The following is a 56,399-nucleotide window of genomic DNA, read 5'->3' on the forward strand; positions in this document are numbered from 1 at the left end:
GCATTTTCTAGCTTTGCTTTCCCCTCAGCACTATTCCACTATCATTTTCCTTGCAGCATTTCGACAGTGTGAGCCGGCAATCACATAACTCGGTTTCCGACATAGCAGACTTCTTGTCATACTTTATTTTTTAAACGGAAAACTACTCAACAGCAATTCTTCAAAACTGCCGTGATTTTTTTTCTCTGTGCGGAGAAAATTCTGCATAAACTTCAAGGAATGATGTCTATTTGTTCTCCTTCAAAAAAATAACTTCGAGGCGGAGATTTTCAGACGCCGCAAACGAGTTAGGTATGTGATGGCCGACTTACACCGTCGATTTGGGCTCAAATTGTCAGTGTTTTCTTTCTTATCCTGCTCTCTCTGATCCTTGCCCGTTACGAGATTGTGTACTTATTGAAGTAGTAAAATCATTTTCATGATAATTTAGACATGATAAGATTTAATTTAGTCTAGCTGGTTATTAAGAAACAAACCATGACTTCTTCTTCCCTTATATGTGACCCTGAATGGTGGCATTGTCCTACTTCTAGATGCCCTATTTCTAGGAACTGCGAGTTATCTTCGTAGACAATTTTTAAAAATGATTTTTGAATTTAAATATCGGATAGACTACGCGTTCAACTATAAGTGTGTGTGCCATACTTTTTGTTGGTAGGTATGCTTTAAACGTTAGCGAGGAAAAACCACCCAAACTTCAAAATATCATTTAAAAAATTATTTGTCAAATTTAAAGGTATAAATGACATTTCTTTAAAAGATTTTAAGATTAATTTCTAAGGAATTTTAAACTTACAGCCCGAGTCATAACCAACTGGTGGGTGAACTTGCCTGCCAAACAGGCTTTTAGGTCGAATAATTGCCAAAGATGGAAACATTTGTGAAGTACCCGCAGTCCATTTTAAACCTTCACTCGTGTTTTCTACCCCTTTCAAAACCACCCTGAAAGATACATTTGTTCTACTTACTTAGAATTCATTGATGGGCAGTCTTGTTTTGATTATTTCATTCTCATTCATTTCGGCGAAAATGAAACGATTGTGAAGATATACGCACGAAAGTCAGAGGAAACTTATAATTAAGAAAGATAATTATGAGTAGGAAGCACCGATGAAAACGTGTGATTAAAATTTGCGAACATTCAAGTTTAATGGCAACTGTGGTTTGGAGGTCAAGTTCTTGGAGCTACTGCTTTGCCTCTAACAATTCAATCTCACCTCGAGTCATACAATAGATTAATAGACCACTGGGCAAAGTAAGAATTAAACGATGGCTGATCTGCAAAACCCATGACTTAATCGCAACGTTTCAAACGTTACGTGCATGTATTTACGTTACGTGTATACGTTACGTTACGTGTATTGTATTTTTTCTCCATAAGAAAAACCAATCAGTATAGTGATTTTAAATCATAGCAAATGACGCAGGGCGGCGGAAAAGGAGAAGAAAAAAATTAGAGAATTTTTTCAGTCACAAAGTTGATTTTTCCCCGAAAGAATAAAGCATGCCTGGGCATTTCGGAACGTTGCAATGATCGAGGTAGGTATACCGACGGTGTAAGTCGGCAATCGCATAACTCGGTTCGCGACGTCGCAGACTTCCCATCACACTTTATTTTTTAAACGGAAAACCACTCAACGGCAATTCTTTAAAACTGCCGTGATTTTTCTTCTCTGTGCGAAGAAAATTCTGCAAAAACTTCAAGGAACGATGCCAATTTATTCTCCTTTACGAAAAATGATACCTATAGAGACGGAAATTTTCAGACACCGCAAACGAGTTATGTGATTGCCTACTTACACTGTCGATACGTTACCTCAGCATTAAGCTCTTAAAGCTCTCAGCATCATTCCTCGCGGACATCCGTATAAACGGAGTCAGATACCTTGATTCCCCATCTTTGATTCCTCCCCCCCCCCCCATATATATCCCTTCCACTCCCTGTAAAGTAGTTTGTCAGGCAATCCTAGATCCACGAACAGGATATTTGGACCACAATATTCAATCCACCATAACTCCTGTTTGGCCTCCGAGAATTTTTGATTTTATGAGAATTTTTTTTTTTCCAGTGTCAAAATATCCGTTAAAAACTTCTTCCTGCAGTTATGCTAACAGTTCAATGTTTTAAAAAGTCAATCTGATTTGCTTAAAATGTCTAAGAAAATGGGTTTTACTTGATAGTTTTAAACATTTTCACCAACGCGCGGGTACGCTTCTGATGAAATCATCCAAACTTATCTGTAGAAATAATACCAACTCAGAAAAGTAAGAAAACAAACATTTATTTTTAATTACACATTTACAATACAATTACTAAAGGAATGCTTCTTTTTAATGAATTTTTCAGTCGAGAAATTTTGAAAGCCAGGCGACTCCAGCTTGTGCAGTTGGCGATGCGTAAGTTAAGTTGCCTCCGGTTTGGTACCGCATGAAGTTTCAGATTATCATGACACTCTACAACAGAAAGATGTGAGGAATGTAGCTACCCCGATTACCATGTTTTGTCCCATTAAGTTGAATATCCGTTAAGGTGATTCGTCAAGCTCAAGTGACGTGGCCGAACTGGCATGCGATATATCGCATCTTTTAGGTAAAAAATCTCGGTAGATTTTGAATTTTCAGCAAAAAAAAGGACGATAGCCCTTGCGCATGAGCCTAGAGAATCATTCTAAACCCAAAAATCGGCAAAATTCAGAGAAATGAAAGCAGGATACTGTTTGGAAAAAAACCTCGCATTCGATACAGAAATCGATAGCTGAATTGAATGCGAGTTTTTCTTCCCAACACTATCCTACTTTCATTTCTCTGAATTATGCAGATTTTTGGGTTTAGAATGATTCTTTAGGCTCATGCGCAGGGGCTATCGTCCTTTTTTTTGCTGAAAATTCAAAATCTGCCGAGATTTTTTACCTAAAAGATGCGATATATCGCATGCCAGTTCGACCACTTCTTTTGAGCTCGACGAATCACCTTATAAGAATTAGAAGGGCATTGTGGCGCATCCAAAACGTAGAACCCAATCAAAAATCTATAAGCGCTTATCGAGATACCTTTATAGGAGGGCTATATGGGTTCATTCATACACCTCGAGAATTTTGGTCGTAAGTAAATGTTCGGTCACATACTCTCAAAATTTTTTTGGGAGAAGAAGCACGCGCAGGCATTTTCAGGGTCCGGCTGGTCAGACCTCAAAAGTAAAATCTTAGAATGGTCAAAAATTTCTCCCGAAAAAATGTGAAATAAAAGCATGTGAATATTTTGGAGGGAAGATAGGGTATATAGGGAAGATAGGGTAGCAGACATGTAAAGATGCTCAATGCCTCGAGGTTTGTGGTTCGATAGAGCAGTGGTTCGATCTCTCAAGTCTCTTATCTAATGAAGTATATATAGCTGCTATTAATTTACTTAATTTCTAGGTTTAGGCTTATGAGCTGGCCTATAAATAATTGAGTAATAATTTGATATTTTAAGGAAGTTCGTTTTATCTTACTTATAGGTCTGTGTGTGTCGGGAAAGGGATATAGAGTCAGGGAAATAATAATAAGATATTATCTTGTTCAAGTAAGTTTCTCCTTAGCCATACTTGTTTTTTTTATTTATATTTTTATTTTTTTATTGTTCGGGGTCGTAGAGCGCGAGGGAGTGCCATAAAGCGATCTATATGTATGATGTAGATAGGGTATACATTAACCAAGAATCAGTAATTTCCAGATATATTATGAATGTTAGCTCCCTTTTTTCTTATATTTTTGAGCTCTCCACGTGTTGCAATAACAGTACCGAAAATGCGGATGTATTTCTTATCTGCCCACACCAATCTTACAGCAGTGAGAGGTCTGCTCAAGACCTTGAAAATGCGGCGATAATTGAATCCAAATCGCATGTGCTGGCAAAAAAATTGCAAAGGGCGATGACACTAATCTCGATCATGCAAGTCTAGACTCCGGAGTTTGTAAAAATATTTTGCGGTATCGGGCCATTGCTTGCCTTCTCAGCGCGAGGATTGCAAAAATGTCTATCTATGAATTGTTTTCTATTCTTCTTACGGATAAATTTTAAACTTTGCACACACTTATCCATCCGTACCGCAGAAAAAAATATCTAATTACTATTTAACGAGCCTCAGATAAATTAAGGCACTGGATGCGAAAAGGGCACTTCTCGATTCCGGTGTTTAAGAATCTCTGTTGCCAATTAATCCCTTGGAGAAGACTTTAATGGGTGATTTTTCCAGAACTCTTTCTCTAGAAAATTGTAGAATCATAATGAATATTCAGTAGAATTTTTAGTGAAATGGATGCATTCACATTCCTTACAATGAATGAAATATTAGAGGAGACTCTGAAACACTGCAACCGAAAAGTGCCCTTTTCGCATCCAGTGCCTCAATTATAGTCGGCATCAAGCATCTCTCCAAAAGTGAACAAAAAAGATGCTGAGATCGAAGGGTCAAATCAGATATGAACAAAGGTTCGTGTTTAGATGTTCCTACCTCTTTCTGAGGTCTGCAATTATTATTCCACCGTGAGTAATAAGCTGAATCTCATGGAATAAATCCTTGAGAGTATACACGCGTCTATGTTAAATTCACCTTTGACCAATGACGCCGAATAATTTTTGACTTATTATGCGAGTTTTAAATAAAGAATCTAAAAGTAGTAAAATGATGGAAAGGGCGAGATGTGTAAGATTATTTTTCAAACCGGGAATATCACAGCGAATCGGTAATGTTTAGGGGAATATTTGTCGGCGAAAAGTGTTGGTTTTGTTTTAGATATCGGTAAATACAGTTTTAATAATTGAATCACAGTATGTAGTGGCAGTCAAATGGGTAGAACTTTTTCAAAAACTAAGATGAAAAATGAATAAAAAAAGAATTTTTTTTTTTTTTTTTTTTTTTTTTTTTTTTTTTAAAGTGAGTGTGGTTCAAACCGGTAAAATTTGACTCAGGACAACGCGATTGAGTCCAAAGGAGAATACAAACAAAAAAGAGACTAGAGTTACCTTGGTCTTTTTGGACGAAAATAAGAAAGAATGCAGTCATTCAAGAGACGTATGTCGTTTTAAAACAAAGACGTCACTGAAGCCGTTTTAGAAGAAAAACCGAGAGTCTTTTACATTTATTTTGTCAAAAAAGGGCTAATAGAGCAAATTACTTTGAGATCACTTATGTCCTTCCCAACAAAATAGGAAGAAAAATGGGAATAGTGGAAGATTTACGTCATTTTAAAAAAAGAGGTGCCAACTAAACCATTTACGTGACACGATAAAGCCCTTGATATAACATTATGCATGGAGCCATTTGAAAAATGGCCAATGAACCAGGGCAAATAAGGGCGAAAAATTTCCAAGGGTAAATTTGGATCAACGTCAAAAATGTCTAGGTCCCTGGTCCAGACATACCTACATGATGTTATGAATGGAACCCTCAGATGACGGCATCAGCGGCTATACAAAGACCGTTAGCTGTCGCTTCAAGAATTCAACCCCCTCCCCCCCAAGGAGAACTTTTTTTGACGGAATCCTACGTTACACAAGATTCTTGTAGCTCTAAGGCAAGGGCAACCTGACACCAGAGAACGGGTTTTGAATTAATGTAGGAGATAAAACCAAAAGTAAAAATACTAAAAACGAATAAATGACTAAAATGACATCCTGTTGTTGGCAGGTATGAATGAAAGTAAAAACAATAATCGACGAATAATTGAACTTAATTTTGCAATTACAAACAACTAAAAACACCTATGTGTGCGTGGGGAAACTCATGGTGCACAAGTTGTTTCTTAACTGAGCAAGAAATTGTAGTTCTCAATTGCAAATTGTGGTCCAATGTGTCCATCACTTCTGTCAAGTAATCATTAAAAGGTTCTCATGGAGGCTTACCTTGACATTAGCTTTGTGACTGCACTTGCTGAAATTGTACGTAATGTCCTCGGGTGTATCTCCACCTAAAAATTAAAGCTCAATCGTTATGTCATGTAAAATTGTTATGGCAGAAACAATAGTCTGCCTTTAAGCCATCGACTTCACCGGCACCGCCATTTTGTTGTTGTTTTACTTATAAAGAGCTGATTTCGAACTATTTATTGAAAATTTTAAATATTATTCCTACTTGTTGTCCACTGGTGGAATACATTTCAAAGATCAAAACTGAAATCAGAAAGTTCCTCATTTCCCTCCCAAATGTTTCCAGTTATTCTTTCTTCTCCGAGAAAGTTTGCAAAAATATGAAATATCTCTGAGTTCTCATAATACTGCACATATAATATGCATCTAATTTAGAGGTAATTCTCTCAAGCTAGCTAATAGCACTGTTTTTCTTCTTTCAACTTCAACACAAATTATGGACTGTTTCTCATACATTTAAGTTGGCAAAGCTAACTGTTGCTAACCCACAAGAATCGCCACTAATTCTAACACGTATAAACATGCGTAAATAATAGTTATTGCTGTCTAACATGATATGTAATTGCTATCTCTATAATGTAAATAAGCAAGAAAATATTTACCTGATACATGCTTTACAGATGATTTTTAGAAAGTGGCAGTTTCACCCAGCAAAATTGATCCGTCCAAATGGAGAGTTTTGAAGAATATGGTGTCCTCATTGGTGTGGTGGCGTTTGCGGACGTGGCGTTTGCGGATTCTAAGAATCGGGTGGCGTTTGCAGATTCTCATATTTTGACGGTGGCGATTGCGGACAGGCGGAACAGGGCCGGTGTACTTTGCGGACCAGAGAATTTATGCGGTGGCGATTGCGGACGGAGGGGTAGGCACCTACATATGCTGCCCCCCCCCCCCCCACCCCTGCGCTGTATATTAAAGAGAAAAATTACCGGAGAGGCTCTGGATTCCTTTTCGTGGATGTAGAATGAAAAAAATATTAGTATTAAACATTAGTATTATACTAGGGGGCTACGCCCCCTGGCCGCTACGCGGCCCAACCCCCCGAAGGCGCTCCGCGCCATCAATGGGCCGCTTCGCGGCCCTATTCTTACCCTCCTATTAGTATTAGTTTTATTTTTCCCCTAAACAAATTCGATATGAGGTATACTTAATAGAATGAAATAATTTTTGGTTTTGATGAATAAAGAAAAAAAAAATTTTTGAAGTCAAAAGGACGCGTTTTGGAATGACTGCTTGATGAAATATTACAGTAAAACATCGATCTGTTTAAATCGGATAATTACTAAGTATCTCTGGAGGCGGGGATCGAACCCACACCTTGATCAATGTGGACATTTCCGACGTCGTAGATGACTCGGCCACCGCTCGTCTTGAAGTAATCAGCGGAAATCTTGTGTAGATAAGTGTAGAGCTGATGCGCAGGCTACACACCTACTGCGCAACCTCCTCGACCACTGCGCATCCTCCCGCGCATAGCGGTAGCAGTCCCGGAGCACTCTGTAAATTCACTCACTTTAATAACGTGATTTTAAAAAAACCTGGGTCCTTTTTCCAAAATCTGATTAGAGCGGGCTCATCTAGAGCCTATTACCTGTCGATTCACGCAAAAATCATGGAAATCGGCCCAGTAGAATGCTCAAACGAACTATGACAAAACACATAAATTTACATTGTGTATATGGGAGAATTCGGAACTTTACCACGTAATATAAAAAAACCTGGGCCATATTTTCAAAATCTGAAAAGAGTTGGCTTATCTACAGACAATAGCTCGTCAATAGCCGCAAAAATCATGAAAATCGGCCTGGTAGAACGCTGGAACTAAGCGTCACCAGTTTCGCAAAATTAGGAGGTCTTGGAGCTTATAGTATAGATTAGTATAAAAACATATGAGCAGTGAACATACAGTAAATTTTTAAAAAAAAGGCATATCAGAAATCGCAAGTAACTGAAAAATCGTCAGTTTCAGTCCATTTTTAGGATGAAAAACATGTTGTAAATTCTAGTACAAAATTACTGAAAGTCAAAAAATTAAAATGTGTTTCCATTTTTCGTAAGTAATTTTTTAACTTTCAGTAATTTTGGATTGGATTTACATGTTTTTCATCCTAAAAATGGACTGAAACTGACGATTTTTCAGTTACTTGCGATTTCTGATATGCCTTTTTTTAAAAATTTACTGTATGTTCACTGCTCATATGTTTTTATACTAATATAATACTAATGTTTAATACTAATATTTTTTTCATTCTACATCCACGAAAAGGAATCCAGAGCCTCTCCGGTAATTTTTCTCTTTAATATACAGCGCAGGGGTGGGGGGCAGCATATGTAGGTGCCTACCCCTCCGTCCGCAATCGCCACCGCCGAAATTCTCTGGTCCGCAAAGTCCACCGGCCCTGTTCCGCATGTCCGCAATCGCCACCGTCAAAATATGAGAATCCGCAAACGCCACCCGATTCATAGAATCCGCAAACGCCACCGCACCGTCCTCATTTTATACGTAGCTTTTGCGGACATGCTCTTTTTATAAGCCTTCGGTATATATGATAACGGATCAACTTTCCTCAGCGACGTATATTTTATTTCTAAGTGCACAAATTGGATGTGTGCGAAAGACATTCACATTTATAATAAAGATTTACCTGTATTGCTACACTTAGAGGTAGCATCTAAAATGGCGTCTCGTAACGGCGGTGGGAGCATTGCCTTCGCCTGGTTTTCTATATCCTTGATCGCTATTTTTCCGTTTTTAAACTGTAAATATCAATGGTTTCTATTTAAAAAGTGGTAATTCTAAATAATTAGGCCCCGCACAGTCCAAAATACCAAGTCGATTGTGAAACTTCAAAAATGCATGTATCGTTTTGCGGCGTTGTGGACTTCCTGTCATACTTCATTTTTTACATGGAAAACCACTAAACGTCATTTTTTTAAAACTTCGGCGATTTTTATTCTCTATATATATGAAGAATATTCTGTGAATATTTCAAGCCATGATGCTGGTTCGGTATCCTTGTACAGAATAGGAGCGGAGATTGTGAGACATTGTAACCGAGATATGCATTTTTGTAGTTTCACCATCGAATTGCTCTTCACCAGGCGATGGTGAATTTAAATGAAACGCGTATCTTAATCGAACAATTAACTATAAATGGTAAGTTCGTAAGATCGTGGTATAAGTTACTAGTTACATCGCCTTAACTTACTCACTAATAGAGCATTTCAAGATCGCTTGACGCTTGAGGCGCGAAGGGTTTCGGGAGGGGGGCTGGGTTGTGAAGCTGTCAGGGGTAGTACCCCTTCAACAATGTGCCAAAGTACATAGTCCCTTCCGGCTAAAGTATCACATGCGCCATTTGTGCAGGCACCACGTCGCCAAATTTCTCGATCTTGTCAAATTTTTTACATAAAAAGTGATGAACAGAATCACTTAAAATTATTTAGTATATCTTTCATTTCGAATCCCTGAAGTTTTCCTAAAAGTATGTGCAAAAGTTAAAAAGAAAAATTAAAACAATATCGACTTGTCCGGCGACATAGCATTTAGGCGTAAATGACGTTTATGATACTTTTGACTTGAAAGGTGACGATATATCCACAACACCAATATCTGTACCACGATGATGACAAGAAGCCTAAAATGTAAACTTTACACTGGTGTGAAAGATCAGCCACGTGTTGCTGGAACGCACATGAAGTTCCAGTCTTCGTCAAAACTCCTCTTTCAATACGTGAATGTGAGGGGGCTAGTTGCGCCTTCCAACTGATGTTTCGACTACCGGCGAACTTGATTTAATCGCAGCTTATGAGCAGTGAGACAGCGAAGTTTAGGCGCTTTTATTTGCTAATACCGTGTCTCTGGAGATCGACAGGCACATAAGTCCTTAAATAGGAGATGCTTATCTACAGAGAGCGTTGCAAACATCAGTGTAAAATTGTCACGCATTCTGTGTTATTATTTTTTCTACACGTAACATTTTATCGTGCGTATCATCCAACTTAAGCGGCTATGTAATTCGATGCATAAAATAATGTGTATTCGATGGTTCCGACGTCAGTGCATTCTTACCTCATTGTATTAACGCCAAGATGGTCAAATGCGTAAAGTGCGCTTTTTCGTGCTTAAATTGATTTATGATAGGTTATAGGAAATTTCGTCAAAGATTTTTTGTCCGCGCACTTGTTTTTTTCAGTAATTCCACGGGAGTTTTGGTCCACGTGCCAGTTGAGACTCAAAGTTAATTGGCCCACATGTAAATACAAACGACAATTGCTCAAGACGTTTTTGGATGAAAATGTAAAATGTCTTGGAAGAATGAGGGTTTGCTTGTTTTTTTGTTTTGTCTGTTTGGTCCAACGGAGAATAATATGTAGTTGAGAGTTTTGGTAAAAATTTTGGAGCGTCAATTCCATGAGACAAAATTCACAAAAACTCTCTACACCTCTTTGGTGTAACAGAACTTAATTATCTTTCAAGATTTTCCCACCTTGTTATACCTGAACCGGATAAACCTCTATTTTTGCCTCAGCTAAAGGCTCTTAGATTTTTCCAGTGTACGATAAGTATCTTGATTTTATTTGCGAGGAAAGATCTGTACTTTTAAAGGATGCCTGTCATTCTTAATACGTTCAATTTCGTATAATACTGTGCAACACTTCTGTTGTGAAATTAGTTGCTTCAGGCGCCGCCGCACGGCACGGCGGGCGGGCGGCCAGCGCGTAACGCGCATCGGCGCCTACAAACCTAAAGGGATACCTCTAGCATTGTGCAATGCGTGAAGTATGCACTTAGGTTTGTAGGCGCCAGTGAGCCTCTCGCGCTGGCAGCCGCAGCACGCTGTGCGCCGCTCCGCTCCGCTCTCTTATAGGCTTTAATATCTATACTCGCAAAGTAAGCGTTTTTTAACTCAGGATTTTGAAATGTTTGCACACTCTGCATTGATTATTCTCATTTAAATTGATGGGGAAAAAATATGTATCAATTTATCAAAGGAGAATAATAATATAATGCGTGTTTTTTTAAAAATTTAATGATTTCTAAAGCACTTTAATTTTTGCTTTTACATTTAGTGCTTTTATTGTGCTGCGGCGAGGTGTACGCGCAACCAAACGCTCAAAATTTGGCGTAATTGACTCTAAAAGATGTATGTACAATTGGGTTAAAACTAAAGATTGCCTGCTTCTTGGTTTTCCCCCCTCTTTTATTCATTTTTGCAGTTTCTGTCAGCACAACTGCGGCTTATTGAGATTAATGTCGCTTGGAAAAGGTTTTACAAATATTTGTCTCGTTTTAAGAATATAAATATTTTCAAAATGAAGTATTAATTTCGTAAAGAACAAATTAAAAAAATATAAAAAAAGTTCCTATACACATATAAGATATATTGCACATCGAATATTTTAAGGATAGAAATAAAACCAAATATTCACAAATGACAATTTAAGAAGATGATTCAAAAGGAGAAAGTAATAACATTTCATTTAGAAAATGAGCAACCATACCAATACCTCCTTCTCTCTCAATTTCTCATTTCCATATTGTCAATATAATGCTACATACCGACTAAAATATAACGCTTGAACCGAGTCACCGTTGCTTATTTTACGCGTGGGCGTAAACTACTGGACAAAAAAGGTGCGCGGACAAAAAATCGTTGACAAAATGTCCTGAAACCTTATGATACATTAATAGCCAACTCGTAATGAACTAATCTAATGAACACTCAGTACAAAGTCTAGACTTAGGGTTGTGTGCTATTGTTATTTGCACATACGCTGAAACCGTCGAACACAATATATTAAGAATACCGACCGGGCCCTAGATCGAACTATTAAAATAAATCATATTTGCGCTCATCTCACTTATATGTAGTGAATATTTTTTCATCAGTTTTACAATTTTTGAGTTTTATTTTTATTATTACTAGTTCTTTTCGTTACAACCAAATTCTCTGAGATTTATGTCACTGCCAGCCTGATGAGAATTATCAAGGAAGTTTCAAGAATTTTACTTCAGCAAAAAAATTGAGAGCACAATGAAATGATTATAAGAAGAGATACTACATTTCCCGATAAGGAGCTGATATTTGAGGATTTTGATACCTTAGAGAGGCGAAATAACTATTATCCCAGTCTCTCTCTCCATTAAAAGAAAAATTTAATTATCACGATTTTCGGTTTAAAATTCATTTTGGCTTTTTCCATTAACCCCTTTAGAATTGGAATCATCCAAGAATATCCCGTATAACTTCCTCTAGGCTCTTCAGTAAACAAATAAAAAACATTTCAAACAAAATCACAGTATATTAGCCAAGTGAGGTCTCTTCCCAAAAGGCGAACTCGACATCTGAATAATGCGCGATGCGTGAAACAATGGAGGCATATCTGGAGTTAGGTTCGAACCCAACATACAACTATTTTAACTCCGCGGTGGGCCGGGTTGCATACGCCCGACTTTGCGGGCGAAATCTGAAATTTGCCCACGGCTCTCGCGATAACGAATGGGCGTGATCAGTGTTTTACTCCAGCGTGACGTCTTTCGGCCAATTGTTTTGACGCTCTTGTCGCACAGATTTATAACGCGATATCAAAAAGAAAATCATAATGCGCATTGCGAATAACAAAAGTGCTAGACCACCTGAGCCTCCCACGCATGCTTCCAATGTTATTTTCCATAAGGAATACAAAAGTCTTTGTCGGGTGTCTGATTGACTGGAAAGCATGTGCGGGAAGATCAGCCGGTCACGCTCTTTTCTTTTTCAACGCGGACTCTTTATTTTATTTTCGCGCGATATTAGCAAACTGCGATGCTCTTCGAGAGACGAACTCGGCATTCGAATGTTGCACTGAGCGTAAAACAATAGAAGAATATACGAAGTTTGGTTTGGACACAACATGCAGCTATTTTAACTCCTCAGTAGGCCGGGTTTCCTGCGCTCAAAGAAAACATTGATCGCACCTGTACCTTGTCGCCAGAGCCGTATATTGCGAGGGCGCGTTGGCCGAGGGCCGATCTCAGATTTCGCCCGCAAAATCTAACGTATGCAACCTGGCTCACCGCGGAGTTAAAATAGTTTCATGCTGGGCTCAGACCCAACATCGTACATTACTCCATTATTCCCCACGTTATTATGAGTTAAAAGAGCGTTCTGATATCCACGCAATTGTAAAAAAGGCTCAGATTTTATCGAAATGGTAACTATAAACATTCTTAGTTCATTCATCTGAACCGCAAATTGACAGAAATGTATGTGACTTAAAGCAAATGCTAACTTGCAATTTGAATGTGGAATTTAAATGACTAGCCTTCAGATTTTAATATATCGTAGGATGCTACTTACCCCTTGCATATTTTTCAACATACACAAAGTGTATTTCTGAAAGAAAAAGAAGAGAAAGAGATATTAAAATTTGTTTTCCATAAGTCCTGGTACTGTGTCAATGAAGTTTTTTATTCAGCTTGCTGGTCCATTAGCGTAGTTTGATATATGAGTGTAATATGAGCTTGTTCATAGAATTCTAATTCAACAGGAAAAATAATTTTTCATGATGAATAATTTTGTATGTATTTCTTTAACTATGTCAAAAATATCAACCAGTGCATAATGTAAGCTTTCATTTAAGATGTTTGTATCATCCAGTCCCAACACCAATTTAGTCGTGCACAAAAATACAGAATTCATCATCCTTACTTTAAAGGCCGGATCGTCATTCACTCCCTCCTCCATGAATTTCGCAAGACCCTCTGCAAACAAGGAGAGAAATAATTGTTCTGAAAACGCAAAACTCAAAGCTAAACTGCTTCGGTGGTAATCAATGATTAACCACAATAATTTCTTTTCTTATACGAGTATTACAGGGACGGTCAACGCGTCCTATGGCAGAAAAGCAAAATAGGATGTTGTGTATAGGTCAGAGCTAAAAAATGACGACTGGCAAGTAGGTCACGAGAAGGAAATTATTCTCTTTAAAAAAAACCAATCCAAGGCATTGCACATTCGTACAACAAGAGCCTTTCACATCGAATATTTTTCTACGCATAAACGTTTAAAAAAATTAAATACTATAAACTGCATCTCGGTCCAAACAATTTGTCATCAAAATTTCCAGTTTTTTTTTTTTTTTTTTCATATAGTAAGATTATCTGTCATTTATTCCTTTGTGCTTGCGTTTTTTCTGGTTTCACCGGCGACGTATGACATATTTTGAGACACAAGCTCTCTTAATTTTTGAGATAAACTCTTTAGCATCGAGGAAAAATTACGAGGAATTATGATTTTTGGGTCATAGCTACGTATAGTCCTATCGTTTACATTTTTTTATTAGAGAAGGTGGGCGCGTCATATTTTGTGTCAAATTTTAACATTAAATGGCGCGAAGATGGTTCATTTGACGAATGATCAGTGGTGCAGGATGGACCTCATCACAAAGCTTCACACCAGTCTCTCTCAAAAACTAACTGTCTGCCAAAGATTTCTTTCCCTAAAAAATGTGTTTCATTACGCCGAGTGCGACTTAGTCACTCGAAATTGTAATGCTTCTGCATAAATTGGCTGCTCCGCATGGGCGAAACCAGGGGGGGGGGGGGTGCACCCCAAGAAATTTACGTCCCTTTCTCCCCTCAAGAAATGTAAGGGGTTGTCCCGAGTAAGCGAGTTGCATATCTTTTATTTATGGAATTGCACCTTGATCCATTTTTCTGTGAGAATAGCTCAAATTTCTACGCAGAAAACGCAATTTTTGAAAATTTTCCCGAAATATTTTTCCGAATTCTACCTCCGAGACACCCTCGATGAGGTGCCCTTCTGCTCTTTTGCCCATCCTCCCTTCATAGAAAGTTCCTAGTTCTGCACATGATGCTCCAACAACTGAGAATCATTCGCAATTCAACCTTTTTCATCACTCAGCAAAATCGATCCATACGTGGATGGTAAGACTGAATATTTTCAAGTTCACAGCTCTGATATTGTCAGGTTGAGCGCTAGCTGTTTTATTCCAATCGAGGAGTCAATGAAATGAAAGCGAAAATGTTGAATTGCAAAATTCACCCACCTTTCTTCACACCAGAGCGTGCCATGCACGTCTTTTTGTGCATATCTTTCATCTGCTTGATCATTTGTTCCGAAACTGCCGTCTGTTATAAGCAGAAAAATACAATGATAAAAAAATATTAAATTTCGGTTTTTCTAATATCACTCGGATGTAAAAGATATCTTTTTCGTCAAAAGAACATTGCACCTCCTGTATGGGTTAGACAACACCACCAATTTTTCCACACCTGCAGAACCCTTAAGCTTAATGTGAATAACTCAGTTGAAAGTGAGTAACAACCGTTTTGCTCTGAACCCCTAAAAACGCTTCACGCTCTTTACATTTGCTCGTCTCCCTCGTACCTGTAATATATTTTGCGCTGAACATTTAATTTAAACACAATAATGTAATGGTAGCACTCCATAACGAGTACGCCAGAGAAAGTCATGATAAGCTAACTGTTGTTTGGTTCAAAAATAAGGAAAATCTGTGAAAAGTCAAACTTTTTGTTTTTAAACGAGCACAACGTAGTGGGCCCACAATTTGCTAAGCCAGAGTATTTTCGTTTTTCTTGGCGTTTTTGACGTTGTACGAATTTCCTTAGATTTTTTCTCGCCTGATGAAGATTATTCCGTAAAATTACAACAATAAATGTGGTATACTTTTATTTGGTTAAGCAAAATTGATCTTGTTTTGAAACACCGCGATTGAGGAACGCAGTGTTAAACTTTCATCGGCAATTTTCCGTATCATCCACAAATTCGTCTGACATCAAGAACTGCAATAAGACACGTAAGCTGTCTCATTATAATGTCCGATCTAGACAATAGACATCCTCAACTTTTGTTGTGATACTCGTTTAATCAACCGTTTTACCTACTTGCCGCCCATAGGCCGCCTGTATTTTGCCGCCCCCTTCTCATTCCTTTTGAAATATCAATAAAAACCATCAAATGAACGTGCCAGCGGGGGAGGGGTGCATAAGACGCGTTTACTCGTGTTGGACACATTTTTTGCGAAAGCCCTGTCAACACTACTAGCAAAAGTTCACGGAACTTCGTGCGAAAGTTAAGTTTCGTTAACCTAGCTCTGCGTGGACAAGGCCTTCCGTTCATAAAAAATGAACGAAAAAATTATGAGAGAACAAACATAAATGTGGATTAATGATTTTAACTTCCGCCTCCGCGCCGCGCTGACCGCACCGTGTTTGGCGCAATGCGTGAAGTATTCTCGGAGTCTTGTAGGCGCTATCCGTTTCACGCTGACCGCAGTGACCGCACTCTGTTTGATGCAATGCGTGAAGTATTCGTGCAGTCTTGTCGGCGCTAATATGTGTTACATGCCGATCGCCTCGCCGAGGGCTTCTCTTTTTCATCTCAGGTCCTCGTCATAATTTCTCTCTAAGTCGCGCCGTTCCGGGCCAAATTGCGTGTTTTAACTATTTGGTTTCTCTCTTAACTTGAATAATTAAAGGTACTGTCTCTTGTATCTCTGAAAGACGACAAAATTAGAAATTACTATACTCTCAGGAAATGAGAGATTTTGTCGCCTTCTCTCGTTTGTACTTTTTTTTCTAAATCCGATTTTTTTTATACCTACACTTAAAAAAACTGCAAAATTTGCCGCCCCCCATAGATTTGCCGCCATGGGTCACCCTCTTAATACGGTCCTGATCCTTAATTTGATTGGTACCAAAATTTCTCGTATTAAAGCTTCAGGTATGTTATATTGGAAACATGGACGCACAATGATGTACATACACTATGTGTTCAGGGAGTGCGAAAAATTCCCCTCACTTACCAAAAACTTACACTTAAGTGCAAATAGTTGCTTCTTCGACTACTTTTTGTATCATTTTGGTATCATAAAATTTAAAATTGGTGTGATTGCAGCGGAAAGCTCATTTCTCCTCGGCTGAACTCACCTAGTTCTCATGACTTTAGCGAGCGGTTTTAGTCTGCCGGTGGAACAAAGGGGGAAAGAGGTAAATCCAATTTGCAAAATTAAAATAATAATTTATGTTTTTCGAAGAACAGCAAATAACAATATTTTACGTAATTTACACATATATTTACAACGAAGTCATACTTAACTAATGTAACAGATAAAAGCGAAATCTTACACAATTGTAGCCATCGTATTGTATGATGAATTGCAACGAAATTGAATCACATTGAATCTTCCCATAAACATTTGGTGCTTGCCTACATTTTAATTTGCGTGATTTTTAATTAAATTGAAGTTGTTGTGCAAAGTCAGAGAGATCCAAATTGTTTTTAAGGTGTAAATGAGTTCTTTTCCCTGAAGTAACTATTGGAAAATTGATGCTTGTGACATTCTTTCTGAAAACCGCGTCGAAGATTGGACACATAGGTAGACCATTTTTGAAAATTAGAATAATGAAGAACACCGGTCCCCTGAATGATGGTCTCAACTAAGTTTTGGTCAAAGTTTGATCGGCGTGTACTTAAATTGGATACTTTGCAGGGCTGTATGAACGGACATGCTTGCTTGGAATGTTAGACTTTCTAAGATAAAATTTGTAATTTTACTTTCAGTACAGAAACGCTATACCTTCTGGACGAGGGTCTGAATTTTCTATTTCCGGTAAGTTCTTGCAGACACATGAGCATTACGAAGCTCCGTTTTATATAAAACTTCAGTTTTTTGAAAATTTAAGCTTTAAGTGATGGCATTTTTGCTGAAATCTGCTGTGAATCGCCCTCAAGATCCTTGCGTCATTCTACGTGAAAAATTGTGCATCTTTGTGATTGATAATCCTGATAAGTCGAGTAAAGTTCTTGCTCTCTCAGGATGTTTGAAGGTTTTTTAGACGTATCCTTTTTTTCTGGATGAATCGCTGAGTACTTGGTTTTAAAAACTGAACAACACCGTCGGAGCTCGGAATTTTCCCCGCCCCTCCTCTCCCGTCAAGAATAGTATGGCTCAGTTTTTGAAAACGGTTATTCTTACCCTGGTAAAAATTGGCAGTAGAATGTGTGTTCCAAAATACTATAGACCTAAAGCCGGCTGTAAGATTTCCAATAGCTTCTGTAGCCGGCTGTACAATTTCTTATAGCCTTTTATAGCCGATGGCGATTAAGCAACAGCCAGGCGATAAAGTGTATGCTAAACGTTACTAATTACGGATGCTAGAACTTAGTGAGTTTTTGGAATACTGCTCTCTTTTTGGGTCGTAGTATCTAGATTTATTTTGCGAGGAAAGCTCCGTACTTTTGAAGGATACCTGCCATTACTAATATATTAGAGTGCCTTCAGTTTCGTATGATACTGTGCAATACCTTTGGTGTGAAATAGTTGCTTCAGACGCCGTGGCACGCTGCGGCGCGGCGCGGCAGGGCAGCAAGCGCGAAACGCGCATTGGCGCCTACAAACCTAACAAGGATACTTCACGCATTGCGCAATGCGTGAAGTATCCCTGTTAGGTTTGTAGGCGCCAGTGCGACGCCGCTCCGCTTTGTGTTAGGCTCTAATATTTGATCTCGCGGAGTCAGCGTTTTTCAACTCATGATTTTGAAATGTTTGCACACTCTGTATGGACTATTCTCATTTTAATTGATGAAAAAAAAAAAAAAAATAAAAAAATAAGTAGTAAAGGAAAATATAATGTGTGTTTTGTAAATGTAAAGGTAGTTCCGTATCAAACTTAATGATTTCCAAAGCACACGAACTTCTACACAATTTCGTATAGCCTTTTAGAGCCAATGGCGATAAAGTGTAAAGCCCGGCGATAGGCACTACAGCCCGACTGTATACTTTTTTATAGCTTCGTATAGCCCGGCTATATGATTTTCAATAGCCTTCTTTAGTCGGCTATAAGAACTCCTATGGTATTTTAAAATGCAGCTCCTATCGCCAATTTTTACCAGGGTAAATTCATCCGGATGATAAAATATGCTTTTACCACACTTCAAACATCTTGCGCGTATGCCAAGACTCAACTTTGGACACCAAAATTATCAATAGGGAACTAAATGATCCTCTTTGCCGCCCCCACCCCCCGCCTTTCCAAGTGCAGTGAAACAGCAGGGGGACCCATTAAGAAATTTCGGTCGGTAGGTCACTAATTGCAGCTTATCAGAACTCAGAAAACCAGGCAATTTAACATGGTCTTTTCCCTTGGAGTTGAGTGCACTAAGAAAAAGCTATTTAGCTTATAAACCAGTTAGTGGTTCATATGGAACACCATTAATAGTATTAAAGGCAACATATAATAGTTAGTTAGTTATTTTGATTAACGACGATCAGCAACCAGGCTATTTACGTCGGGGACCAGGAAACCTTTTTAAATTTAATCATAGCACATATATACCTAAGTACGGTTCACCGACTGATAATTACTTGGATTACATTTTGCAATAAGGGACCACTATCCCCATTTTAAAAACAACATACATGCCATTGGTTTCCCTACACAGATATGTGCTTTTATGAAAAAGCTAGAAGCAGTGGTTCTTAAAAGCAAAATTCAATCCATTTGTTCATCTACGACTATTAGTGATGTTCCATTTGAACCATTAATTGGTTCATAAAGCAATGGATTTTTCTCCGTGTGGAGTCCTTTAGAATATTCTACCTTGCATCCCATTTTAAGGAGAAAACGGAATGTTGTCCTCAGTTTTAAACCTACTTTGGTGTTCCACTCAACTACAGAAGATCTACTTCAGCAAAAGAATGCATACAATGAGAGCCACCGTTCATCATGCCTCCAAGCAGCACGCAACCACAGCAGTAGGAATATGTAAACAATACTGCACACATGGATGCAGGCATTGCAGGAATTCACAATTACCCGAGATCAGAATTTTTTCGTCTACTCGTGGCCCCAGACGGCGGCGCGGAGTGCTGATCTCGGCTCATTTTTGGCTTTCCGATTCTTACCAGCCAGCGCAGGCGATGCTTTGAACTTGGCTCACTTATCTGCAGTCAGTAATTAGTTGATTACCAGTTATGCAACTCTCTCCTCGCTTTCAAACAATTGCAACCGATATTTGATGTTTCGCACGCTCAGTCTGCTCTTTCCCAAACAAAGCCCCCACGCTACGTCTAAGTCTTAAATTTTTTTTCTCTCTCTTCTTTTTTGAGTCTTGTAATGAATCATCACCCCTATAGTTCTGAATGTATGATGCATGTTTCTCCATAAGTCGAGGATTACCATCGATTTTTATGCACAATTGTGTTGGAATTGCAACGATGAAGCTGGTTTTCTCTAAACGCACTGAAGCAAAAAAAAAAAAAAAAAAAAAAAAAAAAAAAAAAAAAAAAAAAAAAAAACCTTACTTTAAGGCCGTAATGAAGAAGAGTGGGCATTCCAAGAATGTACCTCTGGATATATATAGTCAGATCCGCCGTAAGGGGGGGGGGGGGCACTGGGTCCCTGGCACCGAGGAACCGGGGGGGCCGTCTCGTAAGGAATACGCTGTTTCAATATTTCTAAAATCCTGCCGTGTAGATTTTTTCAAAAAACATAACTATACCGGAAAGTTTAAATTTTTTGGCCGATATACATCCGAATTCTCACTACCTATGCAATTTTTAAGGGCAAACTTATTTTTAATTTTTTAGTTTTTTTACATTTCTTTACTTATAAATACAATCATAGAAACAAATATATAAAACTTAATTATTCAACTGAGTTATTTATAGTAGGAACTTTGCAAATGTTTTTATGTTCTCCCAATGTCCTACCAGAGCTATGCACATCTCTATGACTAGGAAGGATACATTATAAGTCATTGGTAATCTATCGGGGTCATCCTTCGACACTCGCGTCAATTCAATCAGACCCACACTAACCAAATATGTGCTTAGTAAATTTAAAGCAAACATCACACTTACTTCGACATCGGGAATAAATGTAACGTGCAGCAGGCAAACCACCAGGAGTGCGAAACACACCTCTCCTTGCATTTTCGGGACGGTAGAAAAAGGTAAAGTCGGATTTGAAAATTCACACACTCAATGAAACATTAGAGCTAGCACAACTGAGTCCTGGCGCAAAACTAAAATTTTTCCGTGTATTCTTAAAATATACTGCTGTTGGATCATGACAGAAGTTGACAGAGGAAGCACGTCCCACAGGTAATGACGGTTTTCGGCTTGAAATAGGTCTAATTAAATCGTTGTACACCAGCGAAGTTGAATTAAACAGAGATTACAGCTCTCTGTGTAGTAATTATAGTATTGTTTCGGAAAAGATTCAGACGGAAGTGACTCCGATACCTAATCAAAGCAAATATTAATGTCCCCTCTCTTCTCGCACGGACTTTCCTAGTGTCTCATTGAATGTTAGCTTTTGAATCGAGAAATCATACGATCCTGTGGTTACTGGTTAGCCTTACTCGTGCGCGTGATCAAAGTCTCTTAAGTCTTAAATGAGCATCAGTGCAAGTGATGATATTATACGGTAACTTTTCCTCGCCTCTCTCTTAACTTAACTGTCGTTGCATGTTTTAAGCAACTACTGTGGCTGAAGAGTGCAAAATTCTTTGCATTGTTCTCCGATAAAGACAACTAAAAGAACTCGCAGAGTAGACCTTTCGTGTGATAGAAAAATAATGTGGATATGTGCTTATTCTCTGATGTTTTCATGAGTCTTTGTCGTCGATTTAAACTAACGATTGATTCGCCTTTATCTCGCTACTTTTATTTCAAAAAAGCAGCTGCCGGATTGGTTTTCTCGTTACTTTGAATTCTTTGAAAAAAAGAAAAACACAACTTTTTATTTCTGGCGTTTTCGAGTAAAATTAAGTGTGACAGAGGGGATAATGATGAGTGCCAAAGTTCTGGTCGCCCGTGAATTGAAACCAATATCTAAATGTAGGTACGATTCATGTAAGGATAGTACTTAGGCCAGCCGACGCTCTATAATTTTTATAATTTTTTTATGCCAACAAACAAATGGAAATGAATTTAAAGAGTATGATTGTACCCAAAACAATTTTTTTTTCTTTGCCTTGGTCCAAAACTTTTCACCAATTTAAATAGTTGGATTGAACAACATTTTTCTTAATCTATACTATATATAAATATCTCTATATATATTACTCTGTACCTATTGACTTTCATTCTACAAAATGCAAAGAAGCAAAACTCAGTCTATTAAGTTGATTCTCGTCAGAGGCTGCTCCGTGGGTAGTTTGCGTATTCCGTGGCGGTCGCTTATTTTCTCGAGTGCGAAGAAATTACCTCGTTTTAAGTGAGGGCAAAGCAGGAAGATAGATGAACAATTCGAAGACTCTATGCTGAGATGATTATGTCCAATCCCACTGATGTCGAAAGGTAGAAGGCCTCAACGTTTTTACCGCGAAAGGCCGTTCGCAAACTTAATGGTCGTCAATTGAATATTGTCACTTGGTCTCTGTGACCTTTGGCGGGCCAAGGGAACACCTGCTCCTATGTCGTCGAGAAAATTATACCAATTAGAGAAACAACACACACTGAAGAGGCTTCTCCACGAGGAAATAACAAATACACAGTTTTTCACTGAAAAATGCATAAATTTGAGAGACACATTAAAAGCGTCCGAATTTTAGAATTCCATCTTTCACTTCCTCTATACATGTGTAGCATAACAATCCCACGGGAATTAATTTTTGGCACTTTAATTTATAGTTAGAACAACTTCCAAATCACCAAAGTTCCCAATCGTCATGTCAAACGCACTCACGTACACTTTGCCGAAGAAGAACATGTCGTAAAACCACCGATGCACTTTTTATGAGGGTTGCTTCACTGAAGCATACAAAAATGTAGCAACTGCAAACTTTTGGTTGCTCGCCGTAAAAAGTTAACCCTTCAAGTCTTTTTAGAGAGGAAGGTCAGGGGTAACGTCAAAGAGCACAAAACTGCGCGGCTATTGAATTTGAAAAAAAGTTTTTGGAACTAAACGAGGACGACTCGTTGAGTAGTATTTACCCGATGGATTTGACCTAACTGATTTTTCAATTTTTGACGACAGCGGCGAATAAGCAGCTTTCAAAAGTTTCTATCCTAGGGCACGCACTGAAATGCTCCAGTGAAATGAAACGACTAAAATTGGACGTAGGATACAAGCAAGCGAAGGCGTGTATCCAATGAATGAGTGGAAAAACAATACAAAGAAGTCACCTGTCGGCCGTTAATAACTTTCTTGTCAACATTTGCTCCATTATCTGAGGTCCGAGCAGTTGGTGGCTGTGGTCGAGCTTTCGGCGTTACATCACAGCTGTCGCGGTCGCCGGTGTTTTTGGATTAGATGCAACGCAGAAAATTCTTCGCAGAAACGGACGTCAAATTGCGTGCGGCAGGGATTTTGCAGGTGGGTGCACATTCTCGTCGTTTCGACGCGCATCGATGAAAGTTCAGAGAATTTCAAACCCACGTGTAAACTGCACGAAAAATCCATTGTGAAATGAGGAAACCCCGTATCTCGCTTGTGGTGTTATCCAGTGTCGAAAATTCTTGGGGGCGCTGATACGTTTTCGGGGACCCCTCTTGTCGGGTCGGGGAGGGGAGGGGGGCGGGGCTCTAACCAGTGTTCGAAACTCACCTTTGAGTTTTAGGAGCCATTTGGCGCATCAAGCCCGATTTGTAGGCGCCATTGAAAATTTTTTAGGGGCCAAATTGACTTTTTGCCTATGTATTACGGCGCATTTAGTGAAAAGTTAGACGCAAGATGTTTTCGTAACAGAACTAGTGTGTAGCTGTTACGTGGGGAAGACAGAAGCACTGAGGATGAGATCGTGACGAATAGAAAAAGCCTTCACTTATAGTGCTGAAAATTTCGAATCATCACCTACTATGAAAATTCAGATTTTTAGAGGGCAATTTTTAGGGGCCACGTTGGCGCAGAGCCTTCATTTTTTAGGCGCCATGGCCGATATTTTAGGCGCATTTGGCGCGTTGGCGCCTGTGAGTTTCGAACACTGGCTCTAACTGATCTAAAGTCTCCGACTCGAGCCTCACAGAAAAAAAATAATCAGGACCCTTTTCTGGACCACCGAAACTGTGCGCTCAATTCACCTCGATCTTTTTCTCATGATGACCCAATGCTCTAATACAAAGTTGAAGCTCCTTGCTCACTCATGTTTTTTTTTTTTTTTTTACCCTGCCTCTGCATATTTTTAAAACGGCTCTCCCACTCAGATCCAAACCACAGGGGGAGAAGGTAAACCCATTTTTGGTTTAACCAAACCAAATTTGGGACCCTCATTTCAAAGGCTCGATATAGCTGGCCATAACTTGCCTGGCTTGCAGGATGAAACATCTTGTGGGATTTTTCTTGGCCTGTCAGCAATACCTATCCAGGAAAAATTAAGCAGGTTCGAAAATGTTAGTTTATGCTCTCTTAAACAGACATTCTATGAGCAAATGATTTTAAACATTATAGCGGAGGTACACGTTCTCTTGTCTCGCCTTCAGGACGTAATTTAGCAGTGCTAAGTTTACTCCACAGCCTCCTCTTTACATCCTGTTTAGGAGGTGTCAATCATCTACAGTACAGTGCAACATGCGACATCACCTTTCATGAAAAAGGTTCGCCCACATTTTCAACACTTAAAGAAACTTAAAGGATCCGTCACTTGAAAAAACAAACAACCATGTCTTCTCCTCGATCGCTATACAACTGCATGACAGCTCCTCGCATATTCGCTGTCCAACTTCAAGGAATGTTGTGCAGATCGCATCGCATCTCTTAGAAGGCGCTCTCAGTGTCGGAGTGAGGCTCGTGACCATCGCAATTTTTTCATTCTCATTCTCACCGCAAAATTGTATTAATCACTTTGAAAAATGTCATCCGTGTGTTCTGCAATACAGTTATAATGGAAATACATGCAGTTCAAACAAGGAAGTAATTTTAAGTGAAAGTTCTCGGCTCCGGAAATTATTCCTCGTGCCCAGTGTTCGAAACTCACAGGCGCCAACGCCCCTAAAATATCGGCTATGGCGCCTAAAAAATGAAGGCTCTGCGCCAATGTGGCCCCTAAAAATTGCCCCCAAAAATCTGAATTTTCATATTAGGTGATTATTCGAAATTTTCATCACCACAAATGAAAGTTTTTTCCATTCTTCACGATTTCATTATTTGTGCTTTTGTCTTCCCCAAGCTACTTACTAGTTCTGTTACGAAAACATCTTGCGTCTAACTTTTAACTAAATGCGCCATAATATATAGGCAAAAAGTCAATTTGGCCCCTAAAAAATATTCAATGGCGCCTAAAAATCGGGCTTGATGCGCCACATGACTTCTAAAACTCAAACGTGAGTTTCGAACCTTGCTCGTGCCGTAATATTGTTTTCAGAAAGTTTTCAGATGTGAGAAATTTTTCTTCGAATTCGAATGACAAGATTTAAACACAACGCCCCAATGGCTGTAATTTTATTTAATTTCTAATATAGCAACACAGTCTAGATTTACTACAAATTGTAAGCTGTATGTACCTATCACCAGTGGCGTGGCGTGCTTTGCGATGCATCGATTGATCTGCCATTCAAACCTATAGAAAAGGATCGATAAACAGGGCGCCGGGCGTTCGCAGCGAACACCTTCATAATCGATTCTTTACCATAGCTACAAATGAGGAAATATCGATAATCGATGATTCACGCCACGCCACTGCCTATCACCTAATTACATGAAAATGCCTATTATACATTTCCAAGATTTTTCAGAATAAACATGATAAATACAGGAACATGTTCGAAGATAGGTACTAAGTGTTCCTCAGGATGGACCTCAGCTCTCGATTTTTATTTATTTTTTATTTTTATTGAAGAGAGAAAAATAATGGGCTCTGAAGTGACAGGAATCTGTCCTCTTATAAGTTTTTCCTTTAACAAAATTGTAGTTGTAACTACGCCACTAACGTTACGCGCAGGAGTGGACAGGCTAGATTGATATTCGCACTCAGGCACTTCCCAATTTACGATTAAGAAGGAGAGGTAGAATAATATATATTGATCATTAGCAATAGAGAAGGAGAGGTAAAATAAAAATTTGCAATTTTTCTGAAACTATTTTGCCCTTATTTCACTGCAAGTGGTATTCGTAGTCGCTCATTCAACATCTCTTTTCTTGGGGAGGATTCATTTGGTTTCAGAGGCATAAAAATTGGTCATGAAGACATAAAAAGGACAATATATTTGAAACTCAAAATTTTAACAGTATACCTAAGTGTGAAAATAGTCATTGCAAGGCATTAGAGTGACTTGTCACTGCAAAAATATAAAAAAAACCATGATTTTGACTCTATTCGAATGAGGTCCTTACAAACCTGCCGTGATAGCGAAGAGAGCAGTAAGTCCATGCTGGGATGAACCTCGAGACACATAAAAACATGTGCTAACCATGGCTCATACAAAAGTGCACTTACTGCTCTCTTCGCTATCACGACAGAAGCGTAGTCCCTACTTTGAAATTTCCAAAAATGTAACCATGTTTAATAAAGTTCTTAATTTAAGTTTTACACAATGATTTATTTCAAATTTTGAAAATTTTTGGTTTTATTTTAACTTAAAGTTTTGATAAATTTAAAATTTCATGGGGCATTTCCAAAAAAAGGAGCTATTTGAAGGACCCACTGTGCATATCGACACCATATCGAAAGTGAGCTAGTGAAAATGAGTATCTCGGTTTCCGAAGTCGCAGCCTTCCAGTTATAGTTGATTTTTCGAATAGAAAAATACCCAACGCCAATTCTTGAAGACTCTCCTGTCATATTTTCTCTTTGTGGAGAATATGCTGTGAAAATTTGAAGGAGTATAGTGCCGCTCCATCCTTCTGAAAATTGGGGATCAAAGATTTTAAAGCACCCCAAACGAGAAGTGCCAATCGGCCTGACTTCAGCTGAAAGTAATCTAGTCATTTTTTAAAGTTAGAAACACCAAATTATGAGTGATTTTGAGCTTAATTAATAAATTTCTACCCGCTGTTAAAAAATAACTGCTCTCATTAAGGATTCAAAATCAAAAATCTTAAACATGGGCTGAAAGCTCTATTTTCTCCCAATTAGTTTTATTTTTCATTTTTGAGTCTCATGGAGGAGAAAACTCCTAACACCGAGAAGTGGCGAAAAATTGTGATTTCAAGATTTACTGAAACCCCTTGCAAACTGAGCGTAAGTGGAGGCTCATGAATTCAAAGCATTTTTGCTTAATTTACTTTCCAATCATAGCTCTATATTCCATCAGTAAGTAATTAAAAATTTGTTTGAAGACATAGTTTCAAAGTTATACCTATGTATAAACAAACAATTGGGCCATGAAAATTCTTCCCTACTGGATTCAATATGATACTCAAAGAACTAGTATCAATCAGAATCAGATCGAGCAGGATCTGTGCTATCGCTGCGTCCTGACCCGCGAGTTCTAGTATATGTTTCGCCTTCATTTTTGTGGCAGCAACCCAACGTACTCCAACGCAGCAGAAGCGACCAGTTTCACACTCGTAGCGCCCTCTGCCGATTTCTCGTGTAATCCCTACGGCAAGAGAGAGAAAGAGTGAAGCGCTGAGCTATGCATGTGAGAGAGAAGGATATAGTGCCAAGCCTTGACCAAGTTTCGTAACGTTCCGTCTATCTCTCTCTTCCTGATTATTTCACAGCGAATCCCAGGGTGTCTATCCTTCTCTTATCGCCTTTGTTGACTGTTCGCGCGTCGAAAGCCTGAAAATGTAGAAAGCAGATATTAGTTTTAAGTTTTAAAATTTCCTGAGCTTTTGTGTGATTTTATACGGCTTTGTGGTGCTTTCTATTGTTCGTGATATTTTGTTTTATACAAGCTCACCCCTTTCCCGGCGCCTTTATGCACCAGTTCCCTGGGGTAGCTTCCACCTGTGACCCTCTTGTGTACCCTTTCTTTATCCACTGGGTTCTTTCTGAAAGTATCTGCTATCTCGCGAGTTTTTCGGTTTCTACAGTGCTTAATTCGGTTTAGTGTGTGTTATGCAACCGTGAATACCTTTGTGTTTCAAATCGGCCAACAATGGAATAACCTCACCCCCCTGTAAGTAACTTATTGAGAGTCGTATTACACTTGAACTTTAGGCACACGATGAAAAGTTTTTCTTCAAATACTATTCAATGTCCGGTTGAACATACTTACGTACAAGTATCTCAATTTAAAATAGTCGATTTTATGCTCCCTGTCTTTATACTTCTCTACGATCAAGTATAAACATAGTCATAACCTCAATTGCATCTAGCTACGTAGCGGAATGCATCTTGCTCTCTGAAGTTCCGCACTGTTGTTCCTCTTTTAGTATGAGAGTTTTCAGTGATCTCCTGAAGTTGTAATGAGATTTATTTGAGGTTAAAACATGGACCACAGGGCTCAAAAGCTCTGCTTCCTTTGAGCATGTCCCTGGTGCATGCCCAGTTGGGTGCACGCTTCAGGACATGCTCAAGTTCAGAGCTCTCTGTGAGCCTGCTCATTCCAATCTCTATTTTTCCCTCGTTTTCAAGATGTAAACTCAGGGTATGCGTTGTTTTATCTGAAAGTAAATACCATTTGTTGACAAGATTTCTCCTTTATCAGAAAAATCACTTGCGAATATCTAGGCTCTTGTGGTCAGACATTCTCTGGTAGAATAGCTATTGATAGCCAGACTCAAAGCTTGTTGCTCAATTATTATTCTCAGTACAACTACTTGTTGGACTCTATTGAATTTCTCCAACACTAACCGACATTAATATCAGCAATGTAGAGCTTGTGTATCGTACATTGAGACAAATGTCACAGTATTGTTTATGTCACCATTCACCAGAGGTGCCACCTGACTGCATGTATTAACCTGCTGAGTGGTGCAAATTCAAAGCTAACCGGAGATTGACGTTTGTCTCAACATACGATGCGTGAGCTCTATGTGCTGAGAGTTGCAGCTACAGTTGTATGGCAGATTCAAATCCTGTCCAGGTAGCTACAGGTGTTCAAATAATGGCATCCTGAGAGCTTAATTAGAGGTTGTTGATGGAAGAAAAAAGTTAATTCTCAACCAAGTTCAGCACCTACTCACAGTAAATGTGTTGTGGTCAAAATCTGTGTTCAATCGACATCTCATTTAAACCTCGAAGGAAGAGGAAATATCCATGAACAGTACTTATTTGAAACACACACCGGCCACACAGCAATTTGCCGGTAAGAAATTGCCTTTGGCCACTAAGACATGAAACTAGCGGCTAAGCCATAGCCGCCAAGAAAATTGTTGTTAAACTCCGTTTTTGGGATTTTTTGGCGCTTTCCACAAGGTGCCACGTCGTGTCGTGTTATCACTTCAATTTTCATTTTCATTTTCATTTTGGCCCTGAAGAAAAAAAGTTGCAGGCCAGATGGCCGCTAAGACTTCATGGCAAGTTTCAAACACTGTCCATAAATATTTCTATCAGTAGCTTTCCTTATACTCAATGAATAATGCAGGGTCTTTTTAGTCAGCACAGAGGCGCATAGTTTGTTTTTTTACAAGTCTTAATTAGTCAATTAGTTAGTTGATCATTAACATGTTGTTAAAATCCACATTTCAAGGTAGCAAAGTGACAATAGTCCACTCAAATTTGTTATTGGCCGTGTAGATACTTACTGATGAAGTTAGTCAGGGCCTGCTAGGCCCAAAATTCCACTCATTGGTTGACCAGAACTCAGAAAAGAAAAGAACAGACCAAAGTTATATCAGTCTGAATGTATCAATCACCAGTAGGCCCATTGGTGTGCATGTAAATATCTGTTAAATGGTGCCATTTTTAGATGTGACAATTGTCGATTCTTTTCTTTCCCCAGTTATAATTTCTTTACCAAGACAGCAAGTAATAGTATGATTCCATCGAAGCTCATTAAAGCTTTAACTAAGCCGGGTTGACATTTAGGAACTAAGTGCCGCAAGGGATGTCCTATGAGTTTTTGCATAGCTCCGAATTGGTTATGTCAATAAGATATTAGTTTAGAAGATCCTTAATTCCTTGCTGATAGCTATCTGAGTTATTGGAGCTGCAGAAAATGGGGTGTTGCTTAGTTCACCAGCTGAAGGGGTCAAGTAACTTGATAGACAGGTGTACTACCCAACTATATTTTTATTTAATGCTCACAGAGCCCCAATAGAGCTGGTTGTTTACAATAACAGCAGCATTATCAAAGTTCAATAGTATTTTAGAACCAGGGGTACTGCTTTCATAACACTATGGATTTGTTTGAACACCCCTCAACATTGCCCAATACTTAACTTTAACAATGCATCTCTTATTACACTGTAAATCTCTTAAGTGCAGCTTTTTTTGTAGAACAAAGGCTTTAATTAAATAATATGATGTTCCTCATGACCTCCAAAACACAATGAGCGTTTAAGTCAAATCAAACTTTCTTTGTGCCAATCCTGAGAGCAGCGGGCCCCCAAGTGAATTTGTCTGCATTTTAAACGTGTTATACAGCAGGAATGTTGCAGCATCTAGTCAAGGAGAACTTTTGTATCAATGCTGGCTGAGAAGATGAGTAGAGTGTCTACTACCCGTAAAATCCAAAAATTTAGGAAACTCGCTGTCATCAGAAAAAATCAGGAGAATCGGTCATAGGTCAAAAAATACTGAGTGCATTTTTCAAACATTTGATTCAATGCACTAAGTATGTTGAATTGTTAAATCAAACAAGTATCCATCTATTCGCGCAAAAATCAGGAAATTTCTTCTAAAATATAAGGAATATCCATATTGAAATTTTAGTAGACACCCTGATAAGACAGACAAAATATATCTAATTCCTCCAAATGTTCAAAGCCCACAGCATAGCATCCATACATACATAGCAACAGTCCCACATTTCCACTGAGAAACGCATATAGGAAGGCCAAAAAGTATCTTTTCAACTTCGCTTTTCTGAAGATGGGCACCAACAGTTAAGTTTTATAAGATCATCGTTCTCTTGAGGTTTCGGAGGTTTTTAGAAAATTCAAATGAAAGTTTTAAATAATTTTATTACCATTCCTACTCCTTTCTTATATAAAAAGAAATGTGAAAACTCATTTTTCCGAGCTTTTGGGGGAGCATTAGGCTGTGGGGCCATTTTCATTTTTCTGACCCCTCCGACTCTTCTCAAGGATTCTTGCCATCCATTAAGGGAATCAGATTTTTGACCCCCCCCCCCCCTTCCCACCACCCGTTGGGATACCCGCCTGGTACCTCCAATTTAATTTTCGGTGCATGATGAAAAAAGCTTTATTTAACTTTTCTAGGTTTTAGAGGTATCTCTCCTTTTTGGCTCGGTGGAAAAGAGTGGAGAGTCAAAAAATACTTCCATTTTAATTCTAATTTAATCTAATTTTATCCATAATTCAGTGGCAAAAAGGCGTGAGAAGGGATGGAAAAACTTGGGGCCACACCGCCACAGTTACGAGAGGTCGAGGTTTTTATAGAAAAACTTTTACCATCCATACCACAAGTTTGTTTCATATTGACCAACAAAATACTCCAGAAGTAGTGATCTATTTGCCCTAGATTTTCATTGTTTGCAGCAGAGAAGACACCTCTCTCACGAGTATAGAACTTATGTTTATGTTTACTTTTTTCTCCCTCACTAAAATCGAGACTGAGTAGTGAGTATCCACCAGTTTGATCGAGTGAAAAAAGTTCTGACTTCAGACAACCTCTGAACTGCTTATAATGGAGGCCTCGCAGCTTTGTAACAATTGCCACGTCCTAATTCCAAATTTACTCCATAGTATTAAATAATTAGAGTAACGAGTCACGTACAACGCCTGTAAAGCAAAGCGCTTCGGGGACTTGGACCACAGAGATTCTCTTCCTGAGTTCCTGCTTTCGACTTGGTTTGATACTGTGCTTCAGATATTGCATAACCGCTTAGTTGAAGGCGTTTCTTGGACCCTAGCGATTAGTTTCACGGCTTCTCTTGCCAGAACTGGCTTGGATTTCGTTCCGAGAAGGTAGTGATCCTAACGGACTAAAGCTTTGTTTTCTCAACTACTCTCTCCGTTTCTTTTTACAATTGTTTTCTCCAACATTGAAAATATAACCGTGACAAGGGTCAAACCAAACATGGAAATACGTCGGAATGCTTCGCGCGTGGGGCGTTATGCATCACGCGTTCTTCTCATAATTTTTATATTATTGAGTATGATACGGTCTTTCTATGTTCTCGATTAACTATAACCACCCCAGTAGCAAATGAAAGTAATAGTTTCTCAAATTTTGAATTTTCTGTGGTTAAATGAATATGTTTGTGTAAGCAGATTCATTGATATGCAAGGTGATGTAGGTAGGAAAAAATCTCATCAGAGCCATGTTGAACTGCTCGAACACACGAATCCCTACCTTCCCCACTATTTTTTACTTCTTTTTCTCTAAGTACTAATGTCATTAATTTTCAGCATATGCTGAATTTTAAAAGTTGGACCGTTGTATTATTTATATATCTACTTAATTATTTGATGTACACTCGTATCAGTTAATTAAATGCCTCTGAAGATTATTATGTGCGCTCAAAAAGCTTCGGACAGATAAAATAAAACAGCATGCGTAACTCTAAACGGCTACAGCCAAATTTTCTCTCGCACCTACATCATCAATCACAAAAAAAAGATATAGTTCTGAGCACTAACTGTTTAAATAAAATGGAGCCATCTAGTATGGCAGTAGCGCTGAACCCTAAAACTTTAGGGTCCAGCCCTACAGACTGTAGGTATCAGCAGGACTGCCATATCAAATGGCTCCATTTGATCTAAACAGTTAGTGCTCAGCACTATATCGTTTTACCCGTGTTTTATTTTTGTGATAAGCTCACGCATAGCATAGCATACCTGCACACTAGGTAGAGGACAGGAAAATCTCCAGTCATTCATTCGTTTTACTACTATAACATCTTTTCGGTCAGCCACAATTGGGCCGCGTTAAGCAGAAAGAAACCACGCCACATCAGCTATTGCCAAATTTAATTGGGCACTTTGATTTTTTACATAAAAAAGGTTGGGTGGATTTTTGTGCAAAATTCAGTGAATTTTCTCCATAGTACGAAGAAAAATTCTCAAAATTTTCAAATGAATCCGCACAAACGTTCTCCTATTAAGAATTAAATTGCCCGGGTCATCTTCGCAGTAGCTGATGTGGCCTGGTTCCTTTCTGCCGAACGCGCTCAAATTATCAAGGCATTACTTACATGAAAGTGCTGTCTCTTCTCAATTATTGAGGACCCTTGTGATTTTAGGGTTAACATATCTACTTACTTATCTGGACTGTGGGGAATTTTTCATAATTGGTACTTTTTTTTAGTGAAACTTGGGAGCCATCTCCAAATCCCACGAATAGATGAGAAAAAGTTTCTGTATGCTCATAATGTTGTTTCATCTCAATTGAACGCATAATTAAAGGGCCTTAACAGCTATAGCACTGCACTGTGAATTTCTTGCACCCAGTCCCGTTACCGCTATTTGGACCGCGTTAAACAGAAAGGAACCAAGCCACATCAGCTATTGCCAAATTTAATTTGGCAAATCAATTTCTTACATGGAAACGGTTGTGCGGATTTTCCTGCAAATTTCAGCGAATTTTCTCCACAGTACGAAGCGAATTTCTTAAAATTTTCAAAGGAATCCATAGAAACGTTCTCTTGTAAAAAATTAAATTGCCCAGTAAAATTTGGCAATAGCTGATGTGGCTTGGTTCCTTTCTGTTAAACGCGGTCCATTTCTTGCGCCAGTAAGTTGGAGCGTGTTCAGAGACACTTCGATTTATACATCAAGTGGCGATATGGCTGAGGAACAGGAAAAAGTCAATAAGTTTTGGTCCAGAACACAGTCGTCAGAAAATTCAAAATTTCAATTTACTTGCCATTGTCACAATGCTTACGAAGAACCGTCGTGTGACATCGAACGACTTGGCAACCGGCTGAGAAGTAAATCGCGGGAAGGATTGTGTTTATGACAGGGATAAGCGTGTAACCGCATCGCCGGAATGAATTGTTCGTCATTCATTCGTCTGCGCATTTGCAGCATTGCGTCTTTTCGTCTGCGGAACCCATTTTCGATTCGAACTTTTCGCCCGCAAAAAACACCTAACTTTTGTGTACGTCGATTCGAGCTCACGAGACAAGAATAAAAAACATTGAAATGTCTTTACTGGGTTGAAATTTTTCTCTCTTCGCACTGAGCGAGGAATTGTATGTGCCCGTCCAAGTGCGGGAAATTCGAAATGAAGTTTCTGGCTCCACTACTTTGGTTCGGTTTTACCACCCTTTGACGAAGGGGAATTTTAAAACGATCGTTAATTACCTTCGAGTTAATCCTCCTTTGTTTTAAGTTGTAGTGTATAGTTTGAAACCAGGGCCGGATTAAAGGGGTGGGCTGCGGCCCATGGCGGCAAATTTTGCAATTTTTTCAAATGTACGTATAAAAAAATGTCGGATTCAGAAAAAAAAAATCATCAATGAGAAAAGATGACGAAATCTCTCTTTCCTGAGACTTCATGCACGCTGGGCGTGTCGATTTCCTTTGTTTTTGCAGTGGTTAATCCGCTTAAGTGCGCTTCAGCTAGAATTATATTTAGCAACCAGGTGGTTTTTATAGGAGGATTATAATTAAACAAGTGGTTAGAAATGGAAACAAAATAATATGAACTATGCAAAACGATTATTCCGATAACGGAACTTGGCTGTTTTGAAATGCCTTCAAATGCGGCGTGATACCTCACGCATTCCGGAGAGTTCAAATAGTTGTATCATTGCGCCGTATGAATGTGACGGAAGATTTAAATGGAGTTAGCCTCCATGCACGCTGGGCGTGTCGATTTCCTTTGACATTTTTGCGCTGGTGAATGCATAGCTGAAGTGCGCTCCAGCTAGAATTGTATTTAGCAAATTGGTGGTTTTTCTACGAGGCTTAAAAATAAACGAGTGGTACAGAATATAACAAAAGAATATGAACTATGCAAAACGATAATTCGGGTTTCGGAACGTGGCTGATTTGAAAACGCCTTCAAATGCGGCGTGATACCTCACACATTCCGGAGAGTTTAAATAGTTGTATCATTGCGCCGTAAGAATGTGACCTAAGATTACAATTGAAATAGCCTTCATGCACGCTGGGCGTGTCGATTTCCTTTGACATTTTTGCAATGGTGAATCCGCTTAAGTCCGTTTCAGCTAGAATTGTATTTAGCAAATAGGTGGTTTTTATCGGAGGATTATAATTAAACCAGTAGTTAGAAATGGAAACAAAATAATATGAACCATGCGAAACGATTATTCCGATAACGGAACTTGGCTGTTTTGAAAACGCCTTTAAATGCGGCGTGATACCTCACGCATTCCGGAGAGTTCAAATAGTTGTATCATTGCGCCGTAAGAATGTGACGGAAGATTTAAATGGAGTTAGCCTCCATGCACGCTGGGCTTGTCGATTTCCTCTGAAATTTTTGCAGTGGTGAATCTGCTTAAGTGTGCTTCAGCTAGAATTGTATTTAGCAAATGGGTGGTTTTTATAGAATGATTATAATTAAACAAGTGGTACGGAATATAACAAAAGAATATGAACTAAGCAAAACGATAATTCGGGTATCGGAACTTGGCTGATTGGCCTGGAGCTCAACACAGGGAGGAATGATGACGAGGACTTGAGATGAAAAAGACAAGTCCTCGGCGCGGCGATCGGCATATAACACATATTAGCGCCTACAAGACTGCATGAATACTTCACCCATTGCGTCAAACACAGTGCGGCCAGGAGCGGTTGGCGTGAAACGTATAGCGCCTACAAGACAGCAGGAATACTTCACGCATTGCGGCAATCACAGTGCGATCACCGCGGCGCAGCGGCGGAAGTTAAAATTATTATACCTTATTTATGTTTGTTCTTTCATAATTTTTTGGTTCATTACTTATATAATGGAGGACCTTGTCCACATAGAGATAGGTTTACGGAACTTAACTTTTTCGCAAAGTTCCGTGAAATTTTGCTAGTAGTGTTGACAGGGCTTTCGCAAAAAATGTATCCAACACGAGTAGGTAAACGCCTCTTATGCACCCCTCCCCCTCCGGCACGTTCTCTTGATGGTTTTTATTGATATTTCAAAACGAATGAGAAGGGGGCGGCAAAATACAGGTGGCCCACGGGCGGCAAGTAGGTAAATCCGGCCCTGTTTGAAACCGCTTAAAATTTCGAAGGATGAACTTACGAAGATGCTCGTTTAACGTTCGCTAATTCTTTTTCATCAATTTGGATCCATGCGACTTAAAAGAAACCATTCAGTGGTGGCATCATTTCAGATTTGTAAAACAGTGCCCTCGTGCCCTTTTAATTCCGTACACTTCACTTTAAAGATGAAAAGGAAGAAAAACCGTTGTTTAAAATGGATCGCATATCGCACATTTGGACTGCATTTTGCAATTTGGACCTATAAATTCTGGCTTATCTGAAAAAACACTTATGTGCAAAGGAAAACTAATGGCACATACGTTGTTTTTATACCTGTCCGGAATTTATAGGTCCAAATTGCAAAATGCAGTCCATTTGGTGCGTTGAGACTTATTCAATCTAAACATTTAAAAAAATTTTTTTTGGACGTCTAGTCATTCCGCCCTCTCTTTCTGATCGGACAATTTAATCTAATATTTTTCACAACTCCTTCTCCTGATTACCTGACTTTCGCGTTTCAATCGTAATTTTTTTCTCATTTCAGGGACGAATCTTTTGAAGGATGTCCGAACCGGAGACGCCGACAACGCCCTACATGGCTGTAAGTACTCTTTACATTCTTAAAATACACACGAGCTCACACCCCGTCAAAGCCTGTATGTGTTGGTGTTGGCAGGATTTTTGTCAGATCCCTGGTTTTTCTCACATGGCAACTCCTCGCACGCTCAAACGGAAATGACGCTTGGACCCTTAAAATTCGGATGCACTGAAAAAAAAAAAATATCTCGGTGTATTTACTAAGAAAAGGGTAAAATTACCAAGAATTCAGGGTTCTATTTGATCCCAGTTTTTACTTGGTAAAATTACCATTTATGGAATTGGTAATTTTACCGAGAAATCTCGGTAAAATTATTGGACTTTCTCGGTAATTTTACTATAGACCTTGGTAAAAACGCCAATATTTTTTATCGACTGTGGTAGAATTACCGAGATAAAATGGCAAAGTTACCGGGAATTGATTACCAATAAAAGTGGTATTCTTACCTGGAAAAAACAGTAAAAATACCGGTTTTTAGGTAAGCTTACCACTCTGTCTTAGTAAAATTACAAATAATTGGTGAAAAAAGTGAGATGGTAAAGATACCAACGGACCTTGGTAAAAACGCCGAGAATTTTTTTTCAGTGTGGTTCTGATTTTATGACACGCTAACTTCATCCAAGTATTAACAGCCTCCCCGTTCCCTCTGGTTTTTGCCCTGGCTTAGGATTCTCAGGTATTATTAAATTATTTCTATCATGTATCGCATACACTAATAAGAAGTAACCCAACGAGATTCATACCTCGAAGCCCCAAATAAAACATTTTCCCCCGTCAAAATTTCACGTCATTCTACCTGATACATTTTCACATTCAACTCGTCTGTGAAGCAGTTTAAACTTTTCTTTTGCCAATACTATACAGGCTGATTCCAGGCTGAGTTCAAAGTTTTCTGGAGCCGATCATTTTGACCAAATTAGGATTTTTTGTGGTATAAAAATTCTTCTGAAACACCAAATACTTCTTTACCCAGAGTTTAGGAATGAAGATGTATGTAATTTTTATTTCTTCTTTATAAAAAAACCTTGGCAAAACGTAATGATGATATTCCTATTTCAAAATTGTTAGAGCTATTTTTTCTGGTCTCAGAAAATAACCACCCTTTTTTTGAGTCAGAGGGACGTTGGGAGGGGTAAATCGGACCTTCATCTGGCTTAAATCAATCTCTGTTGGGTTAGTGATGCCCGCAAAGTCACCCAACATGAGTTCTTTTTTATTCATTTATTTATTTATTTTTTTTTTTAAATTTTGATGAGCAGTAGCTCTAAAGGAAAAACATTTTGGAGAAAAAATGCTGCACCACCAAAAATCATAATTTTGAACCAAAAATTGTCCCCTGATAACTTTAAACTTAATCCTGCATCATCATGTCGACCCATTTCATCTTAGTTCCAGAAGTATGGTTCCGGATACAATGGTTTTAAAATGCATTTGCTCGAATTTGTGCACGATAATTTATTGGCTGCTGTCTAAAAATTTTGATACTAAGAGGAGGCTCATCATATGTTGTGGCCAAAGTCAAATTTAGTCTATATCAACACTAATCGAATTTCCGAATTCTCAGAGTAATGAGAAGAAGGAGGACCACAAGATACAGAATAGGGTGCAGTGGCGAGGCATTGTTACGGAGGCCAAAGCCCTAGTTGGGCTGTAGAGCTAGAGAAGGAGAAGAGAATCGAATTTGAATTTAATTGTTAAGTGGTGCTGATCTGAGCCAATCAGCGATCGACTTTAGTCACAACGTAAGATGAGACTGCTTTACATGCGCTTAAATGACGGAACAAGGATGAAGCCAAAGGGTTGGAAAGCACGCCCCGCTCCCCTGTACTCTCCCAATTCTCGCAAAACAAAGAGATGGAAACTTGGACGCAAAAAGTGCACGTGACTGTGTTTTTTGTCTTGTGTGTGTTCTTTTTTTCTTGTTCAGTGTCTGAGTGAAGTCTTGGTGTTCATCCAGAGCTTTCGTCACCTTTGAAGAAAAGTGCCCCTGTAAAATAGCCTCCGTCCGATCCTTTACGTAGACCGGTTAGTTGAAATTTTATCCAAATTTTTGAACACTGTAACCATTCCATTCTGCCCCTTGACTGAAAAGTGAGGAAATTTTGTAGAAAAATTAGGTGTACAATTGATTTGACTCGTGCGAAAACATCCGATGTCCAATACAGTGTTTCAGAATTTGAGTGGAATTTGAGTGCGATTTCGTTGTACCCTACAGACACAATGATTTAATAAATGGTTAGGCATGTAGAAACATTTTATTTAAAAAAAAATCCTCTTGGAATAATTAAACGTTTACTAGAGAAAGATCTATTTTATTCATCAGTGTCGTGGGGCATGAGAAACCATTGCATGCAATTATGGAACCCTGTATTGGATAACGGTCGTTTTCTCACGAGCCGATTCAATTAATAACACAAGAGGGAATGTCGCATTTTTATAGAGATGCTAATTTTTAGGGTATGAAATTGAATAATTTCTCGAAATCCTACTTACAACCTAGGCCAAAAAGAACTCTGGTGGGATATTAAGTATTTATATCGAGAGTTGAAATCATTTATTTGACTTAAGTGTTAATTAATCGGGGGTGTCCTTTTGATGGTGAAACCAGCAATTTTTCATGGCCTGCGGTATATAGAGCGAAGTGGAAAAACTCTGAAATTTGTGGAAAATAGCAGGCAGCGGACAGTATTTACTCTTATCTCGGTCATACAAGGGTGAAAATTCCCTTTTTAATAGAAAGTACTGCTCAGTCTACTTTGAACCTGAAAGCAAACGTTTCAAGTTGTTTTTTTCTGCCGGCGCGGTGTAGTAAGCGCAAAAATTCGATACTAGATAGATTTCCGAGCTTTGAAGAGTCGGAGATATGAACATTTTCTTACTTCATCGTATGTGATATGAAAAACACAACCCTTAGAGTCTTTCAAATGAAGAACTTTCGGTTTATATCCTTGAAATCCCATAACTAAAATCTTGTCTGAGAAACTGATGGTATTGAACATTAACTATAAGTACGGCACGCTCAAGTTCACGAGTATCCAAACACTCTTTGGCGCCGAAATAAAAACACGCTAAAAATGATCCACCAAATCCTTCCTGCAGGCGCTATGCCCTCGGTTTCTTTGCAGCAATAGTTAAAATTGTAATGAAACATGTTGAGTAATGAGGTTCGCCGGCTGTGGAGCATGTTTTTCACACTGAAGGGCTGAATTTTCCTCAAAATATTTATGAGTCCAAAGAAAAAAGAAAGGAAGGGAAAAAAATCAGTCTAACCGTCTTGTTTTTAGGAACCGAAAATTTCCGCTGTCGTGCTTGCGTGTTCTCGGTTGGTGAAAGTGTTTTAAGGGGTAGAGGGAAAGAACAAAGGTGGCTTAAATTCACAGTACCATAATCTTTCTGAGCTGTTTTAATGCATATGAATATCTACGGGAAAAGGGGCTTGCGTGCATGAGTATACTTTTTTCTAAAAATCAACTTTTCAGATGTTGAAGAATTGAAACGCGAGGTTTTAAAGAGAAACATGTTAAAATACGTTATTAGTGATCCATTTCATTTTTTGCCAGTGGAAGCGGTCAATGTCATTTCAAAAAACAATTTTGAATCCCACACATAATATAGACTCAAATTTCTAAAAACCGTGTCTCCAATATGCTTATTTGGAAGTGTATGTCAAACTGCCGTAGGTATGTTCCGATTAGATATTTTCGGGAGATTTTTCTCCCCTAAATGTGCGTGAAGCAATCTCGTCAGCAACAATATTGATTACTCTAATTTTATTTTTTTGGCCCCTGGCAAAATCTCGTTTCTCGTGGATGGTTACGTACGATTAGCATTTAAATCCTGCATGAATTTTATAAAAATTTAAATCCAATGTGTCTAAGTTGGAAAGAGACATTCTTGGTCGTCAGCCGTAACAACACATTATTCCTGTGATTGTCAAATTGTTGTCGTGGGCTCTCTTTATTTGTGCACGTTCTGTCGATGTGAAAAATAATAAAACCAGGAGTGAGAAAAATGTAGCGTCACGTGTCCTTTTCCTGTCTGTTCGTCCGAGTAAAGTTCGAGAGGGACGGATTTCGAATGATACAACAAAGTAAATGATCACCGCGAGGGGTGTATTTATCGCCATACAACGGGTAAAAAGTGCACTTACCGCAGTCCATTTGTTTTTGGCGCCCGTAAATAACGGGCCCTGGGCCGTAAAAAGTTTCGGTGGCCTCAGCTGGGTGGTTTTTTTTTACGGACTATTACACTCGCGAGGTATCGACAGTGTCACCTAGCTACCAGCCACTTCCATTATCGGAAGTAACTTTTTTCGGCGAAGAAAAAATGTAACCCATTCTACATCGCGCATGTATTTTGAATGTTCATAAAATCGTTAAAACATGTCTTGGTAACGTGGTTTTGATAGGGTCGAGGCGTCGCGGCGCAGTCGCATTGAACAGTCATCACTTAGATATTTTTACACAGACTCTCATTGTAAAGTACACTGAGATTAGTTTTGTGCCCGGTTCGAATCAAGTAACAGGGTTGCCACAGTCAGGGAATACCAGGGAAAACCGGAGAATGTCAGGGAATTGTAAAAAGTAAGGGAAAACCTGGAAATGGCAGGGGAAATGACGAAAATGTCAGGGAAAAATTGTTGGGTCACCTTTATTTGCTATCCAGAATAGGTTCGACACATTTTGCCCGAAAACTATTACTACAATAATGTCTTGTCAACCATCTGGCGTACTCTGAGTCGTGGGAATTTCTCCAAAATGTGTCAGGGAAATGCCAGGGAATTTCATATTCTAAATCCTGTGGCAACCCTGGAAACTTCGGTTTTACCATGTGCAAGAAGTTTGTCTATAAATACATGAGAAACTTCGTTTTCTCACTCATGCTGATGGAAAAAAGGTCAAGGGAAGGGGCCCGGGTCTACCTCCGTACAATGTTGCGACACAATTCAGGGAATGAATTTCTCTGTCGTTCCCTGAATTATGTCGCAACATTGTATGGAGAGAGATTCAGACCCCTCACGTCAACCTCTCTTCCATCAGCAAGAGTCTGATGGATCATCATTTAAGGTTATTCTTAAAAAAATACCGGATTCTCTTAATATTTGTATCATGTTCCGTCTGAACACCGAAGTCTACATTTTCTCAATTGTGTCTGTACTCATAACCCTCTTGGCAATACGGCAATCGTGTAAATACTTGATCCGTTCCGGTCGAATTTTGTGATAGGCTCATCAGGTTATTATTATTCGAAGGCGAAAACGTCACGGAATCAAGATCCTTCTTGGCACCTCTCAAGGAGGAGCCAGCGAGCATGCAGGCATATCTCGCAAGATTTAATTACTTCAAAACGGGAGCTGATTCCCGCCACTTTAGAGCTGAAATTTATGATGTTTCGAGCCCCTGAGAACATGCTTGTTAATTAAAGTCGCACGTTAATGACTCCAACTGCCTCTGGGTGCATCCTCCAGCCCGACCAACCCCCTCCCCTCCTTCTCACACTTATCATTATCACCGCTTTGTTTTGGTCCTCTCGTTAACCCTATCTCTCGCTTTCTCGCTTACTCTCAGGGTTGCCATTTTTAGGTTAACCTCCTGTAATCCTTATCAAATGACCTTGTGATAAGTAGCATTGTTGAATTAATGAATTAGCGAGCATAGTTATTTGATAACGATTCAACCATCGATATTTTTAAGATCTTCCGAAGCTTATGAAGATGCCGCCCGATGCTGTCAGGCTGAGGAGAGACGCCGTATGAACATTCGAATGTTGCCAAATTTCCTCCCAGAAAATATTTATTTGGGAGAAAAGTTCTTTTTATTCTCTCATGAAATTTTGTGACTTTTTTGGTCAAATTGAGGCACAATTCTCTGAAAAATTGGAACAAATATATAGACAAAATTTCTCGAAAATTCGTGATTTGTCAAAGGAAATTCGGCAACGTCTGAAGGCTCATACGGCGTTTTTCCTTAGCACGGCAGTAGGGACCTAGGACATTATTACCGTTTTGCCACTCGAAATACAGCAATAATCGAGCGGATTTTTTATTTAACCGCTTATTTTGATTTTAATGGATCTGTTCCTAACTTCAGCGGAAGCATTCGGAGATTTCGCCAACAGAAAGGGGCTAAAAAATTTGCCCCTTTGCTCAAAATCTGCGCCTTAAAACTCATGTTAAGCTTCCTGCCTCGGTTGAGGTTCGCATCAAAGCCATTTTGAGAATATGGTGCATTTGGTTCTGTTTGAAATCAACTCTCAAGCTCGGAAAAAGCTCTTTTAGTAATAGGAAAACATCCTTTGTCTTGGTAAATCTCTCTCGTCGGAGTTAGAACGGAATAAATTAGCGGAGTTGTCATGCTTTGGGGCCAGTAATCGCCATCTACTTATTGTTAGATGCTAAAAATCCCTACACAAAGTGACATCTCTGCCGTTGTATTCACCTCTGTCTCTGCATGAAAATTCTGACCTAGCGTGGACTCTCCTGAGTAGAGGTGGTATACTCCTCCATTTCGATCTCACCCTTAAATAGATTTTTTTGAGCTTGGAAGCTGATTTTAGACAAATTGAATGTTCTAAGAATCCAACATTTACTTTGCTACGCGTATGTTTGGTGTCTTCAGTGGATATTATTATAGTGGTATGTATTCATGTAATTTCAACAACAATTTTTTTTTATCGGTCAATTCATTGTTTTGTTCGCCGTAGAAGTTAATGAAACATTTTAGAGTTCACACCAAATTTTGTTTCCTTGGTACCCACGAGATTTGCCCTCCATTGATAAGATAGGCAAAACCGAGTCCTCAGGAGCCGCATTAGTTGCATTCGCATGTTAATGGTGAAAGTCGCATAACACGTATCGCGATGAACGTAAAATTCCCGCTGGTATCACACATTTTTGAAGAAAAACTGGCAAAAGTTATGATTCGAAATTTTCAATTGCAGAATATTTTAGGTACTCACTCAGGGGGAAAAAAATATCGGTAAAAATTCCACAAAGATAGCTTTTTTCTAGTTCCGATTGAAAAAATCATGTGACAAGTCACATCGTAAATCGATTTACTTGCTTTTCTGCTTTCACCATCGATATGTTGCAAATATCACAAAACGCGGAAGTTGGACTGATGACCAGTAGCGTGGCGTGAATTGCGATATATCGATTGTTATGCCATTTAAACCTATGGGAAAGGATCGATAAATATCGAACACCTTAATAATCGATTCTTTACCATCGGTTTAAATGGCATAACAATCGATATATCGCAATTCACGCCACGCCATTGGTGATGACTAGCCGTGGTTCCCCCGAGTCTATCACATGTAGTTCATAAAATCGGAGATCTGTCAGCTAAGGGGGTATTATTCCAGTTCTTTCTGCAAGCTCTAATTGTATGTACAATTTAGTTAGTAAATATTGTCTTGAAATGAAATAATGTAGACAGATTGCGTGGTGTGGTAGTCGCTGACAGTATTCTGGGAAGTAATGGTGTTTGCCTTCAACCGAAGAGACAGGCGGGTTCTTTGAAGTTGCAATAATTGTATTATGTTGTTTTTTTCTTTCTTTCTTCAAAGAAATAGAAGGTATATGCTGTAGCTGATTTCTCATTGAGAGGTAAGAACCAGTGGCGTGGCGTGCTTTGCGATATATCGATTGATTCGCCATTCAAACCTATGAAAAAAGATCGATTATCAGGGCGTTCGCAGCGAACACCTTAGTAATCGATTCTTTACCATAGCTTCAAATGGCGATAAATCGATAATCGATCCTTCACGCCACGCCACTGGCAAGAACAGCTCCCTTCCTTGGCGCGGAGAGAGCGTTTTACGCATCGTTCAAGAATCATTATCACCGCGAGTGAAATTAAACAGCGATTAAAAAGAGGACGGAAAGGGATGGACTTAGAAATGGGTTCCATTATTTCGCAATTATTCCTCCCCTATCTGGGCGCTAAGAAAATTTGAGTGTAATTAAACTAACTCGGCTACGAGCGCTGCGTTTTCCCTTAATGATCGAGAAAATTCCTCCAAGGCTCAACGTGAATTCTTCTCGAAAGCAAGATACATACTTTTTTGCTTTTTAAAATCACAAATTTTAGTTAACCTAAACTGTCTTAAGAAGAACACATCGCTCTGAACTAAAAATTTAAACGCTACGATTTGCATCTTCATAATTTCCTATTTTGCAGAAAATTTACCTGCAAGTATGTTTTATCAAAAATGTGCGGAAATCTTGGAATATATATTCATTTTTATCAATGAAGATCGAAGAAAATAATTTTTCGTTGTTGAATACAAACACTGCTTTTTTAAATAATAATGAAAATAATAAGAATGACAAAGAAAAACACGCCGCATTGTGGCTTGTCAACCGTCATCAAAAAGAGGTTTACCATAACGGTCTAAAAAACCATTGTAAAAAACTGTCTTATGCTGTCTTGATGCTGTGAGATGGGAGAGACTCTACGGAAAGAGGACGAGGAAAGAAACATTTCTTGAGGATTTATATTTCTAGCAATATACTTTTACGCATTCTTATTTTCCGTGCATCTGCAAAATATAGTCATCCTTGGAAGTTAGTAATCATCGGCAAAGAAGGATCGAAGTACTGACATTGTCAACCATCTGGTAAACCACTGTAGTTCCTAACTAATGTAATGGGTCAGTTACGCTGGTCATAGAATCGTGTTTTGATGCTCAATTCTTCTGAATCAGCTTAAAATAATAAGATCTGCCCAAACAAAAACTCTCTACGTTCAATATAAACTGAGATATAGCGCTTTGAAAACTTCGTTCAATGACGTCGTCCACCACGGTAGTGACAATCATTGTTTCCTCTACCTTGCTTTCATTTGTCAGGAAGACACACATTTTCTTGGTTCCTCAACGTTTAACTCGGATGAAGGCAAGGTGAAAGAAACTAAGGGTGTCACTACCGCGGTAAATGACGTCATTAAACGAATTTTTCATATTGGGATTTCTCGGTTAATATTAAACGTAGAGAGTTGCTGTTTGGATAGATCTTATCATTTTTAGCTGATCCACAAGAATCAAGCATCAAAACATGATTCTGTAACCAGCAAAACCGACTCATTGAATATAGAGGTACGAAAAGGGAATACGAACATGATCTCAGTTGAAGCAAAATTTGTTCGCACCTGAACGCAAGTCTCGTCATCATGTAGGTTTTAACTGTCGTATTAACGTGTTTTTGAGCCTGTTTTCGTCACCGAAAAATACGTATATTCACACGATTGTGAACTCAATTTTTTACTCACCCTCGTCAATTAAACTTCGAAAATACCAACATCTGTGCGTGGTTTGAATGCTCGTCGTTTAACCTTGTCAAAATTGGAAGCAAAAAATGGCGATGACTCAAATTATAACGTTGCAAAATTTATTCCCTTGCTACCATCGGTATGGATGTAGTTTTTCCGAATCTACTCATCTTACAGAAAGATAACGCGTTTTATTGTCCGATTGAAAAATTAATGTACGTAACTTCTTGAATATTTTCGTAATTTGCAAATCGGTTTAGAGAATATTTTGATTTTCTGGTCATGAGATAGGCTAGTTTTCTTTTAGAAAAGTAAATTAGTATAAATTCTGGAACAACGGAATGGACCAGTAGACAAGGCACAAATTTCAGCATTCTGATACACGTTTCATAACCAAAATTTCACGTAGAACACGATGCGCACAACGAAAATCACCGAAATCAACTCGTTATGAAGATATTTAATGATTCTTGATGCGTAAATTCAAACCACGCGCTCATTATAACTCAATGCTCTACGTGATTCACATCGCGCTAAACTTTATCATGACAGTCTCTGCGATATAAAAATCTGGCAACCTTAATCTTGACGCTTTAGCTCAGCTATTGCAAGTTGCTTATAGTTTGAACAGCACATGGTGGGTAATGAACATCGCTTGATTGAGAAGCTTGCTGAAACCGTAGTAGTGCACGATTTGACTCACGTAGAGCGTTGAGTTTCTTGTGAGCGGGCAGTTCAAACTCCTCGTAACCAATGTGAAATATAAACGTCAATATCTTTGTTAGGAGTTGATTTCGGTAATTTTCGTTGCGCGAATCGTGTTCTACGTGAAATTCTGATCAAGAAACATGTATTAGAATGCTTAAATTCGTACCTTGTCTATTGGTCCATTACAAAGATACGCGGGTTTCGAGTTCAGATTTCACACAATACTGCTGAACATATACTCGATCTGCTTTTAAAATGACTACAGTATTTTATTAAAATGCCATAGCCAGTAGTAAAAAAAAACAGCGGAATATCAGCTTAGAGACTGATTAGATAAGTTTTCAATCGGGTATCGTGCAATTCTGTTCACGATGCCCAATTGACTGGGCACTTTTGCAATTAGAATGTTGCCTGTAGCGAAAAGTGACGCTGTAGAAAACATTCTAGTCGAAAACTTGTTCCCCTCTCTCATTCTTTCAAAGTTTTCACTTTGAATTTCCGTTTCTTATTCGCCTCAGTTTTTTGAGCCTCTCGCGAAAGGGCGCACTTTTGATTTGACTCATCTTCCGCCGCGCCGCACAGTGGATTGAGTCAATGGGAGAGGTCGGACATTATTTAAAAACTTCATAAACGCACATCTTTATCGGCATGAAATGTTGATGTTCTAAAAGTAATTTCGTCGGTTTTCTCTTAAAATTTTCAATAAAAACCACCATATAAAATAGAATTGTGACGAGATAAACGTAAAATTTTACAATTTATGTTAAAAATTTCGTGTCCGACTTCTTCCAAAGACTAGTTCCACTGTGCGCCGCGCGCCGTAATGACAGTCGTAGATCTACGTCATATGCTTCTTTCAACATCGTTCTAATTTCTGCCCATCGAAGCTAAGATCCGCTCTCTTTTTCTTTTTTTCCAGAATAACACGAGCGCGGATCAGTCAGCCGCGCAGGATATCTGGTTGGATTGGGACACGGAAGAGAACGAGAGCGATGCCGAGAAGTCCAACTCGGACGCGCGCGCGCCGCCGCCGCCGACCCACCTCGTGAGAATCAAAGAAGAACCGGTGAGCCCCAGCCAGAGTCCCGAGCCGCCTTATGGAAGCGAGGAGATGACCCAAGCACCAATGGTGGAAGTCAACGTCAAGATGGAGAACCCCAGCCCGCCTCCGTCCCCACAGCAACACCAATCGGCCGAAGAGGACGCCGACGAAGCGCCTAACGACGGCAACGACGCAGAAGACGGTAACGAACCTGATGGCGGCAACGGTGAAGATGCCGGCGAACTACAGGACGAAGACGAACCGGACGATGTACCTGATGACAGGCCTGAACCAGTCGACATCAACTCGCCCGAAGACTTGCTCATCAACGGCGAGGACGGTCGGGGCGAAGACGATGACCTCTTCGAGTACAACTGCCACTTCTGCTTTGCCGCCTTCCGCAACAAGACGCAGCTCAAGGAGCACTACAAGGTCGGACACAGCACCAACTCGGCGCTCAGGTGCAACACGTGCGTCATGACCTTCAGGCAAAAAAGGGATTACACGCGGCACATGCGGATGCACATCACCGGCAAGAACCTCCGCTGCGACCGGTGCCTCGTCAAGTTCGAGTCCGAGCGGCAGCTCATCGACCACGTCCTCGACAAGCACTTCGACGACTGCAAGTTCATCTGCGAGTACTGCGACGCACCCTTCACGTACAAGGAAGACCTCCTCATGCACAAATTCGAAGAGCACACCGGGTTCCAAGACGGCTACCGCTGCGAGCACTGTAACGTCGGCTTCAAGAGGAAAAGGATGCTCGAGCTTCACGTCCAGTCCGTCCACCTGGAGCTGTTCAAGTGTCAGATATGCAGGATCACGATAACCGATAGGATCGAATATAGGAAGCACACGCGGGCGCACACCCGGACCGACGCGCGGAAGGCTTTCTGCGACGCCTGCGGCTCCAGGTTCAAGTACAACCGAACGCTCAAGATGCACCGGCTGGTCTGCCTGGGCCGTCGACTCAACTTGATGCGTTTTGCCGAAGAGGCGCCTGGAAGCCCGCCGGGGCCGGACAAAAACTTGTCGAACACGAAGGACGACGACCCGAAGATCGTGGGGTCAAGTATAGCTAAGGTAATTTTCGACGGGGACAAGCTCGTGACTCTACATCAAGGTCACGTCCATCATAAAGGTGTCTCGGACGTGTTGATCGGGGGCGTCAACGTGACGGTCGGAGAACGGTCCGAAGTTGTGGAAGTCACTGCCGAAGAGTATCCGGGACGGAAAGTGAATATCGAAATCTACAAAGCCGCCAAACCCGCGGAACCGCCCAAAGAAGCAACTCCACCCCCTCAGAACACCGGAGGATATACAGATAGGGTTTATAGGAGCTACGCGCGGGATTACCGGATCAAAGATAGCAACGAAGGACAAAGCATTGATCCCTCTGTTTTTTGTAGCTCTCAGTTGGGTGAAACAATCGAACCACTGGGTGGTGGTGAGTTGACTATCACCGTCGAAAACGTAGAGGTGCCCAGTTCCAGCGACGCTCCCAACGAAGATCCACTCACGAACGGAGTTTCGCCGAACCCCTCCGAAAACGCAGAATGTGATACAACCCAAGATAGGACGCCGTCGGCTCTCTCGCACAATTCCAACGCGGAGAGCGACACCCCCGCCCCGAGTGAGGCTTCCTCCAGCAATGACAACAACCAATCCTTGTCGTCCACCACCTCCGAAGCCCCCGTCGAAAACAAGAAGATCCTTTTAACCACCGACATGGTCAAAGAAGAGACGTTCAGGAAGCGGAGGAGGAAGCCGCCCCCGGAACCCGAGGAGCCTGTCGAGAAGATGTCCTTAGCGGAGATCCTGGAGGCCGTCGAGTCGTGCAGCCCGGCCGTGCGAATACCGCGCAAGCCCGGCATCAAAACGGAAGACGGCTTCGTCGAGAACATCTACAAGGCCCACGAACTGCCGGAGAAGACCCTCCTGGCCCTGAAGGCGCACGGCCTGCCGCGGGTCATCAAGAAGCCTCGCCTACTGAGCGAAACTATTCATCAAGCCATGTCCCTCCGCGGGCACGGCTCCGAAACCGGTTTCACGTGCAAGACCTGCGACGCCGAGTTCGTCTTCAAGTACGACCTGATACGTCACGAGCGCACCGCCCACGCCGCCGTCCTCAAGTGCACCCAGTGCTCCTTCACGTTCACCAAGAAGGAGGAACTCGCCCAGCACACCCTGGAGACCCACTTCCGGCGGACCGGGCCTCGGATCGGCTCGGGGCTCGGTCTCTTCGAAAGCCTCCTGGCCAAGAAGAAAGCGGTGATGCCTGTGCCGCCTGGCAGCGTGCTTCCCACAGCCCCGCCGCCCGACTCGATGCCCGAACAGAACTTCTCGTGCGAGAACTGTGATGCGAATTTCGCCTACGAGGCCGAGCTCAACCACCACATGCGAATCCACGGGACCGAATTCAAGTGCAACGCCTGCAAGGCCTCTTTCAGGGAGAAAAGCGCACTGGCCAAACACATGCTCTCCGTCCATTTCTGAGGTCCGTCGTGGGTGGATCTTGGGTCTTCGCAAGGATTCCACCTCGAGAAACAATTCGTTCTTCGTACCCACTGTTCTTATTGATCTCCGAGTTCCCATAATTTCATGGTATTTTTGTCACTCGGAAAAGTCTGGTAGTGAGCACCAGACTGTGTGGCTTTATGATGCTCCTGAGGAAATCTAGCAGCCGGTAATACCCTTGGTAGTTGAAGTATACGTTTGTTAGATCTTGGACGTATTCGAACTGATCTCAGGAAGTCATCACTGATTACTAGATTTTTCGGAAAGCATACTTAGCATGACAGTGTAGCTCCCACTACCAGACTTTTTTCCGCTCGTGGGAAATGGCTTTTCTATCGTGTTAGACGTTAATTTTGCCGATCATAGTGAAGATACCGTAAAATGTGATGTAAGAGGGTGTTCTAAGAAAATCTTGCCCGTAACTCAGTGAAGTGGGGAACAGTGTTCTGTCTTCCTCCTACAATTTTAGGAGCCACCTTGACATGATGGTCGAAATTCTAGAAGCCGTCCACAAGTTTTTAGAAGCCAAATTAACTCTTTGCAAGCGCATCATGGCGCACTGCGAACAGTGCGTTGAACGGTTTCGCGATTGCGAGTCTGATAAATCGATAGATTACGTCAACTTTCTCGTCAACTTTCTCAGGCGCTACAATGGTACACCCTCCTCCCCCCCCCCATCCCGAGTTTTAGGCTTATTTGGCACATGACGCTCCAGGAAGGCAGAACACTGATTCTTAAAGCAATGAATGATCTCTCCGCGAAAATGCTAAGTTAAATGGTTATTCAAAAAAACCGGCATTTTATTCCACCTACAAAGTATATCAATGAATGTTAAATACTTTCCATATTGAAAGGCAAAATGATTTTCTTTTACTTTAGTGCAAACTCAGGGCTGCACACATTATGTTTGAAAATCAGCATGTCAGTATCGCATAGCTCCCCTATGCTGAGAGGTGACCCAAAATGCATTGATAGCGGGACAGTATGAAATTGATCTCTTGAAAATCCCATACATTTCAATACAAATTTATCGTTGTCATAGGATCTTTTACATTCAAAATAGTTTTTGAAAAAAAAGGGGAAAAAATAGTTTCAATGGATTTTCAAGCAGAGTTCTTGTTTTGTCTGAGAGTCTACACAATTTGTTTTGGTGTAATGAATGTTACGTTGCACATGTTATTAGTCCATACTGTTCGATGTTGCTCGATTGTACTTTATAGAGCGTTACCTTTGGGATGCCCTTTTAGTTTGCGTAAAAATTTGCAAGAAAGTATGAACCGCGGATTCTAGGAATTTATTGTTTCTTAATCTCTTGTCTTTCTTGACCTCAAGCCTTTAATTCTTCCGTATAGTTGAAATGAAGGAAATCATAATAATTGCATTCGTTCTAGATTGTGCCTTCGCGTACCAGTGGTATTTGGTTATTTCTTGTTACAGTTACTCTGTCAAGTTTGTTTATTTTTAATTTTGACGTAAAAGCTTGTTTCATTTCAGTTTATTAGAGTTTCGCCAAGATGCTCAGGAGAAATTGTACAAGGCACCAAAGTGCCTTCCCGTCCAAATTCTCTTTAACTTCGTAATATATTTTAAGTTTCCCTGCTGACTCAATCGGTAGATATCTACCCACATTTCTGCGAGTAACACATCTCCAAGTGTCTTTATATTACATCTCAGGCGGTCACTCTATTTTAACATTATAAATTCTATGTTTTTTTATCAAGATAATAGATTTTCATTTATTCTTCGTATCATTCTCCTAATACTGTAAGTTTTGTTTTGTTTTCAATGTTTTATTGAGTTTTTACGAAACCAATAAAACAACCAATTTAATTTCATAAATCTTAAGTTTGACTCATCATGCGCTATCGAACCTTCGTGTTCCTATGCGTATATTTCCTTGAAGTTGCTACGCCGAAGTTGCTACACAAAAGTCACTACTTACTCTCTATTTTGCTCCCACCCCACCCATTTTATTTTACCATATGCTGGTAGCGCTGCCGAAGTTTCAAATTATTCGTAATTCCCAAGTGCGTTATATTGCTATATCGTTAAATTACCTAATGTCGAAGTTGATTTTATCAAATTTGAAAAGTTCCTTTTTCGAAGAAATTGTGAAATTATAATGATTACATCGTGACATTATCCTGTTAAGTAATCACTCATCAAAGATGAATTCGAAGATACTCAATGGATTGAGGTTTTGAAGGGATTAATAAACGAAATGAAGAAAAAATCAGAATGCAAATTATTTGAATCAAGTTAATTTTTTGTTTCTCAGATGTATCATCATATTTTTTAAGTGGAGTTATTTTATGGACTGTAGAGTATTGATTTTTGAGTTAAATATGCCAAGTTTTTATGAACATGAGACTTGATACTATCATGCCTATTTTTAATACGTATGTAAATTTATTTTTCAAGAGATATTACGATCGAGTTGTTTAGTTAAGTAGTTGTTAAGTTATTTTTGTAATTTTGACTTTACCTATCTTTCAAATCTCTCTATTAAACGTAAAATTCCAACAATTTTCACTTCTTGTCTCCTCCAAATTTTGATTCGCACCTTTAACTATTTTGAAGAAGAGGATTCCTTCGACGATTTATTATCAGCTTTTGGATATCTGTATACGTTTTTAAATGAAACCATTTATTTTCTACCTTCGCACATAATTATACTTAATCCAATTTTCTACTTGAAAAGGCAGTTTTCGAATTTCACGTAAACTATTTTGTACAACAGAGTGAGGACTGTTAAAAAAATGCAAGTGAAGAATGTTCATGACCCTTGCTCAAATTTGATTTTGTTTTCCGAACGAAAAATCTCCAAATGTTGTTCTGGCGAAAACCGCTTCTCATTCTTTTACGTATCATCCACTGATAGACGATGTGAATATAGTCCAACATATCTAATCCAGACATTTACTCCAAGCGTCAACATCAAAGGGTACGTGGTCGGAACCTATAGTATTCAGAAAAGAAAATAGGAGCGAGGTATTTTTCCGTGCTCCCTCTCAAAAAATGGCCGTAACCTCTTCATCCGTGATAAATGTCAATTGTGGACGGCTTCTATCCGGTTTAAATCTAAAATCTAACTCGACTAAATCGGTTAAGTCTGCCTGTTCGAGGTGCGGCTGGATTTTTAGGGACCGGAAAAATACAGAAAATCTAATTTTGCAGGGAGAAACATGCAAAATGTAGAATTTGGGGCTAACCTCGAGTCCACAGGGACCTCGAGGACCATACCGCCGTACTAAGGAAGAACGCCGTATGAGCCTTCAGACGTTGCCAAGTTTCCCTCCAAAAAGGCCGAAATTACTGGGAAAATTTTGAATATTATTTTCTCAAATTTTCAGACGATTTTGTGCGCAATTTAATCTAAAATATCTGAAAATTTCAAGGAAAAATATGCATGAATTTTGTCAAAATTACAGGTTTTATCAAGGGAAATTTGGCAACTCCCGAATGTTCATACGGCGTTCTTCCTTAGCACGGCAGCATAGTCCACAATACCTAACTCAAAATGCAGTCATTAATACTAGAGCAGAGAAGACGGTTAACCAAAAATTTCCCGTCTAATTACACATTTACAAGGTACAAGTTAGGTTACAAAATATCTCCATCAAATTCCGTCAAAAGCTCCGAAACGCCGCGGCAGCGTGACGTAGAAAGCGATTAAGACGCTCAACGGGTGCAATCGCTCATAACTGACGTCACACTCCCGACAACAATAAGCAGTGAAAAGCGCCCTTCCTCCCGCATTTTGTCATTCTTATTTGATTCCGACTTATTTTCACAGATTACGAGCCGTCCAGGGGATTAATCTCCGTGTCAGCAGGAGAGACATTTCGTGAGCAATTTTCTCTCATTTCGAGGGACACTTTCATATTAAAATGTAGCCGTCGACGAGGAGTCAGAAAACGAATTCCCGTTTTTACCGCGAAAACTTTGTCTGCTCGCAGCCATTGGGCCTGAAATGAAATTTAACGATGTGTACACTGAACAGAAAAACACATTGGATCTAGGGTCCAGACTCGTGAAAACATTGCCAAGAAAAAATACTCTTGATTCGATCAGATTTAAACTTAATCAAAAGGAAATCCGCTCAAATTAAGAGGCTTGGTTCTTGATTTAAGCTTAAATCTTATTGAATTAAGAGTATTTTTTCTTGTCGATGTGTTTAAGAGTCTGGACTTTTAGATCCAATGTGTTTTTTTTCCGGTGTATCGAGGTTTTGTACTAAACCGCCACTTTCAGTTCAACGAACATCGTCAGGAATAATTAGTGCTTTTTGTGAATTTCAAGTTTCACCGAATCGTTCAGTTTGAAAGCGACCCAATTCGAACATTTAAAAAAATTCATATCATTGATTTTTAGAGTCGGGTGCAACTTATTTTCCCCTAAAAGAATTACCTTCCTTTTTAGGTAATTCTTTTTTGTGCAGTTATCAGAAACGATTCATCTTTGAAGTTTTTAATCACTTGTGTTTCCAAGACAAGAAGTGCAAAAACTTTCGCACAATTGGTGAGTTGCGCTAGTCTCAGAATCGTGTTTTGATGCTTCATTCTTGTAGATCAGGCGAAAACACCAAGCTCTGTCAAATTAGCAACTTTCTACGTTCAATCTCAACCGACATATCTCGTTTTGAAAAATTCGTCTAATGACGTCATTCACCGCGGTAATGACACCCTTGGGTTCTTCCGCCTTGGTTTCATTATAGTCAGAAAGACACATTTCCTCTGGTTACTCAATGTGAAACTTGGATTAAAGCAAGGAGGAAGAAACCAAGGGTGTCACTACAGCGGCGGATGACGTCATGAACCGAACTTGCAAAGCGCGATTATCAAGTTTCTGCTTAGACATATATCATTTTTTTACAGCTAATCTACAAGAATCAAGCATCGAAATACGATTCTATACCCAGCGCAACTGATCCATTGCCCACCAAATATTCCCGCCCAGTTTGCTCTTTCCACGATGAATCAATGACATGCATACGAAAAAATTTCGGATTATTCAAAATTATTTCCTCAACACAATTTATTTTCCAGTTTTCTCGTCTGATCTTTTTCTGATTCTCATTTTCCTCACAGTTGGGTCGTTTCAGAGCCAAACAGTTCACTTCGCACGTGACTCATCTTCTTAGCTCTACGTCAGTGCAAAAGAACGATAACCGACCTTTTTTTCCATAATAGTGAGTTCTCGAAGTTGACTTTCCTCAAAATCCCGAAACTCATCGGGAAGGGGGGTGGGGGGCAGGAATCATAGCGCCAAAAAACGCGAAATAGAGATCAGGACCGGATTTACCTACTTGCCGCCCATTGGCCGCCTGTATTTTTCCGCCCGATTCGATTTATCGGTCGGTTCAAAACAATAGAACATAACCTCAAACAAAATTTTCAGGCTTTAATTTGGAAAAGCTGAAAATGAGAAAATTTCAAAACTGAAACAATTTCACTTTTCATTGCCATTTGGTAATCGAGAGAATAAAAATTCGATCACATAAGACCTGTTACCTCAGATTTCTAAATTGACTTTTGAGGCTGCGGTTACATATTGAACCAATCGATATAATTTCACCTGTGTGATCTGTCGAATACGGTCCGTAAAAACCATCAAGTGGGGGTACCATCAAGTAAATCACCAAACCATCAAGTAAAAACCATCAACCAACCACCCATCCTCCACCAGCCGGTGGGGGAGGGGTGTATGAGACGCGTTTACTCGCGTTGGGCACATTTTTTTATGAAAGCCCTGTCAATACTAACAAAAGTTCAGTTCCGTTAACCCATCCCTGTTTGGACAAGGCCTTCCATTTATAAAATTATGAAAGAACAATAAATGTGGTTAAAAATTTTAACTTCCACCGACATGCCGCGCCGACCGCACTGTGTTGGCGGCAGAAGTGTTCTTGCAGTCTTGTAGGCGCTATGCGTTTCACGCCGACCGCTGCTGACCACGCTGTTTGGCGCAATGCGTGAAGTATTTATGCAGTCTTGTAGGCGCTATGCGTTTCAAGCCGACTGCTGCTGAACGCAGTGTGTTTGACGCAATGCGTGAAGTATTCATGCAGTTTTGTAGACGCTATGCGTTTCATACCGACCTCCGCCGCGCCGCTCCGTTCCAGATCAAATTGCGTGTTTGTTTTCCCTCTTAACTCGACTAATTAAAGGTGTTGTCTCTTGTATCATCGAAAGACGACAAATA

The 56,399-nt window shown here is 39.7% G+C and overlaps 2 protein-coding genes across 2 annotated transcripts; one reads left to right on the plus strand and one right to left on the minus strand.

Moving 5' to 3' along the window:
- Nucleotides 1-2,266: 2,266 nt before the first annotated feature.
- Obp83b (Odorant-binding protein 83b) lies at nucleotides 2,267-23,014 on the minus strand. Its single transcript, XM_072298009.1, has 7 exons — nucleotides 20,800-23,014; nucleotides 14,962-15,043; nucleotides 13,602-13,654; nucleotides 13,251-13,286; nucleotides 8,553-8,664; nucleotides 5,884-5,948; nucleotides 2,267-2,454 (listed from the first exon to the last, which is right to left on the minus strand). The coding sequence occupies exons 1-7, from the start codon at nucleotides 20,869-20,871 to the stop codon at nucleotides 2,437-2,439; spliced, it is 438 nt and encodes a 145-aa protein (XP_072154110.1). The 5' UTR covers nucleotides 20,872-23,014; the 3' UTR covers nucleotides 2,267-2,436.
- Nucleotides 23,015-27,438: 4,424 nt separating this feature from the next.
- Nucleotides 27,439-52,721, plus strand: LOC109029913 (uncharacterized). Its single transcript, XM_019040617.2, has 3 exons — nucleotides 27,439-27,945; nucleotides 36,606-36,662; nucleotides 47,556-52,721. Exons 2-3 carry the CDS (start codon nucleotides 36,624-36,626, stop codon nucleotides 50,172-50,174), a joined length of 2,658 nt encoding a protein of 885 aa, XP_018896162.2. The 5' UTR covers nucleotides 27,439-27,945; nucleotides 36,606-36,623; the 3' UTR covers nucleotides 50,175-52,721.
- The last annotated feature ends 3,678 nt before the right edge of the window (nucleotides 52,722-56,399 follow it).

This window comes from Bemisia tabaci, chromosome 3 (genome assembly GCF_918797505.1).
Source record: "Bemisia tabaci chromosome 3, PGI_BMITA_v3".
Classification (NCBI taxonomy): Eukaryota; Metazoa; Arthropoda; class Insecta; order Hemiptera; family Aleyrodidae; genus Bemisia; species Bemisia tabaci.

Coding starts and splice junctions, on each gene's coding strand:
- Obp83b (XM_072298009.1), bottom strand. CDS start 20,871: ATGCAAGGAGAGGTGTGTTTCGCACTCCTGGTGGTTTGCCTGCTGCAC. Junction 15,044..20,799: donor CATTTATTCCCGATGTCGAA/GTAAGTGTGATG, acceptor TGCTTATAACAG/ACGGCAGTTTCGGAACAAAT. Junction 13,655..14,961: donor ACGCTCTGGTGTGAAGAAAG/GTGGGTGAATTT, acceptor CCTTGTTTGCAG/AGGGTCTTGCGAAATTCATG.
- LOC109029913 (XM_019040617.2), top strand. CDS start 36,624: ATGTCCGAACCGGAGACGCCGACAACGCCCTACATGGCT. Junction 36,663..47,555: donor CGACAACGCCCTACATGGCT/GTAAGTACTCTT, acceptor CTTTTTTTCCAG/AATAACACGAGCGCGGATCA.